The 72,089-nt window shown below is 42.1% G+C and overlaps 2 protein-coding genes across 5 annotated transcripts; one reads left to right on the forward strand and one right to left on the reverse strand.

Moving 5' to 3' along the window:
- Positions 1–2,292: 2,292 nt before the first annotated feature.
- rbm33a (RNA binding motif protein 33a) lies at positions 2,293–26,651 on the forward strand. Of its 4 annotated transcripts, none has more exons than XM_083901577.1 (19): positions 2,293–2,454; positions 5,101–5,176; positions 5,341–5,389; positions 5,755–5,828; positions 6,174–6,465; positions 8,325–8,477; positions 8,937–9,105; positions 9,226–9,449; positions 10,577–10,895; positions 12,483–12,544; positions 14,909–15,038; positions 15,449–15,810; positions 16,639–16,920; positions 17,269–17,559; positions 17,925–18,653; positions 20,272–20,448; positions 21,268–21,447; positions 21,796–21,884; positions 22,045–26,651. In XM_083901577.1, exons 1-19 carry the CDS (start codon positions 2,436–2,438, stop codon positions 22,091–22,093), a joined length of 3,726 nt encoding a protein of 1,241 aa, XP_083757703.1. In that variant the 5' UTR covers positions 2,293–2,435; the 3' UTR covers positions 22,094–26,651. The 4 variants fall into 4 exon arrangements, with proteins under 4 accessions (XP_083757703.1, XP_083757705.1, XP_083757704.1 ...); XM_083901579.1 differs by having other exon boundaries at positions 15,449–15,798; XM_083901578.1 differs by having other exon boundaries at positions 10,580–10,895.
- A 4,573-nt stretch (positions 26,652–31,224) lies between these two features.
- shha (sonic hedgehog signaling molecule a) lies at positions 31,225–37,622 on the reverse strand (the record flags this gene model as incomplete). The annotated part of the gene is made up of 3 exons (XM_083901761.1): positions 31,225–31,916; positions 33,452–33,713; positions 37,323–37,622. The coding sequence occupies 3 exons, from the start codon at positions 37,620–37,622 to the stop codon at positions 31,225–31,227; spliced, it is 1,254 nt and encodes a 417-aa protein (XP_083757887.1).
- Positions 37,623–72,089: the final 34,467 nt, after the last annotated feature.

Consider the following 72,089-nt stretch of genomic DNA (forward strand, 5'->3'; position numbering starts at 1 on the left):
TTGGTGTCTCCTGGGGTCTTTGTTGACGTTTGTCAGCCCAGGAGGAATTTGGAGGGTTAGAATTCTGCTGTAGACGCAGACAACAACTTTGACTCCCAGACCTGAGCTCGCAAAGAGGAAGGGGAAAGAAAAAGAAATTGGGTCAGAGATAAAAAGCTTTGATCTCACAGGCATAGATAAATCAATGTGGTGAATTGAATAAAGATTAAGCAACATTTTTCAACATCAACCAAATGACTACCAGTTAAAAATGGCAATTTAATAAAACAAAATAAATAAACTTTGACCAAATTTCTCGGTTTGATTTATGAGCAGTCTACAGTATGTCTCATAGCAATCCTAAAAATCAAACACTTAGCCCGTGCACAGAGGGAAAATAGAATAATTGCTATTGGAAAAGTGGGAAAAAACCTCCAGAAAAATGTAAAGACTGATTAGCCTTACTGGTATTTTGCTGATTGTAGATGAGCCAACTTTTATTGGTCATTGGGAGACTATACTGTACCATGCCACAATGCAAAAATGCAAGAGCAGATAAAAACAAAGTAATTAAAACATTACAATTCATATGTTTATTTAACCCTTTAAGGTACTCACCAAGAAAAAAGTAAAGGAAAAATAATTTATTTGCATGTTTTATTCACCTATGATAACAATAACGACAATCAATATATGTATATTTTTTATTTCAAACTAGACCCTACAATATTTCAGATACAATCCTCTACCAAACGGTTGAGTTGTCTGTTCATGATAAAAGTACTACATTCAGAGAATTTAGAGAGAACATTAAGTGCAATTTCTTGATCAATAAATTAAAGTAACCATTTTAACAACATTAGCTAGCTTCTCTACCTTTACCATAAAATGGCAAGTCAACTGTTTGGTAGAGCATGTTTTGAAAAAATGATTTGATCTTTATAAGACTTATTTTTGTTGAATTAAGTTAAATAATTCTGTACAACAACTCCTCTGAAACGATAATATGTCAACAAAATAGTCTTCGAAAGTCCCGCCGATATGCGTCATCAAAGGACGAGTGAATTTTCTTTTTGTGTCACTTGCTGTTTGAAGGAATGCTGTAAAGGCCTACTGCTCACAGACACAATGGTAGAGATGGCTCAGTCATGTTGAGTTCAGCTTGATGCATTTTTCAATGAGATATAGTGACTTAAAGTGTGGTCGACCAAATAGTTGAGTAGTACCATAAAGGGTTAATTAAGATTTAAACCAATGTCAAATGAGTGCTGATGAATGCTGATTAAGCCTATCAGTGCCACACAACTGTCTCTGTGCTTCTCAGGATAATAGTGGTTTGTTGATGTGTCTGTGGAGACACAGAACAATGCATTGGGTTCAACTGTGTCTATAAGAGCAACAGTTTCAAGGGTTTTGATAATCCTGCTACTTCCTGTTGTCTTCTGATGCTATTTCCTGTGTCCCACCTACTCTTTTTCATTGGCCGGAGGCAACATGTGTTTGCAGTTGGGTCTTTACCCCCTCACACACTTACAGATTTCTGTGCCAACTAACCATGCTGGCTGTCCACAACTAGTGCTGACCGGTGCAGACTCTGCCCAACTGTGAATAGCTTTAGACGACGTCCAGACACATCCAACTGCACGAAACGTAAACAATATTTTTCCTTTTTCCTTTTTTCAAAAAGTTCCCCCGAAAGACGGCATTTTTTCAGGAAATATCTGGAGCGGTAGCAACACTAGAAGTGACAAAATAAGTTGTAAACTGGTGCTTTAATGTCTACGTACATTACATATATGAAACATTTTTATTTTATTTTATTTTACACTTTAACATTTATTGTCAAAGTTGCAGATCTGAATATCTCGCACCTCACCCTTCCCCTTTAAGTGTGCTGGTAGCCTTCTGTTATCATCACAACTCAAAAGATTAAGATTAAATATGGGTACTTTATCTCTAATTTCTAATTTGCTAAATGAAATTAATTTCACCTGTTTTTTGTTTTTTTTACACACAGGGTCTTTAAAGCTTCTAATGAGGCCCGTGTATGGACTGCAATTAATTGAACCTTTCCAACTGTTTCACTAGAATGTACCACGTGACGTTGTGGAGGTCAAACATCCATACTGACCCCCCTGTGCGTGTTTACCTGAGTCCGCTCTCAGACAGCCTGTGTGCCGCCTTATGCATTTTTAACATTCAGTTCTTTCTGGTGCAGCAATATCGGAGCAGGCAGCGGTGAGGGGGGGGTGTTTCGCACCCACAATGCATCACTGCCGCTTCCAGCTCTGCCATGTTTGTACACTAGTCGTGAAGGGAAATATGTCTGTCGCGTAGACGCTGCCTGTTCGGTCAATCGGATAAACGCTTGGACTGGGCCCCGCCGCTGAAATAGTACAGATTCAATGCAAGCATCATCTGTATAGTGAGACTCCGAGCGGTACGCGCATTGCACCATGTCATCCAACGCTCAGGGTGAGTACCGACAAGCGGCTTTTGCTCGACAATGCTACTATTAGCTCTGTGGTTAGCATTGGTAGCTAGCGTTAGCCGCGAACAGTGGATGAAAACACTGGTGTTGTGATTATAGGCCACATTGTTATGCTTTGCCTTTCCCATAAATAATACATAACACACAGGGCGTATGTTTACGCATAGTTGGTTAACAGCCTCTTTCCATCGTTACAAGTAAACAAACACTGGTGCAGTAACAAAAGGCCGCACATCAGACCTCGGCCATGTTTAGCTAATAGCGTTAGCTTTATACTAACGTTTAACGCAACCAGTTGATTTAGGCTTTAACTTAACTTAAATGTATTAATCTACCTCACACTCATACATTCGCGCTACATTCTTGTCAATTTAGGGCATAACAGCTGCCTAACGACAACAGTTATTGATCCCATATTTGTAGTTTGTGGTTGTTAGCACCTGCGTTTGTGAATAGTAGCTAATTTGCTATTCTGTCGGTGGAAAAGGGATAATCTGAGCGTCGTGGTTGTCATATGTATGCTACACTTGATATAAAATGTGAAGTATTATACACTTTAAAAAATTTAATTATGGTTTCAAAATGTAGCCTGCTAACCTTGACCCGCACAAGAATGAGCAGTTCTTGGCAAAAGCTGGTGTTTTTGTTAAGTGCTTTTTGGTGATTTATGAAATACTGTCCTTGACGCCTTGGCGACTAAATGCATGGCCAGGAATGTGTGGTGTTTTTATTCCATGTTTGATTTGATATGTACTAGCAAAGCTACTTACAGTCACATGCACTATGCACAATGTCAAATACGTAAAAACATATGCACAGATGTAAATAATGGCAAATCGTTATCTACGTTTATAATTATTACATTCCATCCCCTGAACCTTGTTGTTTCCCAGTGTTATTTTCTAGTATTTGAATCTTGCAATAAATGTGTAATTATGGCAATGGTTGCAATATTAAACCATTAAATAAACGTCAGGCACTTGTAAGCTTAGAGACAGAACTATCTTGAAGACATTCAGTATCTATGTTAAACAAATTGTCTAGATTTAAATGTTATGAGATTTACATTCAGTCTACTCCATAAGAAAGATCAATGTTCTCAGACTTGCATATGTATTGCCTACTAAATGGCTATGCTAATTGATCATAATATATTGGATGTCTTTTTCATGCGTGGCAGATTGAAAAAATCAATGTCAACATTGAAGATGAAGAACTGGTGCCTAAAGGGCTCTGTGTGTTGATTGTGGCAGTAATTTGGCTCTGCACAGTATTGATTTTTCAAAGTTAACAGAAGGTGGTTACAGAGGTTGCATTTTTCATGTTTTAGTGAGAGTCTGCTGCAGTTTAAAGCTTTGGGCAAAGTAGTGTGTCATTATTAAATGTCCTTTACATAATGTAGTGTTTTTTATAGAAATGTACACTAGTCTATTTGCTGGTTGTTGCCTGCCTGGATATTGTTGTGGCATGTTCTAAAATTGGAAAGGGTTAAATATTAAAATGTTAAATATTAGACCAACAGATATTTCTAGATTGAATCCTGGCCAAATCACTGACTTCATGTTATACTTATTTCCCAGACAAGACTCTCTGACATGTCACAGCAGGGGATATGCAGGTATAAAAACTAAAAATAACATCTGAATTTGCTTTAGCTACTTTGGTCTCAGTATTCTGGTATTGTGCATGCAGGGCTCTCTGTCACACTGTCATGGCTGAAACATATGTGCCATCTCCTCTGCAGGTGTGTTCACACTGCTCACAAAATAATTGGGTTCATATTTACACAAGCCACATTCTCCACTATGCAGGTGATGCCATTGCTCTCCGACACTGTAGTAGGCACTGTGTAAAATTGCACAATAAGCACACAGAAGAAGACAACTTGATAAGTGGCCTCCGATTGGCCTTTGTTACAGTGTTTGCAGTGGTTTTGGCCTCATCATTGTATAGCCTGTGTTTTTGCTTCCTGTTTGCATAAAGTCCGCTTGTTTTTGTCATGCATAGATTTTCCGTGTATTTCAGCAGGAGATGCGTATAAGTGACTGGCTGCAATTTATATAATAGCTCAGGTGTGTGTGGGTGCATATGCTTGTTGTAAGCCTTGTTAGGACAGTAACACACTTGTTTTTCCTGCTATATCAGGTCAGATTGCAATGTCCAAGTCCACAATAAATACTTGCCTAATAACTGCCTAGAACCAAGTAACCTGTGGAAAATTTCTTACAGATTCTCTTAAAGATTCTTACAATTGCTCAACCATCAGCTTTGTTGAAGTGACCAGGCCCATGCTGGATTTGATGTTTTGTTACGATCGGTTTTTTTCTCCCTTGAGTTGTGCTTCTTTGTGGTAGCACAACTATTCCAAAATGCTAGTTAATGCAAGGTTTAGAAAACCTACAAAATAAGAGCATATGACGCAGAGGCATTTTTTGTTGCTGTGTTGGCTTTATCAGTCGCTAAAATGTCATGGTCGTGGCGGTGATGAGAACTTAACTTGTTTGTACAACTTATCATGTTGCTGACTATGGTATTTGTGTACTTGTTTTTAAGTATTTGATGTCAAATAGTAATACTGTAGCCCAGTACTTTTGTATGAATCTTCAAGCAAAACGATTCTTCTGTTTCAGATGATGACTTTGATGAATATGATAAACCTGGTGCTGAGCGGTCACGCAGGAGGAGAGGTGAAGACGATCTCCAGAGGTAAATCATTTTTCTCGTGTTCTCATGACCACAGGAAGAGTGTTATATTCTGTAATTCACAACCTGCTGTAGTTGTTAAAATCAAGATGGGGCCAGAGAGTATAAAGCAGCATTCAGTAATTTGGAAAAAGTAATCTAACCTGCGATTGGTTTTCTTTTTCAAGTGATTTGGAAGAAGAGCTGTTGGAAGATGATTGGTTCTCGGGTAAAAAGGTAAGATCAAACAACATCCCTGTTGAATCTCTCTTTTTGTGTGCGTGTGTGTTTACCAGCAGGATTTTGAAAGTAACATGAACAGTATTGCATTTTACTGTTTGTTGATGCAACGTTAAGTAAAAAAGTGAGCAGTGGGTTTGTAGCAGGTGGCTCCTCCACAGGGGGAAGTGTTGATGTGAACCTGGAGGAAGTACAGTGGACAAAAAAAAGAACTGTTGACCTGCCCAGATTGCATTCACCACATGGGAATAAAGCATCCTTTGGGGTTGGAGGTGGTGCACTGCCCCCACACACTTCAAACACAATATAAAAAGTGGAACACAATATTTAAAGATACTGTTTCTATATTTTTATTTCCAAAGCCCTCTGAAGCATCAGATGAAGAGTTGAATGATGACCTTTTGCAGAGTGACGACGAGGATGATGTAAATATGAGGTAAGCTGATGACAGGGTTATGTACAGTACAGTACAAAGGTCTTTAGTAATCATAAGATTTGTTGCTTTCACAGTGCTTTAATGATCACAGTGTAATTGTTTTTTTAATCACTTATTGGAACATAGCCAGAAAAAAACAGCTTCTACAGGTTTAAGTAGAAATGTCAAGTATTTAGTGTGCCCTACCTTTACACTTGAACAATAGCCCAACAGTGGCTCTCTTATAATTGGAGTGGAACCATAATTAATGTTTTTGGTCACATTCAGACTTTTGATAAATACAACATCTTGCACATGTTCCCATCACACCTTACGGTTGTTCCGTGAATGTTTGTTTTTATTTAGTGGCCAGGATGTGAGCCTCAATGCCACATACAGCTTGGGCGCAACCTACGTGCAGGAAGCAAACTACACAGATGATGGCGTGAACCTGGGTGCAGAGGTCTACGAAGAAGGTGATGTCGAGGAGGAGGGGTACCAGCAGGAGCACTACGCTGAGGAATATGGGCATGATGACAATGCAGAGATGCCCGGAGACCAGATGGATTACACAGGAGAGCTTGCCGAGGGTGAAGATGGCTACCAGGATGGAGTGATAGACATCCAAATCAATGAACCATTAGATGGTGAATTTCAAGTGAGTGTTCACACTTGCCTCTTCACATGTAAAAGCCTTGAGATCCATTCACAAGCACGCGCACACGCTCTCGCACGCGCACATCCTCCCACTTCTATTTCTCTTCAACTCTATTGCAGCCAAGAGATAGTGTCAGTGTTCTTGTCTCACTAAAGAGACAGTCAGGACTGAAAATCTATTCAGGAGAAGGAGATGTAGGCTGGCGGTTTTTTTGGTGGGGGAAGGGGAGGATCAGATTCATTATCACTTCCTGCCAGTTAATTTCTCCATCTTGCTGACAAAGTTTGTGTTGACAGCTTGTTTGGTGTGAAGTAATTCTCTGCTGTCGCCTCTAAATCCCCGTGCCATTGTGACCTTGGGCCCTGTATCTTTTGGGGAGTAAGAAGCTGCTTTTGTGTTGAGGAGATGTGCTGCCAATCGACGTAGGTTAATGTGGGGGGCTTTTATCTCGGGCTTTAGAATGGATCTGATAAAGTCTCATGCAGGTGAAAAGATTATTGACCTTCCCGGGGACACCCCATACAGTTTTCTAATGATTGATGTGAGTTTTCCCTTTTATTCGCTTCCCTTCCCTCTTAGCCCAGACTCAGGATCAAAGATAAGATGAGATCCATGTGCAAATGTCCATTATGGTCCATTTACCAAGGTGTGATGGTGTTTGTCACCTGACAGAGATATATTAGCCTCCCTCCTTGCTCCAAACAAAGATAAGACGTTGACCTTCTTACGGAGAATGCACAACACAAGTGGATGTCTATTTTGAGTTTTGCAGGTGCAGATGTGCATTTGTATTATGTCGAACTGTTAACAAGGTCACAAAACTGCCTGGCCTTGACATTTTGTTCATCACCGTAGTGACTGAGTTCTGGAACAGTTTAAAGGATTAAGCTGTTGAGTTCCCCTGGGGCAGTCTGTCCATCTATCAGGTTCACTGAATGTTTTTTTTTCTTTTCCACATTAATATGTGCAGCTGTTTTTCAGGTTAATGGAGCGCAACACCAAACACCATTGTGTGACCTACAGTCTGACCTTATTTAGCAATGTATTTGCGTCAGACTCTGTTAAGCAGATAGTATGTTTGAAAAACTCGTAACTGCTATATCAGCTGTGCAGTGTTTTTCTGCGTATGTGTTGATGTTTATATGAGGGAATTGTCTTTTGGCGTGAACAGAAATTGTGTTATGAGTTCGGAGGGAGGGTGGGGTGATTTGTCATCTCCGCGAATGTTTGCATCTGTGCAGTGTTTTTGGCATGGAGTCATGAACTCGCCATGCGGCCAATAACCAAGTGATTTGCGAGGAGTCAAGTCTATGATATTTTCACCATCATTGAAGCGGGGAGGAGTGTTTTTATCTGTGCCTGAATTTCTGTATATCATGTCAAACATTTACATCTCATTGAATTTCAAATGCTGTCTGGAATAGTAATGAAGCCTTGCTCCCACTGTTATGGTAATTTGGTTGGGAGGGGGGGGGTGTGCTTACACAATGCCTCCCCCAAATCCTCTCCGTAATGTTTCAATGTTTGTTTATATGCTATATATTTTTTATGATTTCCATCTTAACGTTTCTCTTTGTCTCCTCATAGATATTAAAAATCATCATTAATGCCAGTGATATTTGTTTTAGCCACTCAAAACATCTGTTCTCATTTCTTCACATGTTTTTTCATGACATATTCCATATGCTTATGTATTGTATCAGAATTGCTTCTTAGAAATAGATGTCAGCTTCAACAGAAACACACTTACGAGATTGTGGTTCAGCAATGGCAGAAATGAAGCTGGTCATTTCTGATCCTTATCTGTGCCTTGTCATTGCTTTACATATCAATATGTATCATCCATGTGATCTTTAAAGGATAATGAAGATCAAACCTCCTATGATGATGAACATGGAATCCAACAGGGGGTGGCCCCCGAGGAGGAAGAGGAGGAGGATGTGCCGATGGGGGGAGAAGAGCAGCAGGAAGAGGAAGACGCTGCAGAGACCTCGCAGGTTTTTGATTCAGAGGTTCGTGAACACCCTCCACAAAACAAAAAAAGGGTTTTGTTACTGTAGACTGAATGCATCATCATATGTTTAACAGACGGCTATCTCATGCTTTTCCTTTATCTGCCAATACATTACCGATGGTTGTAGCCCAGTGTATGAAGATGGGTCGTCCGGATATTTGAGTTTCATGTTTAGTGTTCGTTTTCCCCAGACTAATTATGTACATTCAAAGAACATTTTTGAAAATTGATAGTATATTGGTAAATTATGTCTTTCGTTTACTGCAGTTTCTCAAATAACACCTGATTTGAAGATCCAGCCATTTGGTTTCATATCATACAAGAGTAGATGCTCTTATTTTAGGAGCTGAAACCAAATCTATCTTTATATTAACAAAATTACAGTTAAAATTATTTCTCACAACTACGGATTAAATGGCCACAGTTTTAGTTGTAACCCTTTTTGCGATGTCTTCAGGTTGAAAAGGAAGCTTTGCCTGAAGAAGACACAAAGGAGGAATCGGATGAAGAAGATGAGGAGGATGAAGAGTCCGGTCGCCTGCGGTTCAAATCTGAGAGAAAGGATGGCGTTGTTGTGCGCTTGGCTGATGCAGGCAGTAATCGCAGAAACATCCCTGAAACACTAGGTAGTAATGTTACGTCCTGGCCATAATTGATTTGATCCATTGATGATGTTTTCATACCCAGGATAGTGTTACTAGATTGTAAATCGAAGTGCTTTGTTTTTCTGTGCTATGTGCCATCAGAACTATCGGAGAAAGCCAAGCAAGATCTGAGGGACTTTGAGGAACAAGAAAGGCAAAAGAGACAGAATCGTTATGGCGGACGAGGGGGGAGAATAGGTGGCGGAGGAAGAGGAGGCAGAGGAAGAGGAGGCTTCCCAGGCTTTGGCATGGGAGATTTTAGAGGAGGACACCGCGGAAGAATGAATGACAATCGGATCCCTTTAATGGGAAACATGGGGATGCAGGTAAACCGCAGTAAACTCATACACTTGAACAATATTAAATTTATTATCTGTTTGGCTACACACACAATAATGCAGAGCTTGGTGCTGAACAAGAGGCTTTTAAAGATTTAGAATATTCAGAATAGCTTTACTTTTTAACCTCTTGTGTTCATGACATTTACAACAAGGCTGGACGGCTTTTTACTTGGAATGCGTTTCGTGCACTGCCGATCTCATCACTGTCTCCACTTCGTTTACACATGACAAAAGTCAAAACTCTCTGCCTCCCTGGATCAGTGTTGATATATGGATTATAGCAAAGCATCTGGCAGTAGTCCGTTTAGGCGGCATTATACAAATTGAATTTGTTCTTTGCCCTGGATTTAGCTTCTTGTAATCTTTTATTATTTGAAATCACTTCATGCATTTAATCCCTCGATTTACAGGTCTCAACAATTCATGCAAGACCTTTCAAAAAAGCCTTAGGTCTGTGTTACTTCAATGAAAACAAACCATTGAAGATGATCTTCACATTCGTCAACTTTAACCATGAAAGACACTATTTTCAGTATTTACAAAATATTGATTTGAACTCTGAATAAAGCTATGCCCTTTTTAGTATGTCAATGTTATGTAAAAGTTGCACAAAACAGGATTTTATATGAATGAATACACTACAAACCTACAGTACTATTGTGTCCGAACAATTCCTCCCAGGGCTGCATGACATTTCTCTTCAGTTCTTCACTCTTTCAGGTTATATTTAAGTTTTTCAAATTGATTCCATAACCACATTTATCAGTTGTAGCTACATATATTTAAATTGTAGAAATTGGTATGACTGCCTGTTTTATATATTTTATAATGGCTGTAGCTCACTTTAAAACTTGTGTTCCCAAGATAACCTTCAGTTTTATATCACTATATAATTTACTAAATAAAGAAAACATGCACTTTTAATCTTTAGGGGACACTGAACTAAATCGCTTTAGAATACCATCTTCAGTTTTGCTGTTGAATTGACTTGTTGGCATGTCATTGCATGGCTGCAAGCTATGATATCAAAATCTTTCCAGAAAGAAATGTGTTTTGACAGGTTGTTTTGGTTTTTCCCCTCCTCTCCCGTTTCCCTATCTCCTTCCAATTAGCAGCAATCCTCCCGAATGCCTCCTCCTCATCAGCCTCATCAGCAGCACCTGCAGTCCCAGCAGCACCACCCTTCGCGTCCAAGAGGCCCTCCTCCTTTCCAGGATCTTGGCCGCCCACTGGCCCAGCAGCCCCTTCAGCCGCTCATTCCCCCACACATGAGTCACCGCTCCCCGTCGTTGCGCCCCCAGATGGAGCCACCACCGAGAATGATGAGCCCCCCGCCGCCCAACTTCCCCCAGCATCACCAGCAACCTCCACAGCCTAAAAACATCCACATTAACCCCCATTTCAGAGGTCCCACATCCTCCTCTGTACAAGGTACCTTAATTAACCATTGCTCAAAATGCCTTTCTTCTTCTTTTTAACACAATTGACTTTTTTTTGTAGTCGCCACAATCTATTTTATGCAATAGTGAGGTGATTTATTTAATAACGTAAACACCTAATTATAATTTTTACATATGTAAATGATAAACTGTGATCTCAGATCTAACTAGAGTGCTGCAAATCTCAGAGCAGAACCCCGTTTTTTGGTAGCCAACTGTCTCTACAACCTTTTTGAGGCTTTGAAGTCTCTGAATGAACCCATGAGGCTTCAAACAGGAACTGAAGCGTGTTTGTTTATTTATACCTCCCAAACCACACCGACTGTTGTGCAACCAACAATATGCCAGTAACAAGAAAAAAAAAAAAAAGTGACATCATAATCTATTTGACGCCTTTGTTTTTCTTTTTTTCATGATGACAAACGCACTAACTGTGTTTTTACGTCTTCACACCACACGCTGCTTGTGTGTAGCTCGAGACGCGTTGTGTACCACAGTTGTGTCATTTGTTGTAATTATTTTGGCAGAAAAGGGGAGCGTTTGGTTTGATGCAGCACATTTACCTGCAAAAGCAAACATGACAGAATTCTGCTAACTGAAACATTACATTCAAAGGGTGTGTGAATTGCAATTATGGAATGAAAGAATGATTAATTGTGCACCGCCGTTCTGTCTCAAGGTAATGTTTCCAAGCACTTGCTATGAAAAGTTGATGTCATTGTCATTTACCGCAAATGCTCGGTCGACATGAAGAGAAAATTGAAAAGATTCATAATCTCCAATAATTTTTTTCCCCCAAAATTGTCCTTCCTTAATTTATCAGTGAGGTCCTCAGTTGAAGTGTATAATGCTGTTTTGGCAGTTATCCTTTCACTGTCCCAAAAGGTGTCTAGATTAGAATGTCATTTTGTCGCTTGGTTGAATGACAAGTGAATAGCTCTCTCAGGCAGTAATGGGCTTATCCTCATTTTTTTCCTGGCGGCATCACCATTTCGTTCCTTGAGATGGGTTTATCTGGACTGTCTGTCCAGGCCAAGATTGAAATTTTGTTAGTAAAGCATGCGTGTGTGTGTGTGTATATGTGGGGGTGTGGGTTTGACTCCTGAGAGTAAGACATGTTTTGGAAGATCAGGGATTGCCTCTGGTCATGATTAAATGTGTGTGAGTGTCTGTATATATGTCTATGGCTGCTTATATATTTATTAAATGGAATGTTTTCCAGTTGTGGGTGCTCACACACAATTACAGTAACCCTTATTTTGAAGCAGCATGCCAGCAATGCGGAATTTCAGTCACTGTGCCAGATGGTATCGAACAGCATATATCTTATTATTTTTTTATTTGTTGTTTTTGGCATCATTCTTAAGGCGTTTACTGTTTCTTTGAGCTTTGTTTTCTGTGCTCAGCTGTTGAAAGATATGAGGAGCAACTCTGAGATATTGAAGACATAGCATGGAGAATGTCTAATGATCTCTTCCCTCTCCACTGTTACCCCCTCTCTACCTACTACCCCTCATTTTCATTTCTCTTCTCCCTCCTCCCACCACCCCTCATTCTGTTGCTCTCTCTCTCATTGCAGTGCCCTTGATGCCTCCTGCTCAGAGCCAACCCAGACCTGCTGTGGGTCCTCAGAGGTTCCCCGTGAGTAGCAGCTGCTCCTCTCTTTCCCTTTTGCCTCACTTTCTCGCCCTGTCCACACATTTAGCATTCTATTTTGTGAGGCTAATATCTCTACAGCAATTAGACTGTCCTTCCCTGACCAAATACTGTTAAAGCAAATCTGTAAACATTGATATGGCTGCACAACTGGAAATGCATGATAGTGGCTTTAGGCAGTAGACTTTTGGAGGTCGGAGCTGCAGTGGCGCGACTTAGTTAGCAACTCTTCATGGATGAGCCGGGGCTCAGACTAGCCAGCTTGGCACATAATAGAATTGTGAAACCCGGATATATTGCCAGTTAAAATTCACTTTCCACAAGTTCGTGTCCCAAAGGCATGGAGGTCTTTTTTGAACAGTGTTTGAATTAATGAAACATCGTGGTGGGTTTGATATGGTTGGGTCGTGAGCCGCCTGCCTCTTTACACTATATATTGTGAAGGCTGAATTTCATGTCAGAGAAAGGGGAATCTTAAGTTGGTTATTTCCTGTAAGAAAAGGTCCTTTATTTCACTCGCAAAGAATCCATCCGAGAGATGACAGAAATGCCTTTAAAGTAATTACTGTATTGAGGGAAATGGCCAGCAAGTTCGCCAAAGTGCCTGAAGTTACTCCGTCCTTCTAGTTAATGATGCCCAGGCATCAGGTGCTCCTGGTACTGACTGACACTTTCCTGGAAAGTACATTTTATATGGATTTATGCAAATAAGCCAGAGCAAAATTGCTGCGTCCAATTGCATTCATGTGGATTCACAACCTTGTTGCCAAATGAACCAGACTTTCACGCTGGAGTCAATCCTTTTGTCATTTTTTTTTATTTTTAATTACCTCTTCCATCCTTCATTGTCAGTAACATATTATCCATCTTCCCCGAGGTCTGCGATAATATTAGATATTGATAGCATGGTAGCAGGGAGTTGTTTTGGCTCTTATCCCACAGTAGAACGTGGAGTTGGAAGGCTACTGGCTGATGAGTAACATAGTGTTGGATTCCCCAGCTGTCAGTTGCATTTAGGCTGTTGTTGCCAAGGACACAATTTGAAATGCAGGTGACATACCAGGCGGCAACATTCCATTTACCAGTGGGCACCTGATTACTCATGATTATCATACATTATCATCCCATCAAATTTAATTGTTAAAAGACCAGGCAAATGGGGGGACATTGCCTCTAGTACTGATGCATTAAATTTTTGCTTGTGGAGCCTGGTTTTAAATATTAATTTCACTGCCACTTAAAGGTATTTAAATATTTAATCCGTTTAGATAATGGCATTCAGTTTAACCATGAAACAGAGGTGCCAGCAACTACGCTAGTTGGGGGAAATCTTCAGCTGTCATTTCTAGTGTTCAATACCTTATTTGCTCATTATTAATGTCTTATTGTGCCCTTTGTAATTAAATTCTTTCTGAGTGGCGATTTGTTAACGCCTCCTTGAACAGTTTCATCTAGGCTACTGATTCTGAAAACAAAGAGACCGCCTGAGGTCTGTGTAGCTTTTAATATGGAACTCGGGGAACAATGTTCTGACTGTGAATATGTGACAACTGCCCTCCTCTATTATATTTGTCTTGGTTGTCCTGTCACTGCTGAGAGCTTTCCTAGCATCAGTTACATGTTAAGCACTCTGCAGGCTTTTTTTTTTTAAGGATTAGAAGTGAGGGGATGAGCCGTGTTATTTCAGAGGTATTATATGGACACTAGAGTCCTCATTGTGCAAACCTGTCTGTTTGACCTTTTCGAGGAGTATGATTGCACCCCCATTGAGATCCCTCTGTCTTAGTAAGCTCCCTTGATTAACTTTCTGTTAAGCAAGTTTTTAGGACTTTGGCCTTCAAGCTCTCTCACACCTTCTCTTAAATACCGCCACACAGCAGCAGAATAAAGATGGATTAAGCCTTGATAGCATCTTAAGTAATTTACAATAGGCTTGGAGGAGGCAAGCAGCCCATTTGTGGAAGTGCCACGTGTTGAATAGCAGGTTAATGTTTCAACAGAGATGGATGTTTGAAAGAATAAAGAGACAGTTATGAGAGCGATTCGAACTCCAAAGAGGGATTAAAGGCTTGTTATCTAGTTTTTCTTTGACGGTAGATGAGGAGTAAGGTGCTTGCAGTGAAAGCTGTCACCTATGCAACCCCTTCTTGGTAGAGTGAGGCTTATGCTCACAAATTCATGCTAAAGGGTTTCTGTGTGTCTTTTTAATGATCCTGGCCCTTCAATTACAAACGCATCCTGCTCAGTGCAATACTCCACAGCAAATTCCCATTCTTCATTTGTTTAATTTGTTTGGGATTATTGAGTCCCCAATATGTCCTATAATTTATGAGTTTTCTGTTTTCTCAGGGACCGGGAGACTTCCAGCAGCACATGCCTGATAATTTTGGTCAACCCCATCGGCCCCATCATCACATGGAGCCCTATAGGAATCAGCCACCTCAAGGACCCCCGGACAGGGAGCCCCTCTTTATGCCGGGTGAGTCTCACACACCCACACATAACAAGGCTTACAAAGCCCTCTTATCATAATGTTTAACCCAACTTGACATTGGCGCTGGCAGTATATCTACAGGGGATGCTGCTAGCGTTCTCCTGCTGCTCTATTAGCTGCACTCATGTTAAATGCATGTGTATATATACATCTGAATGAGCCCTGGAAAGTTGAAACATGTATTTAATGTATATATTTGAGAATTTTCATTCACAGTATCAATGCATGAGTAAATACAAGCCACTTGGTTGTTTACCATTTCATCTTGATAGAGTTGTCTTTCTTCATTCCCTTTCCCAAACATGATACATCTGGAAAGGGAGGTACTGATGTTTTGAAATTGGCTCACAGGGCACGAAACTTACATCTCTGTTGCACTGTTTGGTCTTCCACAGAGCGCGCAGAGTCGACACGTTTTCCAGGGCCGCACATGTTCGATCACCCAGGCCCCAGCCCTCTGATCAACAGCAACATCCACCAGCAGCAGCAGCTGCCTGGACCAGGTCACATGGGCTTTGGACCACCAGGTCCAGGTTTTAATCAGCCAGGCCAGGGCCCGCTAGGTCTGTTTTCAAGAGAACCCTCAAGACCCAACCACCCGCCCCACCAGGGTCACCAAGGGATGATGGGCATGAATCAACAAGACGGCCCCCCTAACCAGCCCAGACCCTTCATGAGCCCTCGTCAGCCGTTTGGTCAGCAGGGGAACCTTTTTCCCCCACCACAAGTTCAGTTTGGGATGCAGGTACGACTAAGAGTAAGTGATTTTTCGAACTAAAATGTTCTGTGTAGTTGTGACTGTATGTTATACAACAAAAGGTTGCCGTCTCTCTTTCTTTTATTTGCATGCTCTGTGTAATTGCATTTTCTTTCCTTTTTTTTGTATTTTCTCTTGCATTTGACAGATTTCTAAAAGAACCTGACTTACAATTCCCATGCAAGGAATGTATGAATTCTTTTACAGATTATTAATATGGCTGTGTGCAAGAGTGATGACTAGAGTACTGTACACATGAATAAGCTTCAGTAGTTATCATATTCACTACTACTGAAGCATTACAGAAAAAAAGACTCGTGTCTGTTTGGCATCTCAGGCGCACACGAGCTCCCTCTACTGACTGGATCGCTGTTGCAGTCAAACATGTGGATACACGAGGATGCAGGTTAATTATATACAGAAGGTAGTGACTGCAAAGGCTGTATCTTAAGAAGAAAATATGAGTAGAAGCTTTGTCAACTGGATAATAAAGTATTGGACGGTCATTTCAAACTAGGGCTGCAGTGATGAATCGATTATTAATAGATTACTAAATGAATCAATTGCTTTGAAAATCATTCTTATTAGTGTGTGTGTTTTTTGTGAGTTGTGAGCTTCTTAAGTGTGAATATTGTCTGGCTTATTTGCGCCATATAACAAAGAAATCATTAAATTTTATTACATTTGGTTGGTGGAAAGAATTCAACTTAAGAACACCATTTTGAGGTTTGGGAGAAGCTGGCAAATGTTCCAGTACGATGACAGATTATAGATTAATCAATTCTGCACGTTACTCATGTTGTACTTTTATCTTTTTTGTTATTTCAGGGTCTGATGCACGGTCCCCCCGTTTCGCAGCTTCCACATCACGATTCACTGTCACCCCATCAGCCCATGCACCACCATCAGCAACATCACAGGCAGGAGTTGCCCCATCATCATCATCATCATCATCATCAGCAGCAACAGCTAAATATCGGTGAGCCTCGCCCCATGATGCACCATGGCCAGAATCCTTTCCATCAACAGCAGGGGCACGGCAGCCCCAGGCAGATGACTCCCCGTCCTCAGAACCCCCAACAGCGCATCATGTCCAACAAGCAGAGGATGGTGAGATATTTCCATATTAATTTATTAGCTTCTTTTCTTTCTTTTTTTTAACGCAAACTGAAAAGCAATCTCACTGTTTGATTTATATCAGTCTCATTCAATTTGTATATATTACTCTATCGCAACCATAGATGGAAAGATAGGACACTTATCTTACACTCTTATTACTTATTATTAATCCTTTACAGGAAATTGCAGTTGGTTAGAGTAGTTCATTCAAATCACATAAGAGCACATCTGTAATCTAAAAAAAATAATTCCTTACTCTTACTCTCTGGAAAACTGACACAATAAATGTATATTAAAATGATAAACTCAACTTGAATTGTTTACATTCTGCCTCTTCAGAACACGCCCCTCTCCAAGCAAATGCAACCGCGCAACAGCAACCTACGGGAGCTTCCCGTAGCACCTGGCAACACAAGTATGAACACTGCCCACCCGCTCTCCTCCCCCACCGCCAGGCCTGTTGCCAAGGCAACACAGGGGGTGCGTCCCGGACAGAACATTCAGCCAGTGACTGACCATGGCAGAGGAAGAGGCCAAGTTGTTGCCAAGACTAAATTGCAGCCCGGGGGAGTGGGCAGAGCAGTGGTTCGCAAGGAAATCCCAAGCACACCATCCAGCATGGAACCACGGGTCAGTTTTATATTTAAATAAAGAAATCGTAACAAATTGCCTTTATTTATGTAATACACAACTGTTTATTTGTAAAGGTCGTTGTCCTATTTCCTGTTAAATTCACAGACTCTGAAATTGTAAGATCAACTGAGCTTATCAGTGTGCTGAGGATTACTCCCCACTTATTAAAACCCAATCATAAGGTTGTTAACAACAATACTCTCCTTTCATTGAAAAGAGCAGATCAATACAATTGCATCTTTCTCTTGGGTTTTGCCTTTAATTGCATTTGAGTGTTAGGCCACGTAATGTGGTTCAGAGTGGCTCAGGGACAAGTGGAAACACACGCAGTGATATTGTCAGCTTGTGTTTTTGTGCTACAGGATCCTAATGAGGACGAGGAGACTCGGCAGTACCGTCTCAAGATCGAGGAGCAAAAGCGTATGAGAGAGGAGATCCTGAAGAGGAAGGAGATGCGACGGCAAATGCAAGCCGGCGTCAGAAAGAAGGAGCTGCTGGATAGACTTAATTCCCAGGCACCCAACACTCAAAGCCAAGGCCCCACTTCGCCGATTCATCCTGCGCCGCCAAATCAGCAAACACCACACCCTGTACAGCAGCAGCAGCAGCAGCCAGAATTTAAACAGCAGCAGCAGCAGCAGCAGTTACAGCCACAACAGCAAAGACCATTTCCTCAGAGACCCCAACAGTCCTTAAACCAGTCATTAAAGAATCCAAATCAAGACACCCCCATCCCTCCTAATGGTGCTGCTCAGACTGTTCCACCACGTCCCAATGTCAAAACACGCCTGCAGATGGTGAAAGGTGGCGCTCCACTTTTACCCATACCAGGGCAAGGTCCACAACAAAATCAGCTGCAGCAACAACAACAACAACAAAGGACAAGTGCTGTGCAGAACATAAACAGACCTATCACTCAGGTCCAAAAGAACATAACTGTAATTCCTTTAACGGGCCCTGGTCAAGCTCCGGTTCAGAGTCAAGAACCTAAACCTGGAGCTAAAAGAACTGTGATGCAGCGAGCCAAGAACTCTGGTATCGACAGTCAGCCGGTGCCGCAAAAAGTCAGAGTCTTCAAACTTTCAGGAGCGGTGAGCATGTCGTTTTATTGTCATTCCACACTCCTTTCTTGTTTTGGTTCGGCATTTATCTTCTCTTCTACAAGTGACACTAACTCACTGGGGAAACTTAATAGTTTTGAAATGAAATGGTTTAAATGCCACTGCCCTCCCACCATCTATTTTGTAATCTAAAAGATATCTAACCTATGAGGATGACAAGATGATGTCTGTGTCATTTTGGCAAAAATTGATCTGTTAAGAGTTTCCTCTCTTAAGCTGTGGTACCTGGTATTTAAGCCACAATGCCTTAACATACCCTTCACTGTGGAACGACGGAGCGCTATGACATTTATCTGTAGACATGGGGACACCCGTCACTACTCTTAAAGGTTGGTATCCCCTTTTTTAAGGGCACAGAGTATTCTTCAAAAAAAAAAGACAGAAGCCCTGGAAAGGATAAAATAAGACTGACAGTCACACCGACAAAGTCCAGATTTACCTTCTATTTTATACCCACTTGATACTGCTGTGGCCTTAATTACACATTAATCTTTATTGAAAAACCACAAAAGCGTGCATGTTAAACATTCATACTTGTCACTGATGAGACATGTTGGTGGGATGTGATAGTATTTGAAATAAGCCTCTTTCCGACTCCCATCCCAGAGGATCAAGCCACAGAGCCAAAATCGCAGGCTGGCTGCAGATGAAGATAACTGGGTGTCAGTGCCTTAATGGAAACCTGTGCAGAGTTATCTGATGCACTGGAAAAAAGGGGGAGTGGGATGGAAACATAAGGACACAGCGAAGGCCTGTAGCCTCAGTGAAAATAAGGTTCTCGAGATGCTCCCTCTTCCACATTGTACTGCTGTCATCAATGGGAGCTTTACAATGTTATCTCCTCTCTTCTTTATTTTTTCTTGCTCTCTCTCTTCCTGCGTCATCCCTCAGTTGCTTTTTTTTTTCCATCAGCCCATCTCTCAGGTGCATGGCAACAAAAGAATGCCAATCCAAGAGCTTTGTAATTAATCTTTCTTGGTTGAAGGGGGGGAGCAACATAATACCTGTGTAAGAAAGTTGCCACTTTTGAGGATTTGGATTTGTATGGCTTAGGCACACAGATAAGAGGCAAATTATATTTTCATCAGGGATAATACAATGCAGCGCAAGACACAAAAGCTTGGTAGAAGGGGGGGTGAGTAAGGGGGGATGGGGTACGCATCGAGCTGCTGTCGTTCCAGTGTAATGCAGCTTAGCATTTGACGGGTGCAATCAGGAGCCGTGATTTCTATAGGAGGGATTAATCCATTTACTCTCAACTGGGGACAGGTCAGAGATATCGCCTCTTTTCTCCCCCTGTATTGATCTGTCACATCTCTCCGCAGAGTCAGGGAAGAGACGACCTTCAGTTCCTCCCCGCATGTCAACAGAGTTGAGCTGTGACTTTATTTGATAATGAGAACATCACCTTGTTGGGCTGATCTTTATTCCCCACAGCCTGTGTGATAGGGATCCACTTCCAATGATGGCACATTTTCACTTTGCTTTGCAGACGTGGTCCCATTTTGTTCATAAAACTTGACATTTTCTTTCATGCTAGCGGGAGTTTATAGAGTTTTTAATCGCTACTGTCTCCATTATCATCCAGACTGGGAAGGGACCTGTGCCCAGCAGTGTCCCAGTGCAGCAACAAGGCACCTGTGCTCCAGCTGCTGTGAATCAGGGTGTCCAGAGGAAGGTTACCATGACAGGACAGCAGCTACAGGGACCGGGCGGAACGCCGCAGGCTTGCCAAGAGGGCATGGGCAACCCACAGCAAAACAGGGTATGTCATAAATGGGCATCCATGCAATCCTTTCATCTGAAATATATATATATGAAGCATGCAGAGTGTAGGGTAATGGCAGTTCTCATATGAAAGAAGCCAAAAATGTCTTGGGTAAAGTTGTCCTGTGCCACCGGTGCTTCCCTGGCATCGAGTCGACGTGCCAGTCGAGCAGTGGTGGTAATAAGACAGGACAGTATGCCAGGTGCAGGAGTATTGACAAGCTGAAAGCAGTGTAACACACAGGGCTACACAAGGTCCCCTGGCCTCTTTGCACGCCTGTCACCACCAGGCTGCTGTCACACTTACCACACTCACTGATGCTGACAGGGTAAGGCTGCCACCATAACGCTTGCATGGCTCCTCTCCCTGTATGTTTCCCCCACCCCCAACAAACACACACACACACACACACACACACTCTACCTCCTCCTTCTAGGATATCTCCCTCCGCCTCCTCTCCCTCTGCAGCTAAAGAAATGTACCTCTCACTCATAAGCTCATATAAAGATATGCCATGCATCATGCTGTGATATTGTTCTTTAATGTACAAATATAAGTCAATCATGTGAAAGTGTGCCGTGTCTGAGATGCGTCAGAGGAAATCGCAGCCTTTCAAAAGAAATTGAATGTGCGCTGAGAAACGATAAAAAGACTCCTCACATGTTTGAACACAGGATTAAATCATCAACATGCCTGTTAAAGGAGTCGCTATCCCCCCACCCCCTCGCCTCGCTTTTCTCCATACCCCCGTGTTTTTTTTATTTGTCCCTTTCATGACGGCAATTTTCCTTCACACCTTGGCGTTGGTTGGTGTAGGTTGTCGTGTCGGGCCGAGGTAGAGGGGGTGGCGCGATTGGTCGTGGTCGTCCGGTGTCCACCAGACAGAGCCCGAGACTTGCCGAGAGCCAACGCTGCACTGTGTCCATCGAGGGACTCTCTTCATCCACAACTGAAGCTCAGCTGAGGAACCTTCTCCGATCCATCGGCCCCATACAGGTTGGTAACTGACATTTTTAAGTTTGTCAACTAATATAGTTAAAGTTTAGAGTTCTGACTAACATAATTCTCTGCTTAGGATAAAGCTCTAACGTATAGTTAATTACTGTAATGTCATAGCTAAAACTACATGTAGTTATCATGTTTTGACTCAGTATCTAGTGATTAATTTGTAGCCACCAGACTGGCGAAAATAAAGTTTGGTTAGTGTGATCTCATAGCGCCCCCTGTTGTAGTGATTAGGTAGTGAATGAGTGTCTCAATTTTCCTTCACCACCCTCACTCCCTCTTGTGTATAAGAGTTGTATTACATGTGTTCTCCTCTCGTTTCCCCCCCGTCTATTGCAGATGTTTAATATGATGCCCCAGCAGAGGAAAGCAGTTGCCAAGTTTTCCAGTCCAGAGCACGCAGCAAATTTTCAAATGAGCTTCCACAGGTAATCGATACCCCCCCCCCCCTTATTTTCATCCACTGTATACACACGTGCCAGTTTAGAGATAACACGTAGCACTAGGTTCTTACAGTTTCTGCACAGATTTGAGTATCTCAGAATCTGAGGCGATGGTTCAAACGTTATTATCACCATTATCACACAGGCACATGATTGATTTGTCCCACATTGATGTGTCGCTGATTGATGGATGAGGAGCACAACAGGCCCCCCCCCTGTTTCAAGACAACACTTCCCCCCCTCCTCGACGTGGGCTCTTCTCGTGCACGGCCTCCTGTACTCGGCATAGGAATATTTCCTCTGGCCTTTGGGGTGTCACTCCCAATCAACGTCTGCACAGGAGCGTCGTTCATCCTTCGTATCTTATCAACGTGGAACACAAAGACTTTTCGCTCTGAGCGTACCTGTGTACTATCTGTCCATTATTGTAAAAGGGCACTGGAGAGACACTGGACAGTTGATCCTGTAGTTTGTGAAGATCCTTATTGTGCAACTTAAACGGACACTTAGTAGAATACATCATGCGATAATGGTTGCTCCCCTCCTCTGTCAGGTTCAGAAGAACAAAATGCTACACAAAAACGTAATAATACTAATGTAAGAAATGCAGATTATTTTTTATTATTTTTACCCGTGGCTCCGCGGTTGATTTACTTGCTGGAAATCGTTGTAGTAATAGCCTGTGGTCAGCCTTCATTTCCCTAGCAGTGTTTCTTCCCTCCTGTAGATGGCAGTATTTCATCACTTTTGGAGCTTGATGTTTTCCCAACCGCAGCACCAAAGGTTTCAGGTAGAGAGACGCAGTTTTTGGGTGAATTGCACCACCTAGTGGAGAGATTGTGTACTGGCTCATTAGTATATGTATGATTGAATTGAGGGACACATGGTTACAGTGGCTAAAATTAAATTAGCGCTGGATGTGAAGACGAAGATGTGTTTCCAGTTAGTTTTGGATTGGGATTTATCAACGTGTAAATCTTGTGGTGCGTTAAATTCCCTCGCTGGTTCCTGAGAAGACGAATAGTTCACACGACTTAGCCGGTTAAAGGAAGTCAACTCGAACATTTTCTCTTCATAGTCTTTTAACTGTTAACGTTGAACTGTATTTTGTAAAATGACTTTTTGGGTGTGCGTGTTTTAGTCGTATGGCTGATTAGTGAGCTGGTTGGAGCTTTCTGGTTTGTGCCGAGTGTGTTTTTGGGACTGTGTATTTGTATGTGTGAGGATTTTTATGATTACAAACGTCAAATGATTATTTTTGGAATTTAATATTTGGTTCAATAGACAGAGTTTTGTCACGTTTTGATTATTCTTTACATCAACTGTTCTGAATCTGTCGGGTTAATAATTTGACGCCTTTATCAGTAGAATTAAAATGTAGCTGGAAGAGCAATTTGGACAAAAATGCTTCACGCTGATCGACGAATGGAGTTGTTTTCCAGTAAAGCAGAAAAGTAATAGAAACACGTCACGATTAATTCCCCTTATAATAGCATATGTGTTCATTGTAGATTCTGCCCTCTGAAGAACAATACGGATTATTGTAATCCCTCTCTTCAACGTTTCAACGCCAGTTTAGATCATTAAGATATCGCAAATTTGGCTCATTTGCTTTTCCCGTAATTCTATTTTTTTCCTTCATATCACGACACATTTTCAAAGAGTTGTAAAAACTGAAAACATATTTTTTAAAACCGTCATATAACCTTCATCCTTGTTTACTGGTAACTGAGTGAAATGTGTACATATAAAGGTGTGGGGGCAACCATTATCCACATAGTGACCATGTACATACATAGAGCAGGAGCTGAACTCTACATCTATCCTGTTTTTTTTTTGTTTCTTTTTAGTTACTCTACACTCATATTGTACTCTCAATTAAATGTTTTATATGTAAGTATATGCTCACGTGTCCAAGCATTAAGTTTTTACAAGTGTTTTTTTTTTGGTTTGGTTTTGAATTTGGAGCCAAAGTGACTGGACCACATTTGTGTTTGAGACGTTTGACGACAAAGTTGAAGGGAAAAAAAACGAGTAAATAAAAACATGGCCAATATACCGTGAACACGCAGGTATGTTTAGCTGGTCAAACTTTAGCCCAAAGATGTGTGGTTTTGTGTCATGTCCATGTGTCTGGTGCCTTTTACAATCGAGTACCTTTTTTAAAATTATTTTTATTTATATAAAAAAAATACAGGGGGTATCATCTATAGCCTCCTGGGTATTCCCTTTGCAACATATCATATATGTACTTTTAAAAGCAATTAAGAATCAGTGCACAACGCTTATTATTCTTTTAAACAGTAGAGCAAATTTGGCTAAAGATGAAGGGGAATGCCACTGAATTCTGTCAATTTGACCTTGGTGTCACACAAATGTGCAGCCCCCTCCTCCCCCGGCATGGGAAAGATGTAGGAATCGGCTTGGTGCTAACTAACATGCTATTCCATATACTGTAATTGGCTGGTTAACACGTTCAGAATCCTTTTTTTAAATGATTTTATTTAAGTATCAACATCCTGACCCCTCTGGCTGTGCATCTGGATGACATCATACTCGTTCATCATGACCCCTTACATGGTTGTTTTTTAGTGGTATTCCCCTTTTAATTTAACACATTTCTTGAACCAATTCGTCCATTTAGGTTGAAAACAAGTTGCACGCAGTGATTCTTAGCAGTAAACATCACTGGACTCTACGAATGATCTGAAGTAACTTCCCTTTTTTTTAACTCCTTGTGAAATTTAAAGGTTGTGTTGACTTTTTTACGTGTTTTGTATGTTGTACACTTCTGATTTCTTCATGTTTTTAATCTTTGTTTTATTAATTTATGCAGTTTTTTTGTTCTCTTGGCAATGTGTATATGTTCATGTTGTTGAACTTTAATGTTGTGGTAAATCCTGTGGATTTGATAACGTAACGGCAATGCCGCTCCATAGTGATCCTATTATTATAAGACATCTGGTCTTGTAGCGCGACAACAGATTCATATTGGATCTATTTGTACCTTTAATTTTAAGGTATTTAAATCTACCTCACTTATCTTTTCCTCTGTAGTTTTTCCTGGAGGAAAATGGTGCTCACTTTTCCACCTGTGGAAAAAAAAAAGAAAATAGTCTATTTAATGAGCCGTATTTCATTGTTCCTGAAGGGTAATGAGACGTTTAATCCACAAAGTCTCATCGGTCTAATGGGTACAAAGCTTTAATTGTGCTGCCGTGTTTGTTATTGCTTCTGATGACTCGGTCAAATGTGCAACACAAGATCTACTCAATACTGATATCTAAGTTTTTTTTTCTCCAACAGGTGATTGTGCAGACTTGCTGAGGTGCTGATTCAATAACTACTTCATTTTTTCCCCTTTCCTCCAGGTCCACATCCAGAGCAGCAGTCATCAGTTGGGTGTAGTTGCAAAATTAAGAGCCTGTACCACAGGTTTGACATGTTTATAGCAAATCAACAAAGCAAAGGTAGTTACAAGTTTGACATTTTTAAATGATAAACCTTTTTTTCCAGCTTCAAAGCAGCTTTTGTTTGACTTCAAACCATCAAATACCATTTGACTTTTATTCATTTGTTTTAAATGTGATGATGAATCTAGTTGTGTTTTGTTGATGTGCTAAAAACTAGCTCCATGCTATATCGCTCATGTGATCACTGACAGTCATTTTGACCTTAACTTAAATACAATGGTTTTCTGCTGGTATTTAAACATGTTTTTATCTGATGTATTAAATGTTTATTCTAAACATTTAAAGTTACAATTATGTCTCGTCAGATACGTCAGATATTATCATTTTATTTACCAGCACAATGTGACGTTGTGTTGTCAAATTAACCTACAGTTGTGTCTTTTTTAGAACAATCGGTGAAAAGCTGTGTTACTGCAGTCCAAAGTATTGATAACATGAGTGGTATAAATGGATGATGTGAAACCTCTGGTATGGTCGTAACCGCACGGGTGTTTTGTTTGGATAATGGTTTTGTATCATCTTCAAAACCGACAACCTCTCTTAGATTAACGCGTTAATTTCCAGCAGCGTACTTGTGGGACGAGCCATTTACTGCGATTTCACTGCTTTAACTCACTTGCACGCTGTGGTTGTTTGTTTGTTTTTTTACAGCAGAGCAGCCTTTGGATGAAGACTTTAATTTTAACTTCCTTCCCCTCACTAGCCACCATGTCACCCCCCACCCCCCTTCCTCCCCATTTCTGCTTTTCCTGTCATCACCACCTCTTGCAACTTTCCTTTTACAGTTCTTCATCTTTTCCCTGATGCATATGATGATGTTGTTGTTGTTGTTGATGAACAAACTTAAGACTTCTGTATCAAGCAGGTTGGCCTGCCTGGATTACCAATGTTTGTTAGCCCTGTGGCTGAAGGTTTCCACCTCTGTGACGACATCCGGGTTTCACTTAAACTCTAAAGCCACTTTATGGCTTTCACTGCACCAAAGGTCATCCCGGGCTTCTTGAATTTTCATTGTTTGGTTGGATGCTGAAAAAGACACTTCACTGGGGTTTCCCTGCCCCCCCCCCCCTTCCCATCTTGAACACTAGGGTGCACCAAAAAAAATGATGACTGAAAGATCCAAACTTGTTGGAACTTTGATGTAAAGCTTTTGACATAATCTGTCACACTGTACCATGAAGTACTTTGGAAGTACTGACACTGTAAACTTTTTTTGGAAACAAGGCAAAGTGAATTTAACTCAGTTTTTGAGTGGAATTTGTTGAATTTCATGCCAGAAAGAAAAGGAAAATAAACTTTTTTTGAATGAACGCACTATGGCTCAGACTTTTGTTTATGGATTATTTTCAGATGCAAGAGAAATAATGGTAAGAAAGAACATTACAAGATTAATGGGACCATATTTTTGAATTACCAAATGACTTCCAAACTTATGGTAACAGCTGGAATGGTCCGGTTATTTGTTTGGAGACTTGGCTTTTGCCGTCGACCTCATCAAGTCAGTGAATATTTGTTGTTTTTCTCTTTGCTGTCGTCAGAACTTTGAATTGTTAGCGTAATGCTGAAAGCAGCATAAAAACATCACTCTCTGATGGGGTAAAATTGGTGTGTGTGGATATCGATCTGAATTTTAGTGTTTGTGATGCTTTGAGCAACGTCCAAGTATAGATTTCCCATCATGCTTGTGTTGGGGTTAACACATCTAGAAATGTCACTTTCCATCATGTCTTTCAGTTTGTCCAATTCTCAGTTGTCCAGGTCGTCGTTTTTTCAGGATTTCAAGACGACTGGAGTTGCTTTAGTTAAGTTCAACGACTAAATCCTACATCTAAACTCTCCTAGTCTGTTTTTTTAAAAGTTAAATAGCAGAGAAAGTGATCAAATCCTCAGGGATTCTCCCTCTAAATGTTACTCGTAAAAACAAACCGAGCGCCGCCTCTTCCAGAACTATTTCAGCAATGGCTTGAGTTGTGTTTTCCAGAGCGCCGCCAGACTCTTCCGTGTTTGCGAATGTCAACGTTTGTGAAAGCCGTGGTTGAGCCGCGGCAGACTGAGGGACCCCGGGGGGATTAGCGGAGCCTCTGTTTACCTGCTGGTGAGGAATGCTTGCCCTGCTCGGACGCTTTTGTATCTGTCAGGGACCCAAGGTCACAGCGGCCCAGGAGAGATGGGCCCGCTTTGTTCCCTCCTCGCAGTTTCCACCTCACAATATCAACAACACAACACAATGTGAGGAGAGGGAAGTGGAATTCCTGCTCGTGTTGCGACAGCGTTCACAAACTCCGGTTCAAACTCCCTCATACCCCAAATACATGGTTAGACTGCAATGAAAGACACTGCTATTACATTGGATTCAATGTAAAATTGGATTTGAACTCATTTTCAGACATTGGAGAACTTTATGGAGAATTTTGACATTATACAAAATGCAAAGGCTGCGATTTTAGTCCTCTATAGTTTTGATTGTACTTGATCTAAAAACTCCCAACTTATTAATGCCAGAATATAAGTCATATCAAATCTTAAAGTTTTAATCCTTTGCAATTGAGTATAGAGAATATAAAGCTGCAGTTTGTAACTTTTAAACTTACAAATGTCCGTTAAATTGAGTTCACACAAGACTTCCCTGGTTTTCTGATGTATGAATATGGCTTTGGAAGACAACTTTTAGGTTAAGGAGTTCACCTAGGGTCTCTGAAATGAGAGCGATCTTAAGGTTAAAGGTTATGTTAACGCGGGTTCTCTGAAACATGAGCGAGGCAGTGACTGAGAATCAAATGTTGATTGTTGAAGAGAGAGTCAAGTGGCGGCGCGTGGACCTCATGCGGCACATAACCAACTTCATAATGGCCCAGCCTGTGCCTTCACTGCCCCTTAAGATTCCTACAATGATTTGATAGGTTTTATAGCAGTGTTAGTTCTGTATTCTGTTAAATGCACTTTGAGATTGAGGGGTCGTATATGGCATAATTATTGTCTTATTTCAAAGACAAACAAATACTTTATATAATATTGTGCACCTTTTTTGATTTTATGCACCTGAGATTACAAAAACATGCCTTTTTTTTAAATTTCAAATAGTTACAGCTAATACTTAGAGGTGTGGGAATGACAGGTATGACCAAAATAATTGCATTGCTAGTTATTTTCAATATTTTCATTATTATTATTGTGAATATTAATAATGCACTTTTTGGTGTACTTTTTTTTAAAGTACAGTTAAAGGTTCTTGGTTTGAAAATGTGGCCCAACTGAGTTTGCAACTGCTTTAGATTATGGATGTGGAGTCGTCTTAGAAGCATTAGCAGTGCTTTGGAGAGAAGTTACACACTGGTGCTTTAATAATTCTGTTAAAGGCACTTTGTGATTGTTTGTGGTGTCGTATATGGCATAGTTTTTGTCTTATTTCAAAGAGAAGCAAATACCTAGTGCATAGTGCACCTTTTTTAGATTTTATGCACCTGAGATGACAAAAAAACCCTTATTTTTTAAAATTTCAAATAGTTAAAGCTAATACTTTGAGGTGTGGGAACGACAGGTACGACTAAAATAATTGTATTGCTAGTTATTTTCATTATTATAATAAGAATAATATTAGATTATGGATGTGGAGTCGTCCTGCATTAGCAGTGCTTTAGAGAGAGTTACACCCTGGTGCTTTAATAATTCTGTTAAAGGCACTTTGAGATTGTTTGTGGTGTTGTATATGGCATAGTTTTTGTCTCAAATAGTTACAGCTAATACTTTGAGGTGTGGGAATGACATGTACGAGCAAAATAATTGAATTGCTAGTTATTTTCATCATTATTATTATTATTATTATTATTATTATTATTATTATTAGGCACTTGTTGATGTACTTTTTAAAAGTTGTAATGACCTACTGCAGTTAAAGGTTCTTTATGGATGAGATTATGGATGTGGAGAAGCATTAGCGGTGTTTTAGAGAGAAGTTACACACTGGTGCTTTAATCTATTAAAAATCTATTAAAAAACGGAATATCAATCACTTCAATAGCAGGTCATGCTCGTTTTGCTTATGATTTAATAACAGTGCTTCTCTTCTGTAAAAAAAAAAAAGGGCTTCAACATGTCCTGTGCTGCAGTACCCAGATTGACCACATGGTGTCGCACTTGCACAGCTAAAGAAAGCAACAGCGGGAGACCGGAACGACTGTGAGTGATAAAATAAAGCACGCACACCTCCCAAAAAAAGACGCATCTCACTATCAGGCGTAACATGCGCACTATTAGACGCTGTGAGAATAATGTGGGATTATAGGTGTTTGCTGAGATTAAGTCACGTCTTACTGGGCTGTGGAGATGAGCAAATCTGAGCCCAAACCAACCGAGCAACAAACACGCTTCTGTTTAATTTGTCTGCAATGTCCGGGGGGAATTATTTGCGGAGGGCAAACCTCGTTAAATTCGACATGGACTCTCCACATTTCGCAAGCACGCAAAAGGTGCTTCAAAGCGCAACATTAGCGCCATTTTTTTTTTTTTTTTTAAAGTAAGGAAAATAAAATAAATAAGATTTTTTACTGGATTTCCCAGCTTTGGAAAAAAAGAAGATAATTTAACAACACAAAGACATGTAACAACTGCGAGTTTGAAGATTTTCTTTATCTCATTTTTTTCGTAATAAACATATAAATAATAAACTCTAGACATTTGTTTTGACACATCGCCCTGTTATGAAAGTTAACTGGTATGGTCTGCCTATAATAGACTATCCAAACTGTGCATCTGCCGCAGGTCATCTCTATAAAAACTATTTCCCTATTACAAAATATGAAAAGAAAAATACATTTTGTTTTGTTTTTAGTACATTTACAGGGAGTTACTTATTAATTTATTTCAACGAAACCGTCTCAGTTCTACTGTAGCTGTTACTGAATTGTCAGAATCTGCATTTTTTAAATGTTTTTCTCAGGAGAAAACGAGGGGGAGAAAAAAACAACAACAGAAAACACTCAAAAAAAAAAGCAAAGATAATGCAGACACGAGGCAGAATATCTGTCCCTCTCCGACAACTTAAAACCAACAGTTTCCAAAATAATACAATTCTGAATAAAACCAAGCAAATACAAGATTTTTTGTGTTTTTGTTTCCAATACTTTCCCCCCCAAAAACTACTGTATTTAAATTAAAATATATTCTCATATCTTACACTATTTCAAATAACGAAATGTGATTCGGTAGCGATCTGTCAAAATCTAATTTACAATTCTGTGTATAAAAATATAATTTATGGAACCCCGCGAAGTTTGTTCTCCCCAAAATATAACAGTCAGTTTGCACATGTATGCACATATGAACATTACAGCCTGTCAACGTTTCTACACACTCTTTCTTTTCGTTCTCTTTGCGCTATTTCTTTTTCTTTTTTTTCTTCTTTTTTTTGTGGAACATTTATTTCTTCATAATTTTTTTTTCCTGTTTTTTTTTTTTTTTTTTTTTCATTTTGCATTTTGAGATAATACAAAAATAGATATGCACAATTCGCTGATCACACCGTTTCAGAATCCATTCGTGAGTCAGCAGCGAGTTCACATGAGAATAAATTATTCAAAGAGAAACTTTTTTAAGGCTCCATTCATTCTTTGAAAGGGAGGGATGGATGGATGGATGGATGGATGGATGGAGGGGAGGAGAGGGGGGGAGACATCTTGGAAAAGTCACTGAAATAAATATCCCAACTCCGCTGGGGCCTTTTGTCTTGTTTTGTTCGTTTTTTTTAATTACTATTTTTTTTTATTGTTGTTTTTTTTTAACTTTTTTATTTTTTTAATCTACTGAATAGTTCATGTGTCCTACATTTGAGTCCAAACTCCTCTGTGGCAGAGGTTTCAACTCGGGGACACTGACATCCCGAGTGGATGGATGGCGTGACTGTCCAAGAGCCATGTTCCTAACTGGTAAAGGATCTTGGAATACCAGTGCACGCCGTCGTTTTGCGCACAGCTCTCGCGCTGGGAGCTGAAAAGCAACGAGGTCATCCAGTGGGCGAGCCTGACCGGCGCCAGTGCCCAGTGCGCCAGCTCGTGGTCCTCGATCACTGCGTAACAGGACGCGAGGACCTGGTCCACGACCACCGTCCCCTGCACGGTCACGGGCGCAAAGGAGCCCTCGCTCTCTTGCGTGTAAATCCGTTTTACGCTCACAGACCGGAGTCCAGTTCGCGCCGCGGCGTCGAACACGAACACCTTCTGTCCAGGCCGGACCCGGCTCGCGAACACCGCAGACATCCGCTTGTCCTCCGCGGACGTGTCGTTGCCGTGGCCCGCGAAGAGGAGATGCGCCGCGGTGAGGGTGATTTTGTGGCCCGCGTCGGTTTCAATGACGTGGAAGAGCCTCCTGGTGGTCGAGTCTCGGTCTATGAACATGATGAAGTCCGTGTACAGCAGCTGTCCGCGCGCGTCCGCCGCCAGCACCTTGTCTCCGCGTTGCAGGTCCTTGACCGCCTTCTTGGTGCCGTCCTGCAGCGTGACCGTGGACGAGCCTGGGAAGCAGCCGCCGGACTTCGCTGCCACCGAGTTTTCTGTCACAAAAGATAAAACAAATAAATCATTATAATAGATATTCCACTATTACTTAACTAATTTAAGACTATTTCCAACACTTTTTTCTTTTAAAGTTGCAGAAGTAAGTCATGCGCAATTTGAAAAACATCTTATTTTTTATTTCCATCACGGTTGCACATATGCGTTTTTTTGTGTTTTTTTTTTGCACAATGACGCCTGTGAGTGCACTGGCTCCTCTGTGCCAAATGCGTATTGACTTGGCCCGCGCGTTGTCTGAGGCGATAAAACTCAAAGCCTTGGCTCATCTATTCTTAATTAAAAACTCCAATAAAGAGCAGCCATTGATATTCTAAATCAGCCTGTGGATGGAGCCGCGCTCGCTCAAGAACACTTACGCTCCCCCCCCCTCCCTCCCCAGCTACTCTTCCCCATATTTGCTCAGGTGCAGAAACCTCCATGTGACAATTCACACAAACAGGCGACTCACAACTACTATTTACCCAGTGGAGCCACTTTTTTCAAGCCTCTCGAGTTGTAGATTTGAATTTAAATGAGGGCCCGGACTCTTAAATGCTTTTCTGTTGTGCAACATCAATGTCCCCTCGTCTCCGCCACCTCTCCCCGCATTGTCGTCAGCCTCGATGACAATAATTTTGGCCTTGGTTGAAGCTCTCCACATACCAGTCTCCAGGATCACGCTGTCCCACACAGAGAAAAAAAAGGCGGGTTTCCTACTCGGAATCTGGAGCTTTTAATCTTCTTTTAAGATTCTCGAGCATGAAATAAGGTGACAACTGAAAACCAGATTTACCCCGACCAATTCAACATTGTTCCGGCAAATCCTTTCGGTAAAGTCGCATGACCCCCAATGACACGTCGGGCCAGGCCCATACTGTGATCTCAAAACGTGTGTTCTGAATGATAAATGAGGGATTTATCAATAAAGAGACAGAGTCGTGGTGTCCGAGGCCCAAAAGGCACAAATAAAGACCCTAAAAACACTTAATTAAAGTAATGAGAGCCAGAAATTCATCAGAAAACAACTTTAAAATCCAACAACACAACGACACACAATCCTGTTCTAGTATGGGGGCAAAACAAGTCTAGATTCTATCACATGGAGCAGCCTTGTTCCATTGCAGCCGTGGTTCCCACCATGAGACAGTGTGGGGCGATGTAAGATCAAGAAATAAGCTCATAAAAGCCTCACTGTGTAATAGTTCCTTCTTTGGTACAACATGTTTTCAATTTCCCAGCGTTTCAATCAATTCATCCGTGTGACTGATGAATAATTAATGCGTCTAACCCTCTCACCAAACCTTTTATTGGACACAAAATAACCTCGATGACACTTCACCAGATTAAGATTAAACATGAAGTTTCCATGAGTCACACCTGCCCTCTCGCACGATTACAATCGCACCTGACAGAGCAGGTGACAGACTTTTACGCGCATACGCGTGACGTGTTTTCAAAAAAGATGCCAACAAAGCCCCCCCCCCTCCCTCCCTCCCTCCCTCCCTCCCTCCCTCCTCTCTCAGTGGGTTCGTACCTGCTTTCACAGAGCAGTGGATGTGGGCTTTGGACTCGTAATAGACCCAGTCGAATCCGGCCTCCACGGCGAGCCTGGACAGAGTGCCGTACTTGCTCTTGTCCCTGTCCGACGTGGTGATGTCCACGGCGCGGCCCTCGTAGTGCAGCGACTCCTCGAAGTGGTGTCCGTCCTCGTCCCAGCCCTCGGTGACCCGCAGCTTCACCCCGGGCCACTGGTTCATCACTGAGATGGCCAGCGAGTTCAGCTTGTCTTTGCATCTCTGCGGGAGGAGACATAGAAAGAGAGAGATGAATCAATTATATATGTCACCTGTTGTGTCTTTAGTTTGGGTCATGGCGCGCAGATTGGCGCTGACCTGTGCGTAAAAAGGCGATAGAATGTCATGTTTGAGCACACAATCCTTGCTTAATGACATGGGTTTTTTTTGTGTTGCACAGACGCACAGGTGCACACAACTGCTTAAAAGACAATCTTTCATCATTTTTGGTGTAAGATGAGTGAAATGTCATCATCTGAGGCCTCCTCAGCTTCACATGACGCTCCTGGGACTCTGCAAGCTCTGCCTCCTGACTGTGAGCTTGCATTTCTCAGTGTGGGGGCACACGTCGGATAAGAAAGCTGCTGATGAAATATTGATAAGGCACCGCATTCGCTTCACTGGCCTATATCATATGGGTCTTTGGTCTTGGAAGAGGTGCGAGCTCGCTGCGGCCCTTCTACCGGCACAAAATTACGCGCGAATTACGCATTCATGACTTTATATTAAGGCACGAAAGAAATGAGTGCGCTATTTGTTTGGTTGTGTCTGTTTGCTTTAAATTAATAATTGATTCGCCAGGTGATATGATGATGATGATGATGATGATGATCTTTAGGAGCAGCTGCAGCTTTTCAAATATCATGGAGGAGTTGCTGGCCTTGATAGATAAATAAATAAATAAATAAATAAATCGTCGCGCCACAAAGCTCCTGCGCGCTCTCTTCCTCAATGAAGATGCTTGGCCTTCTCCAAGACAACTATTCTCAACACTCCGACCAATATGTCAAATAAAACATCACAAAGAGGCTTTTCAGTGCCACCGCGGAGGGGAAAAGTTTCATTCTTCTTCCTCTGCAAAGTCTTGGAAACGTGACATGACTCCTTAAGTCGCGCTGGGGTTTTTTTTGTGCCTGCTGACTGACACTTGTGAAATATCCAGGGATGGTATATAGGAGATGTGTGTGTGTGTGTGTGAGAGGGGCACAAACTGTCCTTGTCCCTTATGTACATTATGTGTGTCCCACAGCAAGAATGTTCACACAGAAAAAGGAGGAAAGTTCCTCTTATATCAGTGTCTTTTTTAAAATCATCACACTTGTAGAATGTGTTGAGTAAAAACTGCTCCATTAACAAAAAAAACAAACCCCACAACAACCTCCCATAGTCTGAGTGGGTTTGTCAGAGTCAAGAGCCGTAAAGCTTAACCTATTTATTAATTCATTAGGTCGTGTGCCGCAAATCAAGCCAAATTCTGCTCAGCCACCGTGAAGCGCAGCGGGGCGCCCCAGCACCGGCGCTTTGTGCTCGGGGTAAAGTTGTTCAACAGCCTCCCTCCTTAATCTTTTCACAAATGATTTGGTTAGAGGAAACACTTATCAGCTACCTGTCAGTGCAAACAAGCCCCCCCCCCCATCCAGCCCCCCACTCCCTTGTTCTTGCACTGCAGAATCAGCTTTAATGTAAAAAATCCATGTAAAAATGTATATTTCAAAAAGTTAGACAAAGTCAAAACAAGCGTTTTGAATCTTAAGCCCTATTCGCAAGTGCTGAAACAAACCATTTCCACTCATTCCCGGTCAAATGACGTTCTCCTACACTCAGCGTGCAGTCAGGGTTTGTTGATAAGACGGACAGTTTTGCAGCTCAGCCTTCAAACTGATGATCCCGCTCACTTAAGGCCCCGTCACTCAGTGAAACACTATCTGTAATTGTCTGTAAAAACGCCTCCGTTGGCAGCCTTCCTGGGACCGAGGAGCTGTGTGTGTGTGTGTGTGTCTTCATAGTTAAAGAGCAGGTGCTTGTTCTAGGCGCTACTATGCGCCTCGTCTTGACTACACATCAGTGAACTGATTGATTAGAACATTAACTGCTCACACCTAAGGGAAGAAAACACAGCAGACACGTGCCGTGGCTCGTGCGTGAATCCATTTCCATTCTGCGACGAGAGATAAGTTCACTTTTGCTCGTGCGTAAAAGCCCAGATGGATACGTGCGCTAAGACCTCATGTGATCACACATATGACCCTTTTTCCAGACGACAAATCCAGCTTCAGCCACTCACTATTGGATGCTTTATTTTGACGTGTTTTGCGACGACATTTACGATAACCTGTTTCAACTTACTGTGCCCCCCCCCCCCCTTCACTGGTTAAAGGTCGTAAGTTCAAATTGCGTCTCAGGCCCCAGTCAGGGCTGCATGCGCAAAAGCTCTTTCATGTACATTTCAGACGCTGTAGTGATGGACACAAAGCTCTCCTCTGAAAATGATATTTACAAGCTGCAATAATCAACAAAATCCTTTGCCACCGCGTTAAAATGATGGATGCAGACCTGCAAACACGTGTTTATACATTAGGTGCGGCGTCTTACACCGATATGTCTATATTCCCTCTTAGTGAATGGAGCTAAATCGGCACCAAGACGCCACTTTACGCATCGCATCCCCACGCACCTGTAAAGTCTAGTTCGGCGCGTATGAGAAACCTATAGGTTTCATGGAGGAGGGAGGTGTGTGGGGAGGGCTGAGAGGGGGACGCAGGGGAGTCCGCACGCACCGTGAATATTTCATCGCGCTCATGCATGGTGCGAGGCACGGGTTCAGGGACTCCGGCGCGCGCCCGGCGTTATCATCACCACCACCCGCAGCAGCAGCCGCAGCAGCAGCAGCAGCCGCACCGGCATTTTTATTATGACTGAGCCAAATATCACCCAAGCGCCTTTAATAATTCACCAGCATCTGAGTGCTAAAAGTCATCGGCATCCTCCATCTCCTCGAGCCTCATCTTCTCTGCGCGAGCTCTGATAACAAACATGAGGATGGAGAAAGAAAAAAAAAAAAAAAAAGAGAAAAAGATGTAATCGTCCATGCAAGTGCACCATCACCTCTGTGCGACACGCGCCTATAATTATGAAGTCCCGAACACTCTCAAAGAAATGTCACAGTTTTCACGCGCCGGTGCACACCAGGCGGAAAAAAAGGGGGGGGCTAAATTACAGCAGCAGTGCGCGAGAAAAATGTCTGAATGAGCCACGCCATGCCTGACTGAGCCCGGCTGTTTGGAGAGCGGTGCGCATGTTTCCCCCTGAAGGCTGGAATATAGAAAGGGCGCTTTAATATATAAAAAAAAGCTTCAATATGCAACAAACACTGAATGCCTTCATGAAATAGAAGGCAAGCGTGTGTGTGTGTGTGTATGTGTATGTGCGCGCGCTGTGAGGCAACAAATGCTGTTTCACATAGATACAAATATAGATATGAGGAGAAGGGCACATAAATATTTTAAATACACTGTCACAATCATGAAGGCCGAGTGTCCTGACTGTCCGCCTGCTGCTGCTGCACATTTACTTCTCCAGCTGGATTCTCAGCCTCTGCAAACTCCCAGGCTGCTGCTGCTGCTGCTGCAGCTGCTGCTGCTGCTGCACATTAAGCGCATCTGCTTTTACAGTGAAGTTAAAAAGGCTCAGAGTGAAGAGTTCAGCAGCGGGTAAAACACACTTCACTTAAGGTGCGCAATCAGTCTGACAAGGAGGTTGTTGCAGTGCGCAGTGATGGTGCGTTAGGAGACGGCCGGTGGAGGGGGAAAAAAGGTGATTCAGCCTCCTTACCTGAGTCATTAGCCTGTCGGCACCGGTGTTCTCCTCATCCTTGAATATGATGTCTGTGTTATAATTGGGAGTCAGTTCTTTAAATCGCTCGGAGTTTCTCGTGATCTTGCCTTCGTATCTGCCGCTCGCCCCGAGGGTCTTCTCCGCCACGTTGGGGATGAACTGCTTGTACGCAAGAGGTGTCAGCTTCTTCGGGTGCCTTCTCCTGCCGTAGCCCCTGCCCGGTCCGCATCCCATCCCAGAGGACACCAAGGACAAGCAGAGGAGAGCGACCAAGACGATTCTGGTCCAGAGCAGCATTTTCTTTTTTTTTTTTCTTTCTTTCTTTTCTTTTTTTTTTTTTTTAAAATGTGTCCTTTAAGATCTCAAACGAGTTGCCGCGCCGCTTATCTCTAAACCCGCCTGCCTCTCCCCGGCTCTCGCTATGTCCTTGTCTCCTCCTCTACTTCGCCGTCGCCTCTGGTCTCTACCGTGGCAGGTGCGGAAATGAACGCCTCAGACAAATGGTGATAATAACGGGGCGCATCGAAGGAGGGTTTAAAAAAAAAAAGTAGTGAGGGGGAATTAAAAGCCACGGGATCTCGAGTCGAGCTGCAGCCGCTTGTGTGAGGCGACCGCTTTTACTGCTTTGTATTATAGCAGCCGATCTATAGCAGGGGAGGGACTTGATTGGCTCGCCTAGACAAACCCTCCTGATGTTATCCCACAAAAAAAAAAAAAAAAAATCTTAAAAGATTTCTTCCACCTGAGGGTGAGCCTGTGTTGAGGTGGGGGGAGAGGAGGAGGAGGAGGGGCAGTTCCATGGGAAAACATCAATTATACACCAGATTTTTTTTTTTTCACCCTCCCATTTTCCAGATTCTACAGGAAAGGCAAAGGTACAGGAGCACAGAGCTCAATCTGAGGCAGTGCAGCTCAACTTATGTGTGTGTGTGTGTGGGTGCGGGGGTAATTGAAGCGCGTCTGGAGGAACTTTTCCGCACAGAATGCGTTTCCCAGGAGAATAAAACTGCACATAATTGTTGCTCACCCCCCCCCCCCCGCCCCAGTGCACACCAAATAACCAAATCAACACAATCAATATTAAAGTTATGATAATTAACTGAGTATTGGATTTGTTTTCAACATTTCCAACTCCAATACGCACGAAAAAAATGACTTTTTCTGTGCGTCAAACTTAAAAATCAACTTCCTATCAAATGTGTTGTGCGCGCTGCTCCTTTTTACGCACAAAAAAACGCTGCGTTCTGTGCTTAAAATGGTAATCACGTTGTAAAACCGACCAAGACTTTGTGCCAATTCTGATAGAATTCCTTGTTTTCAACACGTAAAAGTGTTGTGAGCCACTATATCACCCATATACAGCTTATCCTCTCCCTCTTGTGTGTGCCTCTTCCTTCCAAAGTCCACTCCCGTGGCAGCTTTTAACCCTGGCAACTGTTGTGTTTACATGTCACAGTGGCGGACGTGTTTGTGCGTAACACCCTGCTCACCTCCCTCCATTAAAGGAGAGGATCAAACATGGAGCAGCCGGCACTTCTGTAATCACCTTTTCATAGGTTTTATGATTTCTTTTGCGTGGATGTTAGAGCATTTTTTTCTTCTGATTTCAATCACCAGCCTTCCTGGATTTTCAGTTATATCCTTGTGATTATAGCAATTAGGAAATATTTTTAGTGTTGATTAAAACTGTAAGGCACCATCACACATACAACATACCTGTATCCGCTGTTCGGCACAAAACAGTTAACAGAAATGTTTTCAGGAAGGGGAAATTATTTGTGTGATAACAAAGAGTAATTACAGGAAGAAGGACTGTTTTGGGGGCAACTTTAGCTCTCATCACACTGACAGCGTGGCACAGGTGCTCTGAAGTGAGGACAGATATGCCCAGCCTTTGGTGTGGCTTCAGTCTCATTAAAGCTCACTCTGGCTGACCTCCAGTCTGGTGTCAGTTCAAGTCTGTGCCAGGCTTGTGTGGCACCACAACCGGGGGCAGGTGAGACTCTACCTGCTGCTCGCTGAGATCATGAACATCAAGTGCCGGCCAAAAGGTGGCTTGTGGACTTGGCACACTGCTGTGTGACTACCGGTGATGCTTTTCAGTCTGCATATCGCTGAATTCCTTCTGGTTTTTTTTGGTTGCTAAATGTCATGGAGATTCTTCCGGATGCCTTGTTTGGTTGGACTCCAGCAGATGTGCCGTTCAAACACAGAGCTGCTGATGGCAGCGGTGGAGCCCTGAGGGACACCATGAGGTGCTGTTTGGCCCCGGGTCAGCGTCTTGGTTCAGGTGTCACAGCTCTGGCATCCTGCATGGACACCTCAAAACCACAGAGAGAGACAGAGCGAGAGGAGGCAGTGACCATCCTTAGAGGTCAAGAAAGGGTTTTTCAAGGGTTCTCTGTAACACTAATGGTTCCAGTATGATCCATGATCCAGAGAACCCTTTTCCTGAATAAATGGTTTTAAAGGGTTCTTGGTGGAACCCTCCAAAAGGGTTCCAGGTGGAAGGGTTCTCCTATGAGGACAAGCTGAAGAACCTTATATGATTCTACTTAGCACTTTTATTTCTAAGAGTGTACCGGTCAAAAGTTTGGGGTCACCTATGCAAATTTGTTTGTGTTTTCCATGAAAAGTCACACTTTTATTCATCAAAAGAGTTGCAAAATGAATCGAAAAACATAGTCAAGACATTGACAAGGTTAAAAAATAATGATTTCTATTCAAAATAAAGAACCAGCAAAACTGTTTTCAGCTGTGCTAACATAGCTTTTTCAAGTGTTTTCTAATCATCCAATTGTCTTCTAACACGATTAGCAAACACAATGTACCATTAGAACACTGGAAATGGGCCTCTATACACCTATCTACATATTCCATTAAAAACCAGACGTTTGCAGCTAGAATAGTCGTTTACCACATTTATAGAGTGTATTTCTGATTCATTCATTCAAAGGAAAAAAAAGTGCTTTTCCTTCAAAAATAAGGACCTTTCCAAGTGACCCCCAACTTTTGAACGGTAGTGACAACAAAGTGACAAGCTAAGCGACATAAATAATGAAGATATTGCGATGAATAATGCAGCTTCAAGAGAAAGGTGTGTTGCTGCGACAGACGAGGGTTTTCTAGCTTGAGTTTCTCCCCACAGATGTATGAGCCAGACCTGGGGCAAATAGTATTTGCAAACATGACACTTTGTTGTTTGGTCTTGGCCCCCTCCAGTGCCAGATGGGTGGAGTAAGAGGCAATTGGGGGGAGAATCACGACGAGACAGTTCAGAGCAGTCAATCCGAGTACCTTAAGGTCAATCCAGTGTGTAAACTTTTGACTGGGAGTGTAACTGATACTGTCTCGACTCTCGAAAATACTACTCCTGGCTTAATTTAAAAACAGGATTACAGATGTTAGGGGTGGTGAGAAGTAAACAACACGACTCGTCGTCACGTATTTACGCCCGCAATGAACAATTTAGAATTTCCCCTTCAGCTTCTGCGTTTGCCAAATGGGTTTTTGAAAGGCTTTCATAAACCCAACAGCTAAACCACAAAGGAGCACATAATCCTGTGATTTATGTTAGAACAAGCAAAGTGGAAATTTTCACCTGACAACGTTATTATCCAACGTTTTTGTGTCTCCTGTTGTAAAAGCAAACGTGAAAAGAAGTCTGATACGCAGAACCAAACCAGTACCACCCCAAAAAACGTCTACTACACTCTTAGAAATAAGGGTTCCAAAAGGGTCCTTCTACAAGGGCTGAGGTTCTACCTGGAACCATTTGCTTCTGAAAAACCCTTTCAGAAGGGTTCTTGATAACACTAACGGTTCCAGTAAGAACCATTTTGATCCAGAGAACCCTTTAAAACCCCTTTCCAGAATAAAGGGTTTTAAAAGGGTTCTTGGCGGAACTCTCCAAAAGGGTTCCAGGTGGAACCTTTATAAAAAGGTTCTACCTGGAGCCAAAAAGGGTTCTCCTATGAGGACAAGCCGAAGAACCTTATATGGTTCTACTTAGCACTGTTATTCCTAAGAGTGTATGAAGGTGACACAGCAAAAAACTGTGACGGATTGAGGCCGTTACACAACTCTTATTAAGAAGTCCGCTGCATGTGACGTCTAATCCAGATTGAGGCGTGAAAACGTCCAGTGAGTCACCCCCGTTTTTTGGCCCCTTCTTGTGTCCCAAAAACATTCACTCACTCGCGTCTAAATTACGCCATCTTTCTTTTGCAAAGCTCCAACTTTTGGTCCGACATTCAAAGGGAATTAAGAGATGATGCTTCTGAATCTAAGACTAAATCCACACCCATGTTTTATGTTTTTTTTGTTTTTTTTCTCGTTGTGCGCCGCAGTTTCGATCAAGCACGAGCGAGATGCAACTAGATGTGGTTGAGCGGAGTTTTAGCAGTCTAAGTCCCCCCCAATTACTGCTTTAAAGCCTCCTCCTGTCTGAATATTTTGTAACATTGTTAGACGGATTAGGACTACAGAATAATCACGCACACAAACATATAAGTAGTGTCAGGCTTTTTGTGTGTGTGTGTGTGTGTGTGTGTTGTTTTCCTCCTCGCAGTTGAATTGCGTGTCCTTTCAGCCCGACAGAAAGCGACTGCAACCACAACTCGCAGGTGGGGTCTGCATTGAAAAACCCTTATCCTGTGACAAAGAGTTGACGTGAACATGTGTACTCTTTTTGTCCCGCCCTGTAAAGTTGGAATAATCTCCTCTTAAATGGTTTATCTAGCATCGAGAACTAAAAGAGTAAAAAAAAAAATTGAACCGCGCGCATTTATTTGGGCGCCCCCGGGGCTATTCTTCTGTGAAGCACAATGGGGGAATTTCACAATACAGTATGTGGAATCACAGCCCTCAGCGTGCCCCGGAGTCTGTAAAGGCATTTTATTTGCACTCTCCAGCCGCTCCCAATACTTAAACATTAAACGCCAAGGCTAGACAGGCAAAACCACTTTGAACTGCAGTGCAGGGTGAACTCAGTGGGAGGGGAAGGAGGTGAGTGAGTGAGAGAGAGCGGGGGGCTGGTGTGTGTGTGTGTGTGTGTGTGTGTGTGTGTGTGTGTGCGATACTCCACCAGGTGAGTCAGTGCTGGTCGTCATGCAACACCATCACAATCTTAGGCAACGGTGACAGAAAAGGGAAGGGCTCAGTGGTATTGACAAGTATGTGTAGCTGTTTACTTACACCTCCGAGTGTGCTGAGAGTTTTCTGAGGAAAAGAGTTTTGGTCTAAACACGACTGTGTGCCACTGCGCTTTTTTCTGGTATGTGCCTGTGTAATTATATCATATCATATCGCAGTGTTTGTCGCCTCAGAATCAGCTCCATTTGTCTTAAGTCGCAAATTCGAAAGGACTTGAGACTTGACTTAGACTTGAGTAAAATGACCTGAAATGACTCGACAGTTTCTCAAAATATTGAGGAGTTAACGTAAAAATTTGTTTTTGAATCACGGAAAAAAACATAGCGCGCGCAAACCTGGCAACCCGCGCAACACCAACACCACTTCATTTGACACTTTGACAAGTCCCGCACAGGAAGTCAGTTGGTAGCTAGCAATGGTTAGTGTGTGAAACCTGACGTTTTGTTAGCCTAATATTTGAAATGCAAATCCATCATTTAATATTAATATTCTTTGCATTTTAGGCTCCGTATTTTTATCTGTTTTCATCTTATTGATGTTAATTCTATCCAGTTGTCAGCAGTCCTTACATGTATGTATGTATGAGTAATTCAGTGTTTCTGCTACTGATAAAACTCTATAGCGGTATATGTTTTAAATGTGGTATATCTGAGAAATCATCTTCATCTTCTACGTTCATACCTTGACTTGAGACGAAGGTTCAGACTTGAGACTTGAGTCCGTCATCTTGTGGTTCCACAGCAGCCCGTTGTTGTTAACGTTGACCGATTACGCGTTTTTCAAGTTCTCTCTTGAAAGTTTAATTAGAGAAAGCCAATAAAAAAAAACAAAAGTCACAAACAGAAACCGTCATCTTAACGTACGCTCTTAGAATCGGCCAAGTTACACAGACTCTGGATCCTACAAGTTCTCCATTGCGAGAACCAACGACGACAACAATCTCCAAATCCTAAATTTGTCACAGATTTTCAATAATTCAAGCCAAATCAGAGACAATAATGACAGCAGTATTTCTTACTACACTCTTAGATATAAAAGCGCTAAGTAGAACCATATAAGGTTCTTGGGCTTGTCTTCATAGAAGAGCCATTTTTGGTTCAGGTAGAAGCTTTTATAAAGGTTCCACCTGGAACCCTTTTGGATGGTTCCACCAAGAACCTGGATCAAAATGGTTCTTACTGGAACCCTTAGTGTTACCAAGAACCCTTGAAAAACCTTTTCTTCAGGAAAGGGTTTTTCAGAAGCAAATGGTTCCAGGTAGAACCTCAGCCCTTGTAGAAGAACCCTTTTGGAACCCTTATTACTAAGAGTGTAGTTTCTTTACAACAGACACACAAAACAATGGTGGCAATGCCAGCACAGACTCAGAGATCTAAAGTTGACTGAAGTGTAGAGCCTGATTCGCGCTGGTGTGAGCGCATCAACTAAGTGCACTTCTTAAAGATGAATCTTCAGCGTTCGTGCTATCATTAAAGCAAGGACACTGATTCTATCTCTCTAATGAGCGCTTCGAGTGTTCGCTTCACGTGTGTGTGCCATTTCACCCCGGGCCACGAAAAAAACCTGGAGGTTAATAATTCCCCTCTGACTGAAATGAGGCATCGGAAGAAAACAAACAGCAGGAAAAGCTTAATCGTGCGCCGTTAGCATGCTACCGCGCTTACCCCACGCCAACCACACAAACCACCTGTGTGTGTGTCTGAGAGTGGATGGTGATATGCTAACATGCTGCTCAGGCATTCCTCTCCTCAATCAGCTCTTTCTCATCTGCCTCGATGATGTCTGCAAAACACCCGTCTGTCATCGAATCCACAGCCCGTTGCTTGTTTGTTACGTCGTTCGCTTAAGCGCGGGCGGCTTGCGTTTTCACGTTAACAAACATGCGGTGTTCCTGTTTTCTCCCCTTTGATTTCAATTTTGAGTTGATTTGCCACAAATACGTCCACAAGAAGAGGAAGAGCTTGCGTGCTTCTGTGATGTCGCAGCTTGTGTCGAATCAAATTTGTTGTAGGCTGCTTATTTCTTTTCTATGGGAGAATCTATCTATCTATCTACCTATGTACTTACCTACTTACCTACCTATGTACCTACCTACCTACCTACCTACCTACCTACCTACCTACCTACCTACCTACCTACCTACCTACCTACCTACCTACCTACCTACCTACCTACCTACCTACCTACCTACCTACCTACCTATGTACTTACCTACCTACCTATGTACTTACCTACCTATGTACTTATCTACCTATGTGCTTACCTACCTGTCTACCTACCTACCTACCTGTCTACCTATGTACTTACCTTCCTACCTATGTACTTACCTTCCTACCTATGTATTTACCTACCTGTCTACCTACCTACCTGTCTACCTACCTACCTGTCTACCTACCTACCTGTCTACCTACCTACCTACCTACCTACCTACCTACCTACCTACCTACCTACCTACCTACCTACCTACCTACGAACTTACCTACCTACCTACCTACCTACCTACCTACCTACCTACCTACCTACCTACCTACCTACCTACCTACCTACCTACCTACCTAGCTGTCTACCTATGTACTTACCTACCTACCTACCTACCTGTCTACCTATGTACTTACCTACCGACCGACCGACCTACCTACCTACCTACCTACCTACCTACCTACCTACCTACCTACCTACCTACCTACCTACCTACCTACCTACCTACCTACCTACCTACCTACCTATCTACTTACCTAACTACCTATGTACTTACCTATCTACCTACCTATCAACTAACCATCCACCATAATAATTCCCATACAGTCCTGAAGTGAACCGTGGCTCACAGGCGACACAAAGTTAGGTCATTCTGTCTTGATATTAATCAGAAGCCACTTCGCAGTAATACATTGATTTGACTGTCTGCATTGGAAAAAGCCAAAGATTTTCCACAATAAATAAACAAACACAACACGAACGGCGCCAGAAAAATATTAGCACGACTGAGTTCCTCACCTCTGTCGTTTATCAGCGGCCGCAAAAAAAAACTCAAGCATTGATCACGGCTCAGACCGCGGCTGCTGTGTAGCCGCTGTACGTTGGACACAAAATTTATGGCCACTTTCACTTTGAAACGCCATCAAATATCCAGCTGACAAAGATCTGTGTCACAACTCAAGCTAAAAAATGAGCCAGTGTCACTTTTGTTTGGCTTCCTTCTTTCCTTGCAGGCTATAACTTTGATCCGTGGCAGCAATTTCCTGGATTAGCAAAGTTTAAATGAATGAAGCTGCAGAGAGTGAAAGATATCAGTTGCCGTGGAACCGACGGCTGCCAAATTTGATTCGACGCAAGCTGCGACACCGCAGAAGCACGAAAGTTCTTCCTCTTTTTGTGGAGATATTTGCGGCCGCTGTGTGGCTTCTGATTAATATCAAGACAGAATGACCTAACTTTGTGTCGCCTGTGAGCCACAGTTCACTTCAGGACTGTATGGGAATTATTATAGTAGATGGTTAGTTGATAGGTAGGTAGATAGGTAAGTAGTTAGGTAGTTAGGTAAGTACATAGGTAGTTGGATAGATAGATAGATAGATAGATAGATAGATAGATAGATAGATAGATAGATAGATAGATAGATAGATAGATAGATAGATAGATAGATAGATAGATGGACAGATGGTAGATAGATAGATACTTTAGATAGATAGATAGATAGATAGATAGATAGATAGATAGATAGATAGATAGATAGATAGATAGATAGATAGATAGATAGATAGATAGATGGACAGATGGTAGATAGATAGATAGATAGATAGATAGATAGATAGATAGATAGATAGATAGATAGATAGATAGATAGATAGATAGATAGATAGATGGACAGATGGTAGATAGATAGATAGATAGATAGATAGATAGATAGATAGATAGATAGATAGATAGATAGATAGATAGATAGATAGATACTTTAGATAGATAGATAGATAGATACTTTAGATAGATAGATACTTTAGATAGATACTTTAGATAGATAGATAGATGATAGATAGATAGATAGATAGATAGATAGATAGATAGATATTATTCTTCCGTGCATGGGATTTTATTGGTTTTTACATGTTGATCCGTCCAATATCCGATCCAGTGACTTTGAGTATCATATCAACTTCTTATCGTCTTTTCTCGATGACCTTCTCCTTAATATTTCGTAAGAGTGAAAAGTCATGTGATCTGCTGAGCGCCGATCCAAACACTGTCAGCAAAATCAACTCATCTGATAAGACGGTAACGTGACAAAAAAGTGCAAATTGACGAACACTCGCCTGCTTCTGAGTGTTTGTGTGAGTCCAACAAGTGTTTTTGAGGCGAGTGTCTACAGACGATAGAGAAGAGAAGTCTGGTTGGGAGTGGAGAGTCTGGGAGAGTCCAGGTGAAGAGAACTCTGAGCTGGTGTTGATGGAAAATGTCAAACGCAGCTCTGGAGGATGAGTGTGATTAGTACCCAGACTGCACCTCTCCCATGCATCTCCACTCTCTGAATAACAAAAACACACCTCAAGATATTGTTGCTCCTTTTTTTTTTTGATTCTTCCCTTATCACCCAAAAACCTCCTTTGAAACATCAAATGGATCATGGTCGGACCAAATCCCTTTACAAGTGCTTCATAAAAAGCTGCCAAACAACTCGGTTCGCTCGTACTTATTTTTATGATTTGTTTAGCCAGTCAGTGTGGTTGTGTGTTTGGCTCTGGCTTATTTGTCTTAACGTGGCTTCTGTTTTTGTCCGTGGAGAGGGGAAAAAAAAAAAAAAAAAAAAAAAAAGCGGGGCAGTGACCTGCATTAAAACTCCTTTGATGTCACAACGGTGACAGAGAGATGAAACCAAAGCAGAAAACAATAAAAAAGCCACACAGACTGATAACTTGATGTAATAGGTGTGTGACTATTGACCTAATAGACCCGCGGCTCATATCGCGGTGGTTTAACAACAAGCCCATAAAAAGAAAGTCTGTTTATTTCTTTTAAGGTTAGACACTATCAGTCCGTGTTATGGCACATAGTTTGGTGGCTTGTAGGGCGTTTGAAAAACTGGACACTGAGCTGTTTAGTAACTGCAGGCTCCATATTGTTTGATTTATCAGATTTGAGTCTGGCTCTAATTTTTTATTTTGTCCACTCGTGAGCTGCTGTTTGGTGCAAATATAGTAGGTGTAAAATAAGGGAAATTCAACAGGGCAGTCATGCACACTCATGAATGACTGCTTGTTTCCATGTAGGTTTGGTGATATGATCTTAAAATGACTGTATTTCATGATGGTAATTGCAAAAATATTGATATCTGTGATAGTATTTCACAGAAAACTCTCAGGATAACCCTAACCCTACCCCAGGGTTTTGTTATGGAGCGACATATAGAGTTCACAATAAAAACACATTCATTTGCACAAAATTAACTGTAAATAACAAACACATACAACAATAACTCATTTTAACTTGATATTAAAGGGCCGTTTCACCCATTTTTTTTCTCCACTCGGTCAAATGAAGAATACAATCATTAAATTAAAATCATTATGATGCTTCTGTGTTTGTTTAAAACCAGACCAAATTTGACCAGATTTTACTCATAAAACTTGACAGAAACACAGTAAGTTTATTATTTTCTTGACTTTTTGTCAATTTTATTGATTTTTTTCCCAATCCCAACTTCCTCTGTTGTTGTGGGGACGAGACGTGTATCTCAGATCCACTGTCTGATGATTGAATAACACACAATTTCTGGTTCCCAGAAACATTCTGGGAACTTTACTTTTTAGTTGCAGGAACGTTCTGCCCTCGGTCGTCCTACGGTTGTCATAGAAAGTGTTCCTAACGTTCTTCTAACGCTACCTTTTGGTTGCACGTTCGGTTCCCAGAACGTTCCCCTAACCTTCAATCAACCTTTGTAGATAGTTTTCTTTTTGGTTGCATTAACGTTCTCCTCACACTATGTTTGTCATAACCTTTAGGGAACCTTTTTAGAACCTTCTTTTGGTTACATGAACATATGGCACGTGGACAAACCTTAACCCTAACCCTAACTCCCAACCCACCTAACCCTAGCCACATGGATAATTCTTAAAGGGCTATTGTATAAAAGTTAGAAAGGGTTTATTGACAGAATTTGAATATACTACCCATAACTATACTAGCCTGAGTATACCGTAGTTGCACTCTGCAGTCTCACCCTTAGATGTCCCTAATTCTTACACTTTGGACCTTAAATATCAAAACATAATGAGGAACAGTGGCCATGCTTGTGTTATGATAGACGTATTGAATATTCACGCACGCTCAGGTCACATTCTTTCACATTCCGCCAAGGGTTCAAGCAGTCTAAAGAGCGACCGCCCTCTCCTCGTCCATGTGTCTGTGTTCGATAAGCCGGGGGCTAATCCTGGCAGTGCCGCTGCAAATGACTAAATAAGTAAGTTTCAGCAACACAAACAAGAACGTAGGAACATTGCTTTACGAGGAGTATACTGACTGTTATGGAGGGGGGAAAAAAAGAAAAGGTGGGACATGTCCGAGCGTGTTCGCAAAACACCTTATTTCTTTGTGTTGTCGCGGGAGGTCAGAGTAATCGTGAGCCGCGCCGTGAACCCTAGATGTTGGTTTATGTGCTGAAACGTTTGGAGATAAGGTCTCAGAGGTGAAAGTACGATGCAAAGCCTGCGTCTGGGAGTGAACTTCTCCCTGTTTCCTGTCTACAGGTGGGAAACTCCTCATCCTTTATCTTTATTGCCTCAGAGAATGGCTGCCCGTCAGGAGCAGAGGGGAGGAGTTTTAGCGTTTCGTTTTTTTTTCTTGCCTGTTGCTACTACTGCAGGGCGCAGGGATTTATAAAAGGCTTAGATCACAGGTGAGGGGATCACAGAGGAGACCGTGCAGGTGTTTGAGGAGTGTACTGAAGGCTGTTTTAGTGCCGTGTACATACGAAAACATAATGTCATATCGTACATTATCTTCCAGCTCTGTGAAGACGTGTTCTATCTGCAGATCAAACACACACACACACAGGAAACGCTCACTCTTCTTCACCATGGGGACGGCGCTTACACATCGCCAGTGCAGCCAATCTCACAGAGATTATCTCGCTTAGGGCTATTATTATTTAATAGTCGCGTATTGATTATTGTTTAGTGCTCGCTCAAATTGGTGTTTATGCTGTAGTCTCACAGAAAAAAAGGTGTTTCCCCCACCTCAAATCCTCCATTGTTTCTCAAATAACCTCGATTTCTCGTGCGGAAATTCCACATTATTATGACATTATGGGGTATTTTTCAGCAGTTTAAAGGGACTCATTGCTGTTTTTGGGCTCTTGTTCCACTGCTCTTCCTCTATAATCTCACCAAACTATCAGAGGCCCCCGCTTCCACCGCTGGATTTTTTTCTCTCCGGGGGAAGGTCGGGGGGGGTGAGACTCTGCCACATCCTCGGCTTACCGTCGCTCCCTGAAAAGTGACAGGCCGGTGTGCAAAAGCTCACCCAGTCGCCACATTGTCAGGTGAGCTGCCGACCAGACTGGAGCTCGCCGCTCAGAAATGTGTTGAATTTGTGTTGTGGGCCGGAATGCTTCGAGACACAAGGGGGGGGGGAGAGACAGTGACCGAGCAGACATCGGATCATTTCACCAACACGGCAACAAGCCCATAATCATTCCATGTGTGTGTGTGTGTGTGTGTTACAAGTAAGAAAAAGGCATTTTCTTCACCACTTTACTGCTCCTGTTTCTGTGTCTGAGATGAGACGATGTGCAGTGTGACGCACAGCAGAGGCCGACACTGCAGACGGAGGCGGACGACATGAAACTGCCTGGCTTTTTGCGAGCGTTGATCACCACCGAGCGGCCGAGCGACCTGCTGCTGGAAGTCTGTGGTAGTTTGCGTCCTCTGAGCAGCACCTTGATCTCCTCTCCTGTTTATTTATCAAAAGACGGACGTTTTACCCCCCACCCCCCCCAAAGTCTAAGAATAGAGATTCTTTCAGTCTTATCTCATTGTACTCTGCACCTTAAACTTTGGCTTAACCATAAAACATCTTTCCCCCCCCCTTAGTTTCTTTCACAGGAACATTTTCAGCCTTAAATGCATAAAAAAGTCATTAAGAAATCATAAAGCTACAATGGCTAAAAGCATCCTCCTTAAATTGGCGTTTTTAAATGTGACTTAAAGATGAAAAGAAACATTACTTGAACTTGAACAAAACCTTTCACGCGAGAGCGATGAATAATAATAATAATAATAATAATAATAACGTGATCCTCTGATCCCTTTGCTATGTTAAGAGCCTTATCTCGAACGGAAGGCGCTAATATAATTGCAGCCAAGCGAATAAAAGTGGAGGTAATGGATCGATTCCGCGGCGAAGTTTGCATAACGTTTTGCATAAAAAACGTGGCTGTTAACGGAGACTTTTTTAACCGGAGCGAGAGCTGATAACACTTAAAGAGCAGTGAAAAAAGAGTGAAAAAAGGACAAAGTGAACAACTTTAATGAGGGCTATGATGAGCGTGCGGCACCTGTTCTTGTCATAGAGGGAGTGAGGAAGCTTGTGAGTGCACTATACTTCATCCCATGTAAAAGACAAATAAAGAGCAAAAACACACGTTAGAGGAAAATGTTGGACGAGGGCAATAAGGATCAGCCATGTGAGTGGATCGACAGATGATCTGGGGGCCAATAGGGGGCACTGGGGGCCTAATCCGACAAGTTTGCGAGCAGGCAGTGTAGAGTTCACTCTTTTTTTACTCACCACTGCACCTATAGGTTGAGATGGTGAATCGAGACAGCTCCTCCCTGTGTCATTTGCTGAGATTAATCTGGGTTAAAGGCGGCCTCAACGCAATCAATCTCCTGTGCTTGCTGAGACCGTGGTCGCTGATCATCAGTGACTCACTAATGTCTAATCAGGGCTTGATTGGCACCCTGGGAAGAAACGGCCTGTAAATCAATGTAATGTCAAGTGCTTTTTTTCCGAGAGTTCAGGCAGTTCCCCCCGCGAGCTTTGACGCTGCTCATTTCTGAGCTCATTTCTTTACATACTCTCATTTTTTCGTTTGCATTTTTGCTACCTTGTATTTCCCTCGTTCAACCCGCTTGCCACTAATCCTTACCTTGAATTATGATAAAAAAGTCAATTTTTGCCCACTAATTATCCCTGGTATAAAAGACTGACCTGCTCTCTCCTTCTCCACCTCCTCAGCTGTCGTTACCAATGGAAACAGTGCAAGACTAACATTTACCCTCACTCTTTTGTGTGATGTGTTGCAGTAAAAAAAAAAAAAAAAAAGATGAACAAAGCACAGTAGGATACAGTGTGTGTGTGTGTGTGTGTGTGAAGGAGATGGAGGGGGGGGACGAGGCTCTGCAGAGACCGAACTTTCTTAACTAATGTACCATTGCGAGTCTGGCAGTGACAAAGACAAATTAGCCAAAGAAAGAGCGGTGGACGCTTCAGCAGCAACCGACCCTCCGACACCAATTAGCAGATTGATTACGCGCCTGAGAGAAGCGGACGCTTGTCAATCAGCGCCACACAAGGGGAGCGACAGGAAGGAGCTGGTGTGGATGTACCTGGAATGTTAAAGGAACAAGAGGCTGCTCCAGGGAATCCATACAGAGGCACTGATCCATAGGACTGTGTAGCGCTCAACGCTGACACACACTGAAACAGCAAAGGGCGCAAATACCACTATGCCACATGGAGGCCTGAATACCTTCACAGGCTGCAAACTCAAATACCTGTGTGACTGCAGGCACACAGGCCTGTTGTGATGGCTGGGCCGTGCACACTCTGGCCTTCCTCTACTGTATAATCTGCGTGGATTACTGCAAACGGTAGTTGTGCGAAATGTTTGCACACATGTGTATTCTTGTTTCTGCAGCACACACACACACACACACACACTCACACATTCCCACATTATCCATCAACCCCTGAGGGGCTGAGCGGCACTGTCCTCTGGACGGTGACAGTCCTGTTCGCCTTCATTTAGCAAGGACACACCAGCAAGGGCACAAAGCAAATAAACGCCCGCCGCTAAATTTAGTGCAGCGTGACGGATGCAAAGGCCTGAAGAAGAAGAAGAGAGAGTTTGTCGTCTTTTTCACACGGAAGACTGCGACACACCGGATTACCTGTGTGCTGTCGCCGTCGCAGCTCAGTGTCAAACTAAAAACTGGACCAATATCAGTCTTTCTGTTTCCTTTCATCAGTTTAATAATGTGTAACACTCTAATAATAACAAATGATGCACAAAATTGCCTCACTTAAAGCTCCAGTGCAGAACTTCTATAGAGCGCCAAGGTCTCTTTAGTTCTTACCATAACACTGCCAGCCTCTACACGACTCTGTCCCGCCTCACTCTCCCACGTGCAATACACTCGCATAGAGAAAGAGAGATCGCGTAAATGATGTGTTGACTGTCTGTCTTTTAATGGGGTTGTTGGACATTTGGAGCTGTACGGAGCAGGAACAGCAGCGGCTGTTTACGTTCCCATTTGTGAGAAGCTAAAATCCTGATTGTAACATGGTTATGTAGTCACATTGAACAACCACAGGTTTATTTTCAGCAGTAGAATCTAACATTTGGGGAGTACTGAGGTTATTTTCAGTCACCTGTATGTTAGCGTGTTGCTTTACTCGCGCGGTGCAGCTAACGTGCCTCCGTCAGTTGTTTCGGACAATTGTGCCACAATTTACACAAAATCGGAAAAAACTGGGAACAATTAGATTTGGCCAGAGGAGGAGGAGGAAAGGCCATTAGGTCCTCGATTGTCTGCGTCCCCCTCAGAAAAACACGGTGCAAAGTCAGTCTTGAAAGGATGAGATGATGACATCACCTCCATATTCCCAGATACGTACCACGGGGGAAAGAATGAAAAAGAAAAGGAGGGGAGAGGAAACAGGAACCAATCTGTTAGATTAAACATTTCTCATGCAGTCGCATGATTTAGAAGGTCTGCTGACCGCAGTCGCACAAGGTTTTACCTCCTCTAAGACACAGCGTTCTGTCAATCTGGCCCAGCCACAGTTTCTAATTATAGGCAGCAGGCGCAAGAAGGTCAAAAGCTTATTAAAGTCGAGATTAAAATTCCCAATGCATATTATAAGCTTCCTCCTTCCCCCCTGACTAGCACTTATTTGCTAACTCATACCAGTACAGTGAGCAATGTGTCTGCTGACACCTGTCTCAAAGTATTTACACTCCCCATCAAGGAAATGGACGATAAGTGATTAATAATTGATTTCTCCCTCACCTTTCATGACTACTTTACACATAGACAAGCGGCAGGAATGGCTAGATATGATGGTTATAAACGTAGAAATTATCTTTAAAGCTCACATAGAGTGGTCCTGTTGCACATATATGTAAGTTATGGAGGTCTACTTACATACATTAACTTGTTTTTATGCTCAAAAACCTCCTAGCTGCTGTAAACGAGCCGATAGAAATCCTCTTTTCTGACGGTGTTTCCCAGACGCGAGATTTGAGACTGAACTCTCTCACCCAGAAGACGAGAAGAGTCTTGTGATTGGCCAGTACCCGGAAGTGACATAATCAGCACACCCGCTCTCAGAAGCACAGCTCCCCCCTCTGGAACGGTGGATGCACTGCTACTCATTATCGAAACATTGTTTTAACAATGTTTTAAAAATAGCTTCTTCACAACTCCCAGCCGCAGTTCCTTTTATGACTTTGACCCAGAGTCAGAAGACACTATCGCTCGTGAAACACGTCCACAACAGACGTTATTCTTCTTCTGTGGTTCAATCTACGCAACCGGATGTGCCCGGACTAGTGCCCGGAGCAGGAGGATCTGCTGTTAAGGAGAACCGCTGTTTACGTAACCGGACCGGGTTTTTTCAGAGATCTCGCTGAGCCTGAGATTACAATAAAACTCAGCAGTGGCTGAAATGTTTGTTTTGAACCTTCAGGGCTTCATAAACAAGGTAATGACGCTGATACACACTTAAAAAACAGCGTTAATTGGAACTTCCGGTCTAGGTCCGCTTTAACATTTATCATTAAGTTTTGTTATATGTGATAGTTTGGTATTCATCCTATCAGTTCTTGAAAATACCGCTGCGACCAAAGGTGATTATTGAGATGTGGAAACGTCGAGTTGTGTTTATTCAAAAACAAATGAACAAATCAACTCCATGTAGCTGTAACCTGTGACCTTAAGGCATTTGGACAACCTATAATCTATGTTAATCTGGCCGATTGCTTGTGTTTCTCGCTAAACTTTATTTGTCGCAAGCCCTGCCGCAGTCCCAGATCTTGGGAATTAATATCTCTTATTTGATCTATATGTATATACAAAAAATATATGTACAAAGTACACATAAGTATATAGTCTGTATATAATCTGTATGATTAAACCGGGCAATATTACCGTCTGTGTTTGTTATCATGGCAGTTGGACACTAAAAAGAAGACGTGATTCCATCTCTCTATAATGTCACCAGTGGTGGAAAACTCCACGAGGTACCTTTAATTTATTAATTCTCTCTGATACAATTGATGGTTATATCCATTTTCTATTGTTTACTCCATACGGTGTTGATATATTCCCAGAGGTCTTTCCTTGGCGAGTTGTCTGAAAGTCAAGCCCTGGTGTAGCATGTTTTTTGCACCGTGACAGTGTCAAGCGAGGTCATCACAATAAACATCTTTTTTTCTTTTGCTCGGATAGAGAGAGAGAGAGAGAGAGAGAGACTCTGCTTTAGTCACCTTCTTTAAAGAACCTCCCCCAAAAGACGTGTGGACAGACGCCTCAGTGGAGCAGCTAAGCTGTTGCTAGCAGACATGGTCTGTTATGAACCGAGGCCGCTTCAGTCAGCACGATCGATCTGTGCAGCAAGAAGAAGAAAAGAAAAGAAGAGTTTCACCTTTTTTCTCCCCCCCCCCCCCCCTTTCTTCTTCTTCTTCTTCTCTCGAACGCTTCCAGCAACATCTAATCACCCCGTATAGATCTGAAGTTCACCTTCCATTACGGCACTTTATGGAGAACTGAATCGTAATAATTGAAAAGTTGATCACGAAATAATGACGTGACACTTGTTTCATCAGCTCTCTCCAAGCCAAGCAAGTAAACACACACACACACACACACGCATGCACGCACGCACCCACGCACACACGTCTGATGTGCAGGTAATGAAAGCTGCAAGGTGAAAAGCACTTTATCAAATGAATGGCTGAAAACACTGCAGACCATAGTTATTATCAGACCAGGCTGGAGGCTGAGACTCGGGATGCAGCAGAGTAATCTCTAACTGGATTTAATTGAAAGGTGTACACAGTGTGTGTGTGTGTGGGGGGGGGGTGAGTGGGTGGTTGGTGGAGTGTGTGTGTGTGGGGGGGGCTGGGTGGGCTGCCATATTTATAAAAGTAAACATGATACCTGGCCTCCATGCTGCCTCCTCACATGTGGTTTCCCGATTCCAGGTCATCGTCGCTGCATCTGCCTCCTCATGAAGGAAACTGCTGAGGAACAGAGTATAAATTATGGCAGTGTGGTTGAATGGTGTCTGGGGTTATCGGCGAGGCAGAACATTTAGAATTTTTTTTTTTTTTTTTTTGCCCTTCACAATCTCCCTGTACTGTACTGTATGTTTGAGCTCAGATGCGCAGGACCGGGCATGTTCCGCCCGGGTCTGAAGCGAACGCATTCAGGGTCAAAAAAGCGAGAAAAAAAAAACCCCGCGAGAGAAAGCCGTGCATCTGTATTCATGTATTCACATCACAACAATGACCCTGTCTGTGGCTGCGAAAGGGGGATAACACCATCTATGTGACATCCACACAGTGATCAATTTACTCCGCCACACAAACATCTTGTTCCTGACCCTCCTCCTCCTCCTCCTCCTCCTCCTCCTCTTTCACTCTCTGATGTCTTGGGTTTGCAAACACGTGCACACGCTCACATCATCTGTGAACGTGTGCAACCGGTCGCGTTCTCTCGCGACGCTGTCACTTGATATTTTCGCGGTTGTCCACACTGCGTCATTCATGGCACCTGCGGAACACGGAGCATCAACAACAAAAACACACTTCCCCCCTCGCACATTTATATTCCGGTGATTTTCTCAGTCTCAGTCCTTTGTTTAGGGGACGTAGGGTTCAACTGAAAGGCTTCTCGTTCAAGTTTAACGCAACGGCGTCAAACAGGGCTTAGCTTTGCTTGTGGCAGAGGTTGAGAAATCTTAAACTTTACAAGCGTAGAGAGAGGCCTACACACTAACACAGGTGATGGAGCTCTTGGACGATGTTTGTCGGACAAAGGCCTCGCACAGACGTGGCATTGATGCTTCCTGGATGTGTCTCCTGTGACCACATACGAGCAGATCTGGGCTTCCCCCAATCTTTATTCAAACACTACACTGATGCCATGACTGTTTTCTATAGAAGGAAATGATTTTGACGAGTCTGATTAGGCGATTATAGACCCCATCTTTTAACCCTAACCCCTGACTTTAAACCATTGGCACCAGCGACCTTCATGTGGAGGACAAAGCGGTAGAAGATGGATTTGTGTGTGTCTCTTTGATTCAGCCTTTATCTTCGTGACGAAATCTTGACCTTGTGTTGACCTCTTGGCTCGTACTTTTTTGAGGGTTTAGGGTTGGTTTTAGGGTTAGGGTTAGGTAAAATAATCATATAGTGGCCAAAGTTCGAATTAATGAATGTATGAGTGATGTGAGTGGGGAAAAAAGTTAATCTACACAACCTTTTATAAAAACCCTTAGTGTTACCAAGAACCCATTTAAAACCCTTTATTCAGGAAAGGGGTTTTAAAGGGTTCTCTGGATCAACATGGTTCTTAGGTAGGTTCCAGGTAGAACCTCAGCCCTTGTAGAAGAACACTTATGGAACCCTCATTTCTAAGAGTGTTGGCTGATAAGAAGTCATCAACTCAAGGGTGGAGATCTTTGAATGTGCCACCTAGACCTGGACTTTTGCGTGCGATCTGGCCGTGATCTGATCTCTGTTAATACCAGGTCTGAACGGGGTCAGAGTGCACACAACAAAGGTTGGTGGACACCATCACTTTATAGGAAAACATAGTTAGCCATGACATAGTGAAGCTAGGCTGGTCAGAAGTAATCAGCTCAACAGTGGAGATGTTTGAATGTGCCACCTCTGAATGTGGTTTCTGTGATCAGATCTAAGGTCACATCCAGGACCTGTTAGGACCGTTCAGACCTGGACTTTTGCGTGATCTGGCTGTGATCTGATCTCTGTTAATACCAGGTCTGAACGGGGTCAGAGTGCACCCAACAAAGGTTGGTGGACACCATCACTTTATAGGAAAACATAGTTAGCCATGACAGCTCTGCTTAGACCCGCCTGTGAGTGCAGCCTTAGAATTTAAAGCTGGAGCTTACCATGTGCAGTCTTTTCACACAATTCATTGGATCACTGTGTTTTTCATTTTAATCTCCCTCGTTTGATGTGTCCTTCCACGCAGCAGAGGTAACTTAATGCACAGGTATCAGGAAGAATTACAGGCAGGCTCCTGCACACTGTCAGCCACACTTTCTTGTGGCTTTCTGGCTGCTGCGTAAAGATGAAGGGGCCACTGTGAAGTTTTTACATCGATGATCATGCCTGATTTTTTTTTACGTCCTCTGCTCCAACCTTTGAACACAGGATGTGTTTTCCAAGTCGAGTAATTAACTCTTTTCATTTTCATCCACACTCTGTCAAAACGCGTTGATGGGGGGAAAGTTACCAAATATCGAGAAAGAAAGAAAGAAAGAAAGAAACTCAGCGATCAATACTCTGCGATACCCAAGTCGCATTATTCAAAATGTGTGTGTTGCAGTGTGATTACTTAAATTGTGTAATGATGTCATCGAAGCAGACCTAATTCAAGCCAAGTTCTAAAACCCTTCTTGCTCAGCTCATAATTCAGAAATGCCTCCGCTGAACTCGTTGCTCTGCTTCTCCAAAGGGGGAAAGTATATTAAGGATTATAAATTGTGGAAATAATAAATGACAAAGCAGTTTTTCGCTGAGGAATAAGTCTGAGTGTGTGCGTGTGTGTGCGCGTGCATGTTGGGAAATTTGTCCTTATTTTTTTAATGTCTGAATAGTAAATGTGATTGACTGTGATCAGGAGGAACAAGTCAGGACATTTTCATATTCCCTCAGTGGAGTGACTTTGTCTGTGTTTGGTGGAGAGAAACTTTCTCGACTCGACTCTCGTCGTTGACATTTAACGACGGCAAAGAATCGAATGACACGGGAAATTGGGGGAAATATCCGACTTTTCTCTGATTAGATTTGTTCAGATGCATCAAGATGATGTAGGTAAAAAGAAAAAAAATAACATTAAACCCTTTAAACTCTATACATTCTTGTTTATAAAACCTACCTTATATATAAACCTACCTACCGTACCTTATTTTATCGTCTATTTTCCTTAAGAAGACCTTAAACTAGCTATGAAATGTTGTACAGCTCATTTCTTCGTAGACTTCCATTCCAAACTAGTGGAGTCGCCCTCTGGTGGTGATTCTATGATCTATTCTTACTTCCTGTTTAGCTACATCAGGCAAACTGGGAGACTCGGTCCATTACTTCTTCTGTGATCTGTAGCCATCATTCCTTTCCAATCAACATCATCAGAAAATTTGATTGAAATGATTCTTAAATGGCTTCTATGTAAGATATGCGCCTAGAGGTTGAAATGGGTACTGCAACTAATCCTGCAAGAACCTTAAGATGGATCTATGAGGAACTACACTTATCGAAAGTTATTATCCACAACTTAATAACAAATGTCTGTACCATTTTTTTTATTGGTGAGACCAGTGATTTGTCGCGTCTGCGTATATCGCATTTTGTGATGTAATGGGAGCGCTAGCCACAATTCTCCGTATTTTAAACAGAATTAACGGGCATTTCTTTTCAAAGCACTGCCGCATTCTTCGTTGCGGAAACGTCTGCAGAGAAAGAAATCTGATCTGATTGGCTATCTTTTTCCCGCGTTGGTGCACACCGAACTTGTCTATCGTACATTCACATCTGTGCATTGACTTGGTACACAAAGTTGTTTTGCGCGATAAATTAGCGCCGCGTCGCTAATTTATCAACTTTGTGTGAACACAGATCCATTTCTTACACACTGCTCCTTTAACGTTTCTAAGTTATGCTGCCCATGGACAAACAAATCCTCCTTGGCAGAGGTAACCATGGACCATATCTTTTTTTTTTTGTGTGTGTGTGTGACATAGCGTCCTATAAAAATGATTTTGTGGCTTTTTAATGCGTATGCAAACACGGCGAGGTGTCACTGAGGACTGAACAGCTTTTCTACTTCCTCCTCCTCCTCCTGCTGCTGTGTGAGCGGCGCAGTGATGCTGAAGCCGGAGCATCTCTGCCTCGCTTGCCAGCCAGAGTTATCAATGATGTAATGCTCGCCCAGAGACAAATACAGATATATGATATTACATCATCGCTGCTAAACCTGGGAAGAGAGCACACACACACACACACACACACACATTTAGTATAATTAAGCCGTTGCTGCTCAGCCTGCATTGTTGACATTCAGCAGCCTTTCAGAACTTTTGAATGCGCAGCTAATTTGGCAAACGACGGTGCCCTTTTCTCATCTGCAGATGCTTTTCAATCACGTTTAATGCTGTTGGGGATAAATGAGTATCTCAGGAGAGTCTAGAGGAGATTAGTAAGTTTGTGGATTAAGCTTTCACCAAATGGTGGGACTGACGAGACCAGGGTTGCAGGAAGGAGCAATTATAAGCCCCAAAGAGTTGTTTGACAGTTTTATAGTGCAACATCTATTTTCCCCTCTGTCCTCCATATCGACATCTGTCTGGGGGAAAAGAGTGCCATTAGTTCCCCCGAAAACACATCTCAATAATTAATGTTGTGCTTTTGGAAAATCACACAGAATATGGCGAAGAGAGAGAGAGCGAGAGAGAGAGAGAAAGAGAAAACGGTGCAGTCGGACGATTGAACTCCTATTCTCATCGTGTGCCCGGGGGTTATTAAACGCTCTCGACGTGTCCTCGCGTGTTCAAAATGAGACACTGACAGATGTAAGTGCTACGTGTGACGCGTGTAAATCATTTTAAACAGGTTCAGCGCTCGGATGTCAAAGTGCTTTTATAATTAGATGCTGCATCGGGGGGGTGGGGGGGGGGGGCACCAAGTCTGTAATTATATATAAACCTGACAACAAACAGGACAGGATCAATAACCGAGGGGATATTGTTTCTCAGATTGCATGTTCAACGGAATAAGGTTTCAGAGCTGTGGCCAAAATCGTACCTGTAACAACAACAACAACAGCAGCAACAAGAGCCAGTCGAAACCGTAATGATTCATTTCTGCAAAGCGGCTTTTATTCGCCGCCTTTTATTTCCTCTCTGCCCTTATCTTCTCTAAGAGGAAACACACGGCCTTATGAAGTTTAGTTACACAAGTGATAAGGATGAATTTCCCGGCACTGCGTCGTGGACGGCAAATATTTACCCCTGGGTTCTAATGAGCCTGCAAAAGTACAATTACACTCTCGTGAAATTGCTCTTAACCGCGTCTGATGGTCGTCGTTAAGCTTAAAATATGCCGGGGGATTCAAATCAATAACCTTTTTAAAAACGTAATTTTATGTCGTCTGTGTCGTCGCGGCGTGGCAATATGAAGTTAAAGGTTGTGGAGGTAATTTGATCAATACCTTGACATATTGACACGATATATTCACCAAACACCTAATTCAACATGGAGTCACTGTAACAGGATCCCAAAAGTCTATTCACGGCCGAGGAATAAATCAATAACACTTTAGCAGCAGACTTGAGCTGTAATTGAAGTTCAGATAATAGATCATAAATAATCAATCAGATCAGTGAGCGAGCAGACAGCTCTTCCTCACACACACACACACACACACACACACACAGACACGACAAATCACCTCGGGTCTCTTTGCTCTGCTGTCGGCTGCACTTCAAATAGAAACTTGACGACGTAAAGTAAATCAAAACACATCGAATCATCGTAGTGGAATCAAAGATTGAGCAACATAAGGATGTGAGGTGCTTCCAGATTCCGGTGTTTCCTATTTTTTTAATCTCTGACCTCAAAGACGGAATCTGCGACGAGGAGCTTCTTTTCAGCTTCACGGCAAAAAAAAAAAAAAACCTGTCGCAGTAAACGATGTGAAAGTGTAAAGATGGATCTAAGTTACACAAAATCTGCTCTGTCATGTGTTGGCTGTGTAACTAACATGCATATAAGTCACATACTAGCCCTTTATTAGTAAATATTAACCACATATTAACACATTATGCTGGAAAAATCTTAATTCATGTCATAATAGAGGTAGAATAAGGTGTTAATACATGCAATTTACTGCATTAAAATGATGTATTAACAATTTAAAATGAAGATAAACAAAAAGTTTTGGAAACGCTTTAGATTAGTGAACACATTCACCGTTAACTAGGTGCTTACTAATTTGCATGTAAGTCGCATACTAGCCCTTTATTAGTAAATATTAAGCACATATTAACACCTTATGTAGGAAAAATCTTAATTCATATCATAATAGAGGTAGAATAAGGTTATGTAGAATAAGGTGTTAATACGTGCTTAATGATTACTAATAAAGGGCTAGTATGCAACTTATATATGTTAATAAACACCTATTTTATGGTGAATATGTGTTCCCCAATCTAAAGTTTTTTTTTTTTTTTTGACTGATTTTAATGTATGTATCTGGACTTTTTCGACTTATTTTAACCATAAAAGGACCAGAAAATGTCCTGTATCTAAGTTGCTTTTGGCCATTTTTCCAGAATAGCTTTCAATATCTGGCAGTTATTTACAACTTACTGCATGTTACAATAGTGTATTAACAATTTAAAATGAAGTAACAGTTTAGATTAGGGAACACATGTTCACCATTAACTAGGCGCTTACTAACATATATAAGTTGCATACTAGCCCTTTATTTGTAATCATTAAGCACATATTAACACCTTATTCTACATAACCTTATTTCACCTCTATTACGACATGAATTAAGATTTTTCCTACATAAGGTGTTAATACGTGCGTAATATTTAGTAATAAAGGGCTAGTATGTGACTTACATGCATGTTAGTAAGCACCTAGTTAATGGTGAATATGTGCTCCCTAATCTAAAGTGCCACCAAAAAAAGCAAAACAAAACACAGTAGTTGTACATAAACACTACATTTTGTATGTTAAATATGACATCTGAACATTATTAAACATTATTTAAAGTCACTTGTTTGAGTTTTTTTTTTTGGCCAAATTTACACCAATCTCCTTGGATTTAACGAGTCAGAAAACAAGTACAATCCACATCTCTGCCAACAATCCAACCAAAAATCATCAGTCAGCAGTCGCGTCATGTTCAAAGTCGCCCTAAATCACACGTTTTGCCCCATTCTGCGATGAAAAACTAGCTGCTGACTCACTGTCTACAGGCTCACGCTGTGTGTGTGAACAGGAAGACGCTCCTGATAACGCAGTATATATATATGTATGTGTATATATATATATATATGTGTGTGTATTGTTTTGACCCACCCTGAGGAGAAACTTCACAAGCGTATTTGCAGCGATGCATCAACCTTCTTATATGACACAGCATTGCGGGCTTCTCCGGCAGTGAGAGTTCTTGTTGCCTCGCACAATTACCGACGCGAGTGTCATCACTATTTAGCTGAACAACCCTGTAATATTATTTCTTCTCACCGTGAATTAGGGACTGGGAAAATTACAGGCCTCGCAGATTTATGAAGTTTAAATGCTGATATTGATGGAGGGGTAATGGTAGTCCTCGGCCCCGAGTGTAAATAGTATCTAAGGTGATTACTCTTTTATCACGAGGGAGTGTGGGGGGGGGAGGTGGAGACAACGCACTTAGGGGGAAGATATTTAACGTGGGACAGAACACTGAGGGAACAAACACTGCTCTGGTTCTATTCTGATATTTATTTACATCTGCATCAGCTGTCAAAGTTGCTGTTTTTAACGCTCATTCTATAGATATCATTTCGTTTGATGTAGAGTTGCAAAAGTAACATTTTACTTATTATGTTGTGTCTGAATTTCTCCTTTCTCTGCTGCTTTTATATTCAATTCACGACAGGCGCATAATATTAGTCAATATTACAATTAAATCAAAGTTAAAGTACGTAAATCAAAGTATGTTAAAGTATGTGAAAATAATCAAAAACGGCTTCACTTTGCTGCTTAAATGCTACAAACACATTCATTTATCAGTAATAACGTCACTGTGTGTGTTTTCTTATTGTTTAAGAACTCATCGACGCATGAAAATAAAGCTGTTCTTTTAAAATCTTAAATAGATTTTAACTTTATCCAATACACTAAGATAATTAATAAAACTAAAAGAAATGCAGAATTTTGATTTACCTGGATTATTTTTTATTATTTTGCCTTTTTAAAGAGTTCGTATACTTCTTATATTTTCAGTTATTTAATCTTACATCAAGGCATCATGTACATCCATAGTATTTTTTATGCGGTTGGATTTTCTAGCTTTGCTCTGCGCTTATACTACGTCCTCTCCCCGATGCCATGTAGTGTTGGAGTTGTGTTTAGCCCTCAGGGTGTCAATAAAGTTATCTGTATGTGGAAAAACGATTCTAATATAATATTGAGCGGGAAAATAAGGTCAAATAAACACTTCAATTTGTCAAGCTGGAATTCAACTGCACAGGTTATTTGATAAGGAGCCTTACAGATAAGGATCAAGTGAATGCTTATTACTCATTAACATGTGTTTAACAGAGGTGGAAAAAGTACTAAAATGTTGTACTCAAGTAAAAGTACCAATACTTTGATGGAGTATTACTCAAGTAGAAGTAAAAGTATTCATCTGAAAATGTTCTCAAGTAGAAGTAAAAAGAAGAAGTAGAAGTAGTTCATTTGAAATGTACACAGGATATTACGTCACATTTGGCGCGCCCCCTCTATGTTCACGCGCCAGTGCTGGTGCTAATCACATCTTCATTCGTCTGGTTCTGGTGTATATTTCCCTCCTGTAGGTCTTCATTGTGCTGAATTTTTATTTTTACTCAGTAATGGATAGGATTTATAAAGTAACCAAGTACAATACTTGAGTCAATACGTACTCAAGTAAAATGCAAAATCCTGATTTTAAATTGCACTTAAAGCGGACCTAGACCGGAAGTTCCAATTTCCGCTGTAATTTATCTGCGTCATTATCTTGTTTACGAAGCCCTGAAGGTTCTAAACAAACAGTTCAGCCACTGCTGAGAACGCTGTGTTTTATTGTAATCTCTGACTCAGCGAGATCTCTGAAAAAAACCCAGTCTGGTTATGTAAACAGCGGTTCTCCTGAACAGCAGATCCTCCTGCTCCGGGCACTAGTCTGGGTACATCCGGTTGCGTACATTGAACCGCAGAAGAAGAATAATCCTCCGTTGTGGAGGTGTTTCACGAGCGACAGTGTCTTCTGACTCTGGGTCAAAGTCATAAAAGGGACTTTGACCATAAAAGGGAGTCGTGACAAAGCTATTTTTAAACACTGTTAAAACAATGTTATGATAATGAGTAGCAGTGCATCCACCGTTCCAGAGGGGGGAGCTGTGCTTCTGAGAGCGGGTGTGCTGAATATGTCACTTCCGGGTACTGGCCAATCACAACACAGTTGGGAAGGCTCTACGTTGGCTGGCCAATCACAACACACTCTGTCTTCTGGGTGTGAGAGTTCAGTCTGAAATATCGCAGCTGGGAAACAGCGTCAGAAAAGAGGATTTCTATCGGCTAGTTTACAGCAACTTGGAGGTTTTTAACCATAAAACAAGTTAATGTATGTAAGTAGACCTCCATAACTAACATATATGTGCAACAGGACCACTCTATGTGAGCTTTAAAAAAAGATACAAAATACACAAAAAAAATATTCAATACAGTAACTTGAGTTAATGTATTTCGTTACTTTCCACCTCTGGTGTTTAATGAGTTAAAGTGTGTTCTTGAGTGTGTGCAAATAAATACAATTTACGACAAACGTGCGATCATGAGATCTGGCGCCGGGCCACGATCTGTTCAGCGTGGCTCCACGGCTGAGGACTCGCCGTCACACAGCACAGAGCTGCAGAAGAGCCCACCGGTCTTGAAAGTTGCTCTCCTCTACGCTGCTACATCTCCAATCACTCTGCCTGGCAGCTCCTCTGTTCTCGCTTAAGCAGCTGTTAAATTGTTGTGGTTAATTCAGATCTGGGGAGCTCTCTTGACACCCATGTCGAAGGGTTAAGATTTTTGATTTCCATCACTGCGTCGTCGCCCCTCCTCCTCCTCCTCCTCCTCCTCTCTCTGGGGAAGCTGAACATATAGCTGATATCTCTCAATCAAGAGCTCTCCCGTCCTTTGCAATCACAGTGTCATTGTTCGTCTCATGTTGTGGAAAGCTCCTTTTGACAGAGCGCCGTGATGAATCACCTGGCTCAAGCTTTTTTGGAAAAGAAGCCTTCAGATCCCATCGCCCTCTTTCTCATAGGGCTGGAAAAAAAAACAACATTCAATTCATTTTCTCCTGCTCTTTCATGTCTCCTGCCTGCCTGCCTCGGTCGCTTCGCACACAGTGTTTTAAAAGTTATTCACTGCAAAAAAAAAAGAAGAAAAAAACTCTTTTCTTCTCGCTGGGCTTCGCAAAGCAAATATCTGGCGGGTTTAGTTCATAAAGGAAGCGCTTTTACTTGCTTAAGGTGCTGACGGCAGGGCGCACTCTGTTATGTTCGAGGCTTAGAAAAACAAAACTTCGCTAGGGTAAGTCTCGGCCGCCAAATTAAGTGGCAGAGGCTTCTAATTCTTCTCCCCGCTCGCCCTGTGGAAAAACGAATCCCCTCACTCTTTTGTCCAGTAAGCCACTGCAATGTGGAGGAACTTGTGCTCTTTTTCAAGAAATTGTCATGAAATTTCCTTCCCCCCTCCCCTCCCCTCCCTCTCTCCTCTCTCCTCTCTCCTCTTATATCAACTCTTAAAAGTGAAAAGAGGGACAAATATAAACTTGCAGGAGCAGCGTGTGAGCACACGATCACGTCCAGGGCGAGTGTTTTTCAAAAGGCTGAACACATCATAGGAGAGAAGACCGACTGTGGGAGCAGTGCAAATGACACTCCCTTCAAAACCAGGAGTGATTTAGAGCACCTGTGATTTCACTACAAGGAAGTACAATGTGTTTTCAAAGGCCGTCAGTGATCAGTCCTTCCGCCGGTATTTACTCTATGTGCAATATACACAGAAATGTCCTTATTTTTGAAGGAAAAACACTTTTTTTTTCGATGAATATAACATTAAATGAATCAGAAATACACTCTATACATGTGGTGAACGACTATTCGAGCTGCAAACGTCTGGTTGACTTTCGCCAAGGAGGTATGTTTTCGCTATAAAGTTTGTCTGTCTGTCTGTTATCAACATAACTCGAAAAATCACAGACGGATTTGGATGAAATTTTCAGGAAATGTCCGCAATGGGACCAGGAACAAGTGATTGAATTTTTGGGTGTGATCCATAGACGCTATCACTGGTTACAACACACGCTGTCTGACCCAGGCGAGCCGGCAGGGTGCATTTTGTAGGCACTGAGGCTGGCTTTACGGGGTGAAACCGACAAAATATTATATCAGATGTGCCTTTCGTTTAGACGGCGACTGCGTTTTTGGGGCTTAAAAACGCAAAAAAATGAACCCATCCTCCAGAGTGGAAATCTTAAAAACGCTCCACCGTCGCGTTCCCGTTTAAAGGGTTGAAATTATATCCGGATTATATCCATCAGTCGGGCATTCAAGTTGCCTCAGCTGCTCCGATACCTATCCAGGAGTCGAGTTAAGGAAGTTTCAGTGCATGCGTGCACTCCTGGTGTTGTTGTATGGCAGTGCTTCACAGTGCCACCTAGCCACCTGGCATGCATACTACATCAAATTTCATACACTTTTTTTGCGACACCATGTGCATGCAGATTTCCACCCAAAGACGCTCGTCCAAACGTGAAATAAAAAGTGGGAACGCAACGCCACTTTTGCGGTTTGTGTTCAGATCGTTGTCATGTAAAGCTAGCCTGAGCTGCCTTGGTGGAGGTCTGTGCTCTCTGAGTGCTTTTCTAGTTTTTAATGGAATATGTACATAGGTGTATAGAGGCCCATTTCCAGTGTTCTAATGGTACATTGTGTTTGCTAATCGCGTTAGAATGCTATTGGATGATTAGAAAACCCTTGTGCAATGATGTTAGCGCAGCTGAAAACAGTTTTGCTGCTTCTTTAATTTGAGTAAAAATCATCATTTCTAATCTTGTCAATGTCTTGACTATATTTTCTATTCATTTTGCAACTCTTTTGATGAATAAAAGTGTGACTTTTAATGGCAAACACAAAAAATTGTATAGATGACCCCAAACTTTTGAACGGTATATCAGTATTTAAAGTGGCAGATTAGCCTGAGTGTTTCCCTCAGATTAAACTGCATCTCTTTCAGGTTCGGGGTTGGGTAAAATGGGAATTTATAGATCCAGACACCTTGTGCCTGACAGCTGCGCTGCGATCACTCCGCCCAGTCCTCCTCAAAACACAGACATAACAAGCCGTTCCTGAGTGATGGGATACAAACTTTTTGGACTCGCCTCCAAAAAAAAAGCTTTAAAACTAAAACAAACACGAGGAAAAACTTCAATGACACACACACACACACACACACGCTCATCAAACCATACGCTCAGATACTCGTATATTTATACATCAAGAAATTCCTGACCACACCAAACACTGCAGCGAGCTGCCAAACGCCTCGGGGGGGCCGCCACTTTTTTTTTTTTTTAAATCCACCGCTGAGCAATTAAAACACTGTAAACAACGCAGGGAAGTTATAATGCACTCTTCATTAATGTCGTCTGGAAAAGAGTGCAAGTCGAGTGCTGAAAAGTGCGGCGTATACACCAAAACAAGGCTGGATATTTCGGGGCCAGATGTTTACGAGCGCTTTTAAAGGTCGGAAGTTTTCTTAACACCGCGCTACATTCAAAAAAGATTCCTTTTCCTATTTCTATCGTAGCCTGCGATGCTGTGAAAACAGGGCATGTTGCGACACACTTTGTCTGTTATTGTTATTATTTTTTTTATGCGTTTTTTTTTTTTTTTTTGAAGCCTCTTTTCATGGCCATATTGAATGAAGCAGTCTGTACAATTAAGGCACAGAAGAGCTTCAGCAGTGTAATGTGTGTGTCGGGAGAGAGAGAGAGAGAGCGCGCTGGCTGGGACAAACCCTTTGCTGTCTGCAAGCAGGAGGCCTGACACCTGGGCAAACACTGCAGCCCGATGATCTGTCATCAGCTATGGAAAACCAGCACCAACCTGGTCGCCTTTGTCAGCGCACAAAAGAAAATGCCTCAAATTAATTTAGCACTCGGCATTCATCTTCTGTTGGGGCTTAAGACCTCATCTAAGCTTGCGAAACAGCACAGGGGCTCACGGGGCTTCGTGTAAGAATTTTGGCTCATAGGTGAAGCCAAATGCTGTTAAGACATGACATGTTGACTGTTAAGTGAAGTATGTGTATCCTGGTAATTCAGACAGTCGGTAATACCTGGGATCTACGGAGCCCTTAGATGTACTTGTGTGTACCCTCCTTCTCTGATCTCCTTTACTCAGCCTCTCCTCCACAATGCCAGACCTCTTGAGGACATACAAGATAATTGTCGCTCAGCCTCCTCTCCTCTCTCTCTCTCTCTCTCTCTCTCTCTCTCTCTCTCTCTCTCTCTCTCTCTCTCTCTCCCACAGACAACTTCAAACAGAGCTTCTCCAATTGGAGATTATGCCGGGCATTGCCGGCGATGACTTGTACGATGACACATTGAGTTTCTGCGGTGGCCGTTCTCGGTGACGCATCGCTCAGACCTGAAGTGAATATTCACACAGGCTGGAGTGCGAAAGAATTATATTTGTGAGTCATTTTACGATTCAAAACAAACTTCTTCATCTTCAAATCCATCCATTTTCTAAGGCTTTATCCTCCCCATGAGGGTTGCTGTGCCAATCTCAGTCGACATAGGGCGATTGGCGGGGTCACACCCTGGATAGATCGCAGCACATTCACTCTCACGGTCAATTTAGAGTATCCAATTTACCTCATCCCCATATTGCATGTTGTTGGATTGCAGAAAGGCACTTGTTCCGATCAGGTTCTCTCACCCGGGTCTTAACTGACCCTCAAAACCAAGTGTTGAGGGTTATTTTGTCACTTAGAAATGGGACACCCCTTAAATGCAGATACATCTTCAGACTGTAGGGGGCAGAATAACGCGAAAGCTGCGTCCAGTCTGTCAACTCCAAAAAAGAAGAAGAAAAACACATTTACGTCACCATTATTTATTATGATCCGTTTGTCAGTCAAGTTTTTAGGTTGTTAGTTATAAGACGATACTCATGCAAATACCACAACCACGGACATATTCAGCTGACAGTTACCACACACCACGGCTTATTGAAGTAAACGATCGCTTGTCCGCACCAGCCTGCTACTGACAAAAGATCGTAAAATAAAAATAAATGTTACGCAACAATGACGTCAGTAATCCATAATATGGGCCTAAACTAAGATAATACAATGGTTTTCATCATTTTTATATCTCTATTAACAAAGAAAATACTTAATTAATCGTTTCACTGCTTTCGCCGCCAACTTTGTTATATGAAAACATGCAATGCATTCTGGGTAGCCCTTACTCCCAAGGGTGGTCTCGGATCTCAATATCTCAATATTGAGGACGATGCAGCCCTTAAACTTAATTTTTCTGAGAATCGGGACAGCACTTGCACTAGCGGGAGCGCGCATTTTTGAGATTGAGGGTTAAGATTGAGGGTTAAGCAAGGAATTGGAATTCACCCCAACTCTCTGATAACAACTCCATCCATGCTTTTTGGTTTCCTGTGTGGTGCTGCGTTCCTCTTTCCAGGTTAAAATAGTCTTGTAGATGAGAGATGTGCATTCCAAGCACAGAAAAGAAAATCCTATTCAAATACTCAGCAGGATTATTCTTTGCATACAGGGAAATTCAACCCCCAACACATATCTCGCTGCACACAGACCAGTGACAGACAGGAAGTGATCGTCTCTCCAACCACATGACAGTTCATGAGAAGGTTCAAGATTGAAAGAGTTAAATAACATAACACACAATAAGGGCAGTATAACTGGCAATGCAATAGAAATAGACATCTGTCCATATATAACGGATTATGTGAAAGTTCAACGTATCACTAGCTGATACGTATTGGAAACATCGTTGAGGCAAAATCTTACTAAGACCATAGTGGGTGTAGAAATAAGGACATATAATTAGTTGCTGTAGCTGTCTTTGTGAGTTTTATAATATACATACAATACATGGACATAAAATAAGTTCATATACATACCAGTTAATGCTTCGATTTTCAATTACAATGTGCAAAAGTTGCGCCTACTTCCTTTCGTTTGGTGGTTGCCATTCGCCATAAAACTAAAACAGAAACCCTAAAACCCCTAATGTGTATTTAGAACTACATTTATAACTGCTAAAATGAATCATATTGTTTTATTTAAACTCCCAGAAACTAAAATGTTCTGACAGGAAGTAGCAACACTTAGAACAAACCGGGGTTTCTTCATTGCAGTTTTTATGAGGAACGAAAAACGTGATATTGCTCCAGCCAAACCTTATATGACGGGCTTTAAATCATGTTCATCTGACATCATCATAGAGAAACAATTAAAAACAAACAAACAACGCACTCTAGTCTAGCGCATGTGAGCTAGTGGACGTAATGCAGGATTAACAGTGAGCTGATGCATTCAAAGACCCAAGTAAATTTCATTTGCGCAGTCACTGATAAACCGTTTTTCCTAATATCATTTTAAATAGATGCTATGTTAACTGATTGACTTGTATAATGAATCACATATTCATACCAATCCCTGCTGTGGATTAATGCACCACCACATTGTTTTGAAACGTGAGCTGCACTGTCGTTGGTAAAGCAAAAAAAAAAAAAAATCGGTGTTAACCGTGTTTTCTATAAACTAATCACATCTAAATTAAGCCGAGAAATCTAATTGTTATTTGATATAAATATATAAACAGCTGTTGAGGCTGGAGGTTTTTCCCAGTTAGTTTTGTAGGTCGGCGTTGCGGAGCTCCTCACTTGATTTATTTATTGTGATAAGACATCTTGTGTATGTTGTGGCGTGGAAATACAAATACGGTTGTCATATCGTTTGGTTTTGAGGGATTTTTTTATCTGGTGTTTTGTGCCGCACCTCATTGTAAACAGTGGTATTGGTTGGTGGAAGACAAACGAGGGGTAAAATGGATGACTTTATGGCTCGAGAAGGACTATGATATTTATTTATGAAGCCATAACTCTGAGGTGGTGGCGGTGGTGTAGTGTCTGGCACAGTTGCCTCACAGCAAGAAGATCACCCGTTTGAGACCAGGCTTGACTTGTGTGTGTAGTTTTTGGATGTTTTTGGAGTCCGAAGTGACAGTA

This window comes from Microchirus variegatus (genome assembly GCF_963457635.1).
Source record: "Microchirus variegatus genome assembly, chromosome: 15".
NCBI lineage: Eukaryota > Metazoa > Chordata > Actinopteri > Pleuronectiformes > Soleidae > Microchirus > Microchirus variegatus.

What these genes read in the sequence shown, in the direction of transcription:
- rbm33a (XM_083901577.1), top strand. An exon ending in GGTGAAGACGATCTCCAGAG is followed by an intron (nt 5,177 to 5,340) that starts GTAAATCATTTT and finishes TTCTTTTTCAAG; the next exon opens with TGATTTGGAAGAAGAGCTGT. An exon ending in CATCCAGCATGGAACCACGG is followed by an intron (nt 17,560 to 17,924) that starts GTCAGTTTTATA and finishes TTTGTGCTACAG; the next exon opens with GATCCTAATGAGGACGAGGA.